The following is a 71914-nucleotide window of genomic DNA, read 5'->3' on the forward strand; positions in this document are numbered from 1 at the left end:
CCTATGTGACTGAGCTGTGTGATAGCAGAGTGAGTATTGCGTGCAGCTCGGAAATGCCTCAGCATCAGTAAAGCCAGCCTCGTGACTCATTAGCCCAGCCTATTGTCTCTCAATCCTCTCTGCACTATTAACCTCTCCCCCCACAACTCCATCTCCCCACCAACTCCCTTCCCTTTTAACATCCCTTTTCCGGATCTATCCATTTACTGTCCTCTACCAGTCTGGTCTGTGGGGACTGTGTAAATGTGGGCTCTCAAAAATGACTAAGGGTTTTCCTCTCCTAAATCCTGTTGAAAACATGATTTCATTAAGTACTATTGTTATAGACATGGGAAAACACAAAATGATGTGAAATGCACAAACAGTACATCACTGAAAACAATCCACATTAATGAATTAAAATGGTACTCAGCATCAGTCTTCATATATAAAAGGTAATCAGGCTCTTTATCCAATGTACGAATTGTCCCACTGTAGTTAAATGACAGTGCCTCAGGTTATGAAGCCATTTATTCCAGGTATATAGAGCATAAAATCTAAAAGCAGTCTTTCCTGTATCACCGCCAACCTGAAGAATCTGGAGCACCAGCCTGATAAACTTAAAACTCTATTCAATAAGAAACATCAACTAAATTAAAAAATGTATTTGCCAAAATACTTCATGAAAACTCTTTCTCTAAACATTTTTTTCCACATATAGAAAGAATAACTCACTCTTTGGCATAAAATGGATATATTAATTCAATATGCATTTCCACAGCTGGAGACAGCTTTTAGCAAGTAAACAAATGAAGAGGTTTTTCAGTAAATAAAGCCAATAACCAATGATTTTATATACACATGATCAAATAAAGAGAATGACTAATTCCTTTGGTGTCATATGAGATGGACTATTTTTATACATCTTAGAACTATCAAAATTACACAAATTTTGTAACTACAGTCTGGCAATCTTACTTGTGTTAACACATTTACACAGCTCCCGTAGGTTTGGTTAAAGACAAGATTTTTTCTATTGAGTCACTGAAAACAAAATATTATATCTGACTTATTCTGTGGATACCCAACAATGACATAGGAGATTGTTGTGTGGATCCTTATGAATCTGAATCACTTTAACACCATGAAGTTGTCTTTCTCTTACCCCATCCCCCACTCCCCTCTCCCTGTCTAAACCCAACCGGTCGAGGCAGATGGCTGCCCACCCTGAGTCCGGTTCTGCTCGAGGTTTCTGCCTCTTAAAAGGAAATTTTTCCTTGCCACAGTCGCCTAGTGCTTGCTCATGGTGGGATCTGTTGGGTTTCTCTCTGTAAATTTTATAAGATAAGAGTACGGTCTAGACCTGCTCTATATGTACAGTGCCTCGAGACTTCTGTTGTGAATTGGCGCTATATAAATAAAATTTGACTTGACTTTTGACAAGTGAACAACTTTCACACTGTACAGTCAGTGATAGACAGGTAATTGTACCATGTTTATCAATCAATCATCAATTTCCTACCAAGCTTTGCTGGGCTAACATTTTGGCTCATGAGAGAATTAATAACATAATGTGCAGTGGTACTTTATTGATTCACAGAAAATTGTTTCAATAAACATGTTTCCATCTTCCTATTTTCCCCTGTCATCTTATCTTAGTACAGTATTTGGCTGAGTCATGCAGAAGGGTCTCTCAACTGTCTTCAGTTTTCCTCCATTGTTGCTCTTTTCCTCCCTTTAATTCACTCTCTGAGCTAAAATGAGAAGCAAAACATTGCTTGTAATACTTCTCAGAACTGGCCTTTTGAAAGGAGACCTCGATTTCAAAGTGGTGATCTGCAAGATTCTTGATTTATTAGTTTTGACCGCCGATCGCTGGAATGTCACATGAAACATCAGAGTTGGTGTATTTTTCCTGCTGATGAAGTTCTGTAGGGCTAGTCAGTGTCTGTTCATCTGCTGTGTGTACTGCAGTCCCCTCTGACTGTTCTGAATCAGCCAGAGTTCCTGCTGCCAGTAACATCAGAGGCACTACTTCCTGTGTGCCAGATTTATTTATTTTTTTTCCTGGAAAGACCCATTAGACAAAGGCTGTTAGCAATGACAGCAATTGTAAAAGCATTCATGGTGAAATTGCTGTTGTACTACAGCAACTGGCAATAAAAAGACAAATAAGAAGTCACAAAATGGAACAAATCTCCCAAACAATATGTGAAATAGTTTTATATTTTTAATGTCATATTTTGTGATCAATAATGAAGGTTACACTGACTTTTAGTTAAAAAAAAGAAGAGAGACAGAAAGAAAAATAAATGGGATTATAACTGACTAGGAACTTCAAATGAATGTTAGTCCTCTGTCAGTTTAACTTTCTTTCTCTTCCACTATATGTTTCCTGGCAGTTTACCTTGCCATCCATACTGTCCCCGTGAGCCTGGATGACACACAGTCACCTTTTTTCTGGTGTGAGGTATGACACCCAACAGACCTTTAATCATTGATTTGCTCTATGAATTATTCAGATGGCCGCCAGTGTTGCAGGGACAATGTCACACACACACACAGATAATGCTCTACTCCCAGCCCCATGTGGACACCCCTCTCCTGAGGGCCTTTCATACATTTCTTTGTTGTGTAAAAACGAGTGGTGTGATCACATGGTCATAATTAATTCGTTATGTTGTGAAATTGGAGAGACGTGTGCTCTGTGAATGATAGTAAAGTGTCCATTTTTGTGTGTTTGTGTGGTGACAACTGATGTTAGATACAGTACTCTTGTTTCTGTCATTATGGGCCGCAGCCTCCTGACTTGTCTCATGTTTCAGGACTGTAGTAAGACACAATTTACTACAAGGTTGCTATAGCAGCAATAAAGCAGCTTTTTAGAGATTTAATCTATATATTTAACTGATGAAGATATATAACTTGTTTCCCCTCCTCTTATCCACTTAGTTTTTTGGATCTAGACTTCAGCTGCATGAGAGAGTTTAGCTTCCACTCTAATTAGGAGTTTGTTTTGGGCTCATGAATAATCCATTTCACACCTTGCTCAAATGTTCAGCTCAGGGTCACACCTGTGCAGCCCTGAGCTTGTTGCCTGGTTCCCAAAATCTGCTCAAAACCAGGTGATCATAGAGGGAGATTTCAGAGATAGAATTAAAAAAATCTTAAATGGTCAAAACAGCTACAGGAGCTGACAGCAGCTGCTCACACACTCTCCTCACAGCCTAGCCTTAATTTGCTTAGTAGAGAGACAACACAACGAACTGCGACAACAGGTAGCAGCCACAGTAAACTCCTTCATTTTAAATGAAAATACTATGTAAATACTGCACAGGAGATATACTGTGATTCACACTACATAAGTGAACTAAATACGTTATAGTTACGGTTTTATTAATGGTCAATATATAATTATTATTTTATATGCTATTTATTATCGTTTGGGTTGCCAGGTTGTGAAAAATCTTTCTGGCTGGTGTCCTCTCAAGTTGATAATGATGCTTTTAGAAATGTTAGTAATCCGTTAATACATTTTTGTGGGGTTCATGCTTTCTAATAAGCCATCAAGTCTGATTATAAGTTGTTAATAAATGCATATTGATCCAGATTGTCTGCAGGTTTTTCCGAGAAGCTAAGTGCTCCATCAAAGGTGTTTTCCTGGATTAAAGAGCATATCAGACAAGTGTCCTGCAAGAGAATGCCTGTCAGAAGAAATGTTCACAGCCTGGCAAAACTTATACCTATTAATGGCTTATAAATAATTCAGACAACATTCATAAATAATTTGATTATGATTAATAAAGCTACTAGTTACAGCTTTTAAATGCTTTATAAATGGTGACTTATCGGAAAGTGGTACTATATATCATTCAAGCCAACCAAATGAATATTTAACACCTAGCCCTGATGTATACTTTTGCTAATTTTCCTAAAAAAGTGCCCAGTCAATTATATCAGTCAGGAGCACAAATTTATGTTTGATATAAAATGTTGCTGTAAAATGTTTCCCTGCTGCTATGTGAGTTTATACAGTTGTACCACAACTGATGTCATCTTGTCAAAACCCATCAGATCAGGACAGAATGTTGGTCAAGCTGGTCTTATTCAGACTATATGAATGATTTAGAAATATTGTATATGTTATGTAACTGATCAAGCTCAAGACGTACAAACTCAAGGAGGTGCTGTGTCCTTAAACCTGCAACTGGGTTGTTTTTCAAAAAACGCCAGGTCATTCAAATCACAGTGGGTCCTGCTGCTGGAGAACCAAATTTGTTAGCAACCTAGAGTCCCATTGCAAGCAAAAGCAAGGACCATGTGAGTCAAGTGTTTACTCAAAGACCAAGACAATTTACAAAAATTTACATTTTTGCAAACCCCCTCTTTCAGATTTGCAAGGTTTCTAAGAGTCTTAACCTTAATAAGTTAAAGTTCATCATTCAGTCATCATTTACAGTCAAATAAACTACTTATTCATGAGTTGATGATATTTAATTGAGTTGTCCTCATCAGCAAGTATGCACTTTTATATACAGCACACTTGACACACATGATAAACCATTTAAACCTATTGTTAAACTATGTGGTACACTAAACATTTAATAACTGTGCTTTATGATGGCTGGGAATTCTTTAACTTAAATATTTATTGTGAATATTACAGGGTCTTTGCACATTACTAGATATATACTGTGCAAGTGAAAAAGTCAGCCAATCAGTCAAATTTTTAAAATCTTTTTAAGCTCTGTGGTGCTGTAACTGAAATATACTTTGAGGTGGTTGGATTATCATTGTCCTTTCACAGCCGATCACTTCTTCTGTCCTGTTTATGCAAATCCTCTGTTCCTGTTGACTGCGGTTGCTGTTGCCTGTGTGGACATTTTCCCTGTGCCTGTTGTTTATAGACAGTTTTAGCCATCAAATGCAGCTTATACCTTGTGAGACCATAGATATCACATTATTTAATTTCTCGTCCTTACTTAGAAATGTTGAAAGTGAGGGTAAATTAGTTTTTGGGTTGTCATGGTAACAATTTGCCAGCTGTTTGTGCCTAAATAACAAGGCTAAGCTGACTAAGCTGTGACTGAGCATTATTTAAATAAATTATATTTTGTGAGATTTTCTCACTGTATGGTGTATGTGCTTAATCATTAGCATTTTCCTTGATTTTCAGAGGCTGAAAACCCAAGGATAGACAGACAGTGACTCCCAAAACACACAAAAAGCAACAAACCTCTTTAATAAATTACACATTAAACCACAATTATAAAGACAGCTACAACACAACAGATTACCACAACACCTACCAATATTGTCCAACATTAATTGATGGACCAGACAAAGATTTAATAGCTCAAGAGAGAGCAATAGAAGTACTCTCATCACTGCAAAACACAGAGCTCGTGCTGAAGCATAAACGAGTCCCTGGATCTTTTCTTCTTGATTTTTATGGCATCTAAAGCAGCATCAAAAGGCCTCTGGTCAGACTCATCCTATAGGGTGTGACCAGAGAGAGCACAAACTGCTGCTCCCTTCTCCAACCACCTCTGCTGAATATTTGTACTGTTCCTCACCCTTGCCAGAAAGCTCATTTCACTGGGTGCTCCAATTTTATTTTTATTGATTGAGCTGCCAAACCAGACTCCAGCACCGAGGGATAAAACAGTTTGAATAGAACGCTAATGAAACAAGGTTATTCCCTTGACACAGAAAGAAAGAATTTGTTTTTCTGTGAAATAACAATAATGTGCAAGTAATAATAATTTCCATTTCTTTCCAATTTTCTTGCCTTTTGTTAAACACGCTTTGAACACAGGTTTTGTTGCCATGCTTTTTACGTTGGCTGATTGATTTTTTGATTGGTTGGTTTTTGTGTGTGATTAACGCTAATTAAGCCAAAAACCTGGAAACCACAGTGTGAAACAACATAGAAATGTGAAAAGTAAACTGCAGAAAACATCAGTGACAGATTTTTGTAAAAATTAAATCAATTGTAAATTCATTTTTAAAAAAGAGCCACAGGAACATTTTAGCAACAGGAAGGAAAGAGGAAGGAAAAGGGGAAAAGTGGACAAAAAGCCTGTAAATCAGCTGAAAGGTCCTTCCTGCCAGATGGTGTGCTGTACTTATCTTTTTTTTCTGCCCTGGCCCTGATTGGAAGCTTGTTGCTTTTCAGACAGAACGAAGCTCCCCTTTGCTGGACCAACAGACAGCTAAAGTGGATCAATTAACATAGATGGAGGCAGACCTCTATTAAAGCTGTTTGCTTTCTCTCATTTTCACTAATCGCATATAGCTCATCAATTAGGACCATAAATGGTTCCTCTGTTCCTGATTCGCGTCCAGTGGCTTCTGGTTGCCATGGAAGCCAAACAATGGAAACGATGTTTGACACCAGTGCCTGGAAAACTGTCCTGCTGGGGTAAATGTGCCTCTCCTCAGTCCAGATGAGGAGTATTTCTCTTTACGACTCCTCAGTTCTGGACACGCACAGTGGCCTCTGTGTGATGAGACAGGTGGAGTTATAATTGAGTATGCTTCACAGCCAGTAACATAAATTTATATTTGCTTTGCTGTCGTGTAAAATTTCGACCCCTTTGTGAGCCTTGCATGCCCCTGTTTAATTCGACAGAGAGCAAGAGCCCACAGAGCTAACCTGATTTCATAAGCAGATCTGGTTGTATCCCAGTTTTGCAGCGCTGCTGTCCCTGCTGTCGGTGGGTACCAAACTCAGAGCGTCCTCCGAGAGCGGCTCTCGTCTAACTAACTGCATATCTAGGACAAACCATCCTCCTCTCTCTCCCTCTCTCTGTCTGACCTTTTGGAAGGACACCTGATGCCACATGATGGCACCTGTTTGCTGGGAATAGCTTCCACCCACTGTGTGTCGAAAGAAGGCTACATGAGAAGCCCTAGCCAGAAACCTACAATGTACATAAACTAATCCTGGACACAATGACTGTTGAATACATTGATGCGTGAGAGAGAGAGTCTGTGTACGTCTCAGTACCATCTGGTCTACGAGGCAACGGAGAATCAAAGCTATTTCTTCAAGCTGCACTTGCCTGTCAGAAACATCTGACAAATTGAGAGCTGCGCACAGAAAATTCACACACTTAAAAACTGGTTTTCCTGCCAAGAAACTTGAAGGGATCTCATTAGAAGCAACTGAAAATCAGACATTTTATAGTTCAGTATTTGTCAAATTTAGTAAAAGCCAATTGTGTGCAAATGGAAAAAACATGAATGTTATATATGCCTCAACTTTTGTGAACCAGCTTTCCATTACCGCCTGGTACAGGCAGTTTGAAGTAGATTTTGACCACTTCAGCTGTTTGCCAACATTATAATCAGAATTTGTGCAGATATTTAATATTTTTAAATTTGACCATCATGTTCCCAGAGCTCCAAGTTTAGAGCTGTTTATTCCTGTCATGTTGCCAAAAACTCTTAAACAAAATTTGAAGCAACTACAACAAACTTTTATTGAAACATACCAGTGGATTACGTATTTGTGGAAAAGTGGCTTTAAAGATCTTAAATATTCTGTTATTTCTGACACATTTTGTATAAACTGCATCTAGCTATAAGTCACAGAGACAAGACTAGTCACCACAGCTGTTCATCTTCTTTTCATAAATGTCATCACTTATTATCACCCTCACTCAGTTCTGCATCACTGTATGTGTGATATCTGGAGCGAACTCTGGAGCTGTTCCCTTGTACAGGAAGCAAAAAAGAATCAATTCCACAGCGTCCAAAGCAGAGGCCAGCTGAGCCAAAAGAACTGCTGACTCTAATGCTGTCGGATGAAGTGATTATTTTCATTTCCTGTCTCCCTCTCTCTGTCTCTCCCTTTATTTTTTTGATATTGGACATCTATGAACTGATTTTTTACACAGTCAGCCACAGATTTTCTATGAATTTTTAAACTCCTGTTCAGTAAAGTTGACTCACGTTCATTTGAAATCTCACAGTCCCTAAAGAGAGTTCAACCCCTTCTCCTAGTGTCTATTCACAAAGGAATGTATACTTCTATGGAACATTTTCCACAACTAGGTGAGCCTTGGGCTGATTGGGACTGCTGCCAAATCCATTTTTTAAAAACTACACTGACTTTCAGACCCACTGAGATAATTGCTGTGCAAAGAAATATATATATGTTCATTTTTACATTTGAACCAATGGCACAGCTCTGTGTACATATCCTTTGGCAACTAATACACAGTTTGACCTGCAGCTAATGTTTTTTCTACTCAGTTTACATATCACTATGTGTTTACTTGTGATATTTACATAAAGATATCATCTAGTAGTCTTTCTCACCTAAGATAAATACAGGCAGCAGAACAAGAGATCAGTTTTTTCTGTTGATAATATAGATCTTTTTTTATTTTTTAAAAAGGGACATCAGACAGAAAGAGACTAAAACATCTAAAAACTGCTGTGGTGTTTGTGTAGAATTTTTTTTTGTTTGAAAACAAAAAGAGGGAGGGAGGTTTTTTCAATATAAAAACCTGGTGAGGACATGCAATGATGGAGATGGAAATGGTTTACAGTTACAAAAACATACAAGATGGCACACCATAATTCCACTCTGTGCCTCATTATATCACACACCCAACTACTATGTTAGAAATTGTGCCTCTTACATGGACTGAGGAGCTTTTTTCCTTGATGATGTCTCATTAGCAGCCTGTCAGCTCGACTCACAACCCCTCCACACCTCCTCCCGGCCGTCTCTTCTTCCTACACTCCACCAGCAGGCACTGACATTTGTGTAATGAATGTGGTTCATTTTCAGGCGGCTGCCCAATTAGGTGTAAGACACTGTGGACTCGGGAGAAAGTTTACTTGTACTTGTGTAAATGTGGTGTTCTCTAGTAAAGAACTGTGCAGATTATATTTGATCTCTGCAAAGTATATTAGAAAGATCATTTATTCAGTATTTACTACACATGCACATTCATAAAGCTTAGAACATATTGTTTTAGGTGCTTCCTCTTATCTAAATCCAAACTAGACCTAAGAAGCTGTAGTTATGTTATACATGTTGGATTTGAAAGTTTAAAATCACTCTGTTAAGGAAAAATTAGGTTTTTTGGGAAACATGCTTATTCCCTTTCTAGCAGAGTTACAGGACAAGATCGATGCTCCCAATCTGTCCATCAGAATAAAGTGGAAGCCAGGAGATGGTTAGCTTAGCTTAGCATAAAGACAGGAAACAGAAGGAAACTGCTGAGCGTGGTATCAAATTTCTCATCTTAGTGAGAAAAGTGAGTGAGAGTGGCTCCCTGTGTTTGAGTGTTGCAGCTAGTACTTTACATGCTGATTTGATTGCCGATGTCAACAGACAAGTTTAGACTACATTCTGAAAGTATCATTCCTCGCTAAGGTTATAAAGTATCAGCCTCTTGTAAATAAGTTCTTTCCCAATGTTTGTGAATGAACACAGACTACTTGTGTTTACCTTTAGTCGTCTGGGTAATGTAGTGTGCTTAAAATGGGGGTGAGGGGTGTGTGGATGGCAGGTATGCCAATAGGAAGGGTTCAGACGCTGCCAAGGAGCTGTTATTGGCATTTACTAAAGTTATTGGACACGCTGCATTTTGTATCCTTAGTTGGAACAAATGTAGAAACACAATCAATCACACAGTTTACAGTGGAGTTTTGTATCAGTCATTGTTTATGCTCTGGAGTTTGTTAATCAGGTGAATACAAATAAATGTACTGAAATAAGCGTGTGTGTGTGTGTGTGTGTGTGTGTGCTCTTCTATGTCTTTGTCAGGACCAGTTTACAATGTGAGAATGGTTGGGTTTGGAGAATGAGGACAAGTGGCTGGTTTTCACTCCTTCAAACTGCTTTCTGACAGTTAAAAAGAGTAAATCAGGTTTAGGTTCAGGTTAGGGCAAGGGTTGGAGAGGCATTGGTTATAGTGATGGTTAAGCTTGGAGAGCGCTGACGCCATTCAGTCTGTGCTTTTTTAATGCATCTGTAAATAAAACTCCTGTATTGACACAAAAAACAAATGAGTTCAAGCCTTTGCTGTCAGGCCAAAATTTGCTTGCAGACACTTTTACAGTTTTTGTCTAGGTAAATACATCTTTGCTGTAAATATTTAACTTGCATCATGTTTTAGTTTTTCCCCCATCATTCAGACATTATGTTGTGTAAGCTTGTGTGCCTCATGGCAACTAAACTTGACAAATGTAAATATAAAAGAAGAGACACAGTGAGACTGCAGACTAGAGAAAAGTGGTTAATAGTGTCTTCAAAGTGTAAAGACATGAAGAAACATTTTTAAATATACACACATGAACTTAATTCTGTGATCAGACCTTCAGCTGGAATGAGTTTTTCTAATTTGATCAACTTTGACAAAAAGTCTATGTGTGTGATACTCTGATTCAACATATATAATTCTCTAATTTCCAGGATAAACAGAGACAGTTCATAATACGGTTCATTATATTTCCACTGCTGTACTTGCAGTGTGGAGGAAGCCTGTAGATAAGATGCTATCTGTGAGATGAACAGCAGAGCACATTGTGTTTCCTGTATCACTGCTGTGGACTGCCTACACTGTGTGTGTGTGAATGCGTGTGTGTGTAGACAACCTAGGAATTAAACATAGGTCATGGGATTACACTAAACCATTTAAATTCTCTCTGTTTTTTTATTGAAAGCCTGTGACCATTAAATATACGAAGCCCCAAAATTAAATAAAGAACTAATCATGAAATATACATGGATAAATGATGTAAATCTCACTCAATGTACGAAATTTCAAATTTTCAATTTTCAGAATTTTCAGAATACTTATCACAGGTGTAAACACCCCTTTAAACTTAAGGAACAACAGTGTTAAAGTAATTCTGAATCAACCAACAAGAGGCTGCTGTTGTAAATGAATACAGCAACAACATAACTAACTAATCTCTCCTTTTATTTACAGCAGCCTAACAAGGCTCCACATGCTACCACCTAGCCAGCTAACTAGCTAGGTGGAGTTGTGAGTCTGGATTATTACTCAACTTCAAAGTGAAGAACAAGTGTTAATATCATTATCCAGAGGATTTATTCAGAGTTATCTCAGCAGTGTTTCACTTGTGATGATGTTTCTCAAAGAAAAACAACTCTGTGAAGGGCAAAAAGACGCTAAAAGGGTTCAGGATGTCTACGGGTTAGCAATGTGTTTTTATTAATGAAGTAGAAATAAAACTGGTAATATCACAATAAAAAGGATGAAGTAACATTTGAGTTGGAACAATTTCACAGTTTATTGTTTCATATCTTCATTTTAAATAGTTTACTGGTGTGATTATGAAATTCATAATGCTTTCTTTATCTGTTTGATATTAAGTCCATGGGGTAGCACAGTCATTTTCCTCATTCTTTTTCATAATAATGGTGAACTGTGCAAAATCAAAATACAATCATTAATAGCATAATTAAAAGCATAAAGCATAATTAAAAGATATCAACATCAATGCAATGCACTGATGTTCACCACATGTCAACATATCATGCATATGCTTAGATTATATGTTAAAATTGTGTATTATGAAAGCAATGTTTTTTAAGCATGTACAAATTAGTATAATGTGTTTAATTTGCACATATTAAGATCTAAGTAAGCTGAGTGAGCAGATCCTTGCGTGTTAAAGCTCTTTTTTGTGTTTGCATATCGCTTTATTTACAACAGTCTACCTTCTATCCCTGTCAGCCAGGAGAGTGGACACTTGGATAACAACTGGTTTTTATCTCAGAGTACATTTTAAAATATTATATAAGCTCACAAACTGATACATTACAAATGAGTGTTATATATGAGTATATTTAAACAGTAGAACATTCATCCATGTCCTGAAGACTGATATAATGAGCTTGTACGCTCCAGGTGTGTTGGTTCTTTCTGTTGTCTAGTCCCTGCTGTGAATGTATGCTCACTGATGTGCCCCTGAGGGGAGGGCAAATTAGAAAATCCAGTTAGATGACACATAACATGGCCACTAAAGTGACCATAAAAAAACTAATATTATATATGTGGTTCCCCTGAGAGACCTTGTGGTCTAGCTCATTAAACACATATTCTCCTCTTAACACAAAACAGGATTAAGTTTATCTCAGGTAGAAGATGAAAAATAAATACAAAAATAGACACCATTTTACATCCATGTAAAAACCAACAGGGATGATATGTAAAGATGCCTCTGGGTTTCTTGTAGCTGCCTTGAAATGACAGTCAGTATCCTCTGCACTAGTGTATGACCTATTCAAGAAAAAATGGGGCAGTTACCAAGGAGAGAAACCAATCGTTCATTCTAAAAATATAATCTTGGAGCCCATGCTAGTGAGTGGTTGCACTGCGCAGTCCTCTTTTCTTTCTTCCTGCTGAGGCTCAGAAGGAGCTGGTCTGTCACATAATAAACAATGCTTGTCTGATCATTATCCAAGCAGCGCGTGGCCATTCGTGCCCGACCTTACCACAGACTCACTGTTTAGCCGTGGCGTGCCAAGCAGCTGGAGCTTTGTCAGCTAATTGGTTTGTTTGACTTTGGGAAGAATTTAAAAGGAGCGGGATGATAGCAGAAAATAAATACAGGGAACAACAGGTGAAAAAGATGCTAAAGGAGAAAGAACTCACGTTGCTATGGAATATTTTGTTCCTTGTGCAGGGGAGATAGGTGACTTGAGGGGGGGTTAAAGTCTGGACAGTCCTTTCTACAAGACCACTAAATGAAATTAGATCAATGCTGTAATTTTTTTTAGAGCAACCATGTGATTTGGGCCACAGGTCCCAAGATGGAAAGGAGGCCTAGAAAAGCTACACATGGTGTTGAAGGGAAAGAATGACTCGCCTGAAAAACACCAATTTAAGACAGATGCTTCTCTCACAGTGCGACCCAGTCTTGCCATGGGGAGCTGGTCAACAAGAAATTTTCAATAGTGGTTATTTTTGTCAGGTTGGTACCTGAAAGATGACACCCTCTAGTCTCAGTAACATAGAATTTAAGGTTTTGTTTTTCTGGGGTTTCTGTTTTTTTTTTTTTTTTTTTTTTTTTTGGGCCGCAGCCAGTGGTATAATTCATTAGACAGACCCACTGTAATGAACCAGCATAAACAAAGCACCCAATTTCCAGTGTGTCCCCTTTCCCTTGGGAGCTGTGATCATAATGACAGTGCTGTTTGTTGCTTGGTTTCATGCTGAATCATGATCACACAGCCACAAGCCCCCGTCCTCTTTCTTTTCTCACCTCTCTCCCTTTGGTCTCTGCCAAAAGGGAACATCAATTCTGCTTGCAGATTATGTCATTTGCATGTGACAAGTGTGATTTGTTTTATTTTTTTATTTATTTAAGCAGCCTATAATCACGATAACATTGAGTCAACTGAGATGCCTCTTCGTCTTATTTTTCATTCCTCATGAGATCTCCTGAGTGGAGGCCATGTCGCTCCTGCAGTAGCAATCTGTCCAGCAGTGATCTGTAATGGTCAGCAACAGGAGAGCTTTTTGCTTTAAGCACACTTCTTGTTGTTTGAATGGCAACCAGCTTAAAGTGGAGTAACCCCCAGTTCAAAGAATTAAAAGGCCAACAGTGATAAGCTGTGGTCCAGGCATTGACAGGGCTTCTTGTTTGTGACCACATTCTCTAAATGAATCTTTAAGACGTGCAGGGAGAAGCTAATGCCTGATCATAATTGTGAAGCATCATGTAAACATTAAAACAAACCCCAGTGTAGCCCCCCTGTGTATAACTCAAGGATAAACAGATAATGATTTCTGCCCATTTGCCTCTGGTTTTCTTTGCTGATCTGTGCTCTGTCCATTAGTCTATGCTACACTGGCATGTAATCCCCCCATTTGTCTCCAGCTGATGGAGCACTCAGCAGTCATTTTACTGTTGAGTAGGCCTCTCAAACATATTGAGTTATAATTTTTTCATGTAGACTTGCATTTTTATGATAATAGACTATTATTGCTACATAATGGATGTTTGTGTTTGAGCCGTGATGGAGCCAGTGCAATTAAATTCTTCCATCTCTATTAGAATTTAGGTTTGTTGATGTTTTTGGTTTGTTACTGTACAGCATTTCATTAAAACATAAATTATCAATGTCATATTATTATGCTTATCAAATAATAATATATCATCATTGTTATTCCTGTTGTTGTTTGGACAGTGAACACAAAAACAATACAACAATAAATGGCAACAATAAAATTAAAAAAAAAACAACAACAACAAATAATATTAAATTATTATTATAACATTAAATTCAACGACAACAACAACAATAATAATAATAATAATAATAATAATAATAATAATAATAATAATAATACGTCAGAGCCCGTTCCAGCCCTTCTCTTTCTCCATTGGCTAGAATATTTAGCTGCTGAATCCTGATTGGCTATCGCCGTGTGTCAAAGGTTACCTTGTTATGTAGCCATCTAACCGGAGAGGGGTGTGTTATCTGTTAATTTTTGTTACAATATGAACTCTTTCAACCTAATATAACACTCGATAATACACTTGACGTGCACCGGGCTCTTGTCGCTTATTTAGTTTATCGTTATGTCGATTTTTGCCTGATATCTGAGCGGTGACAACCTGGGCATGCTAATGTTAGCCGAGTAGCTACCTAGCTAGTCAGCCAGCTAACTTAGTGACAAATATTCTTCTAGATGTCATGTTGCTTGAAGAGCTGACCTTGTAGGCACAGCCAGCTGAAGGACGACTTAAATGGGTTCTGTCAGAGCCATGGTATCAACCAGGCTCCTGTGTTTGCTCAGCGCTAAAGTCGCAGGCTCGAGCAAAACATTAGCCAGGGCAGGGTGCAGTGTGTGCTTCAAGAGACATGTCAGCAGTTCACCTTCAAGGCTGCAGAGCTGCATGTCAGCCTGGGTCATTGATCAGTATGGCACTAATGGGGTTTTGAGGTACACAGAAGACATTACTATACCCACCGTCAGTTCCCCCAGTGAGGTGATGATTAAAGTCCATGCGGCTAGTCTCAACCCTCTTGATATATCTATGAGGGGTAAGTGTTGGACCAATACTCATCAGAGACACGTAAAGACATTCTCAGTGGTTTGTTGAATTTTCTTTTAACATACCCACTCCCTCTCTCCACTTACAGGTGGTTATGGAGCTAAATTGCTTAAATTAAGAAGGGATCCAATGTCTGTGATGGACAGTGATAGTGAGTTTCCTCTGATTCTGGGTCGTGATGTGTCTGGTGTAGTGGTGGACTGTGGATCTGAGGTCACCCACTTTGCTCCAGGAGATGAGGTAGGAGCTGCACTGTCTTTTGGGAGATGTACATGTAATTTTTAAATTGCAGCGTCGTCATACACTCAGTTACCACTTTATCAGGTTAGGTACACTTGTAAACTCGAAGTCTAATCCAACATCACAGCTATAAATTCTATCTTTACAAAGATAATAATGTTCTGTTTTGACTGACACTGCCTGAAAGGTATTTATTTAACTTTATGTTTACAGTCGAGGTTGTAGTGCTGTGGTGTTGCTAATGTTCTGCCCACTTCATTTCTAAACATGAGGGGGAACAACTATTAGAAACACCACTAGCTATGATCTCAGTTATGAACATAACATTAAATTAACACCTGTCTGACAGTGTCAACAAAAACTGAACATTATGAGCTTGAATGTAGAGTTTGTGGCACATTTGTTTAATTGGATTGCATTGAATTATATAGGTGTATATAATAAAGTGGCCAGGGAGTGTCCAAATTGTAGTATAGTGGAAGATAGATAAACATAGTTAAATAACTGGACATGTTTTTTTTTGTGGTTAATCCAGCAAATTAAATACCATAGATATCAATATTTTGCAACACTGCATGTGATGACATAACACAGAGGTTCTTGAAATTGACGAATTTGTGATGATCAACAGGATAGGATAGCAGAGAAAATTATTTTACACAAAGTCATATGTAAATATATATAAGTTTCTCTAATCTTCACCATTTTCTCTTGAGAATTACTGTGTAACTGTACACCCTCAGGGCTCTAAAAATAATTGCATAAAACAGAGGGAAAAAGCAGTCTTTGGTTGAACTTGTCATAACCCATAGAGATATGACACAGGCAATGAGGGTTCATGAGGCGACATTGCTTATTTTTAAGGGGTCACACGTCAAAAAGGTTGGGAACTGGGTTGAACACACCCAAAGGTGTAAAAGAGACAGTTACCACAGTATAAACGCTAAGACAAAATAGCTGATTTTATGCAAATGTGTATTGTTTCACAACATATATCATTAGCTTGCCCACCCCTAATGCAACTCCAAAGTCAAGTCATTCTCAGACATTTTCTTGGAAGAAACATCAAGCTCTTTCTGCTTGGTCATCATCACAAGTGTGACTCTCAGTAATTTAAGACGTCTACTTTGTGGACTGTCTCCCACATATTCACATTATTGTGTTTCAGACAGAAATGCAATTATGCAAATTTGACTTAAAATGAATGTGATTAAATAATAGTACAAAAGACCAGTAAAACTTTCCATATATAGTACTCAAGTAATCAGTTTACTGACTAAGAGCTTAATAGCCGATTAACCAGATACAGAGGCTATGAGTGGGCAGTTAAATGGAGTCGTGTTCAGCATGTTAAATGCCATATTTGTGTTCCAGGTGTGGGCTGCTGTTCCTCCATGGAAACAAGGATGTCTGGCAGAATTTGTGACTCTAACAGAGTATGAGGTGAGTTACAGAACCAGTAGAGTCATATGATTGCAGCATATTTCATCATCAAATAACTGACATACTGTAAGACTGTGAATAAATAAATGGAAAGAGCTGATTGAGAGCTCTTATGTAAATTGTAAAAATGTATTGACCAAAAGTTTGGAAGGAGTGTGCCCTGTTATGTAGTCCTGCAGTGTAAGAAGTAATTAGCATTAAGCTTGTTTGGTTGCAGGAGCCACTGTGGCAGCAATTACAGAGACACACACAAATTGCTCTGTGTTTTTGTTGCTGTACTGTACTTCATTTATTCAGCAGCTCCTAGCTAACCGCCCTCACAGCAGTGATTAGACTGAAATTTTAATTGAAAATTAAAAAGAGTGTTGACATGTTGATATCTCTGTAATTCTTGACATTGCTTGTGCGTCTTGTTTTTGCAGGTTTCTCATAAGCCAGAATTACTGAGTCACACAGAGGCAGCATCCATACCTTATGTAGCCAGCACTGCTCTGTCTGCACTTGTCAATGCAGGTGGTCTTTGCAGAGACAGCTCTTCAGATAAAAGGCAAGCATCAACTTTGTGTTGAACCCTATCCCCTTTCACCGTTTATGCACAGAACATGGAAAATGTGAATCACAGTATTGGAGTAATAGCACAAAGTCCCTGAAAAATATTATAAATTGTCATCAAGGCTTTCTTAATGTGCTCCTTTCCTGTCCTGCAGACCTTTACTTTGATAAGACAACTTTTTCATCACATTCATTTCAGTGGTGAAATTGGTCCTTGGTTTCATTCTAATTGGCATCAAAAACGTTTTGAGATCTTGCCTTTAACCCATAGACTATAAAAAATGTAACCTGATGTGCAACCTAATGGAACTTTCACTCCTCCTCAAATGTAATAGCCTCCAATTCAAATCCCTTTTTATCCCAAGAGGTTTTCACTTCTTTTAGTAGCTTCACTTAAATGAGTCACACAGTAATTGAATGACCCTCTGGTTGCTGGGGTTTCTCCTCCTAGAGTTTTGATCACTGGAGGATCGGGAGGTGTTGGAACGTTCTCCATTCAGGTAAGGCTGAGTCTCTTTTAAGTTCTTCATGAGTATGATGCCACTTGCTGTGTCCGTATGAATATTCCTGGTGTCTTTCTTTGTGTGCTGCCAGTTACTGAAGGCCTGGGGCGCCCATGTAACAGTTACCTGCTCCCAGAACGCAGAGGGCCTTGTTCGAGGGCTGGGGGCAGATGAGGTGGTGGACTATACAACGGGGGATGTGGCTGAACAACTAGAAATGATGGAGAAGTATGTATTGTTCCTGTGAAAAGTGTTCATTTTTAGAAGTAATGAGACTGTCAAACTGTACAGTATGTTATGTGTAAGAAGTTTACTTTTTTTTAACAGATCAGATCAGAGCAGAATGTTTTTTTTTTTTTACCAGCCTCAAGCCCAGAATCTAATGAAATAGCATTAAAGCCTGTGCCAGTCCAATAAAGGTGCTAATGAAAAGGAATCATCCAGGACTGCTAAAATTATGTGCACCTCTCCCCCCTTGAAACACCACCAAATGTGATAAACATCCTACTGTCAGCATGGCACACATGCTCACTGACTCACTTTCTAGTTTCCATGGATACCAGGGCTCAAGGCCTGAGTGGACACTAGTTCACCCCTCTCCCCCGCCCCCAAAATAAACCCTGGCTTTAGCTTGAGGACAAAACAAACATACTGACATACTCTTTAAATCATAATTCTGACAACATGTAGGATATTGACCTGAGATAAAGTATAATCTCAAACCTGCTATGAAGTGTGTGTGTGTGTGTGTGTGTGTGTGTGTGTGTGTGTGTGTGTGTGTGTGTATTTCAGTATTTTAAACCTCCACTGGGATTCCTCTAAGTTTGACTGATTATGTTTGCATGCTTAGATTTGACTTGATTTTGGACAACGTCGGTGGCGATACGGAGCAGTGGGCGATAGGCTTGCTGAAGCCCTGGTCTGGGGCAAAGTACATCACACTGGTAACACCGTTGCTCCTCAGCACTGATTCCATGGGCTTGCTGGATGGGACGATTCATGCTGGATTCACACTGCACACCAAGGCCATACAGGTAAACGCGAGCAAAACCAACTTTTGATTTCAACGCTGAATCAAGCAAAACTGATGTGAAAGACTACACTATTGTTTGCAGAATGCTTACCATCCCGTTGTTTATTTTTATGAAATGCTTTGCGGCTGGCACTTTCGATGAAGCCATTAGCATGGGTGTGGACTGCAGGTGCTCCCAAACTGAAATTAAATACTTGAGCTTCAGTGGCATTGAAAGATAATATTGTGTAATGGATGTTCACCTGTTCCAGCCAGTAGAGGTTTTTGCTGTTTTATTTCCACTAAGTTGATCAGATGAATCAAAGTTCAGTTGAAAGCAGGATTAAGTCATGTCATAACTTGACTTGGCTTCATAGCCTCTCATTCCTCTCATTCTCCCTCTGCAGAGGTGGTTTATTCTTGTTTTGTAGGAATCTACGCTACAAGTTATAATAAATTTCACTGTGTGCAGCTGAAGAGGGAATTTGGGTTTGAGTCCCTGCATGTGTACACCTTATGTTGTTGCGTGTGTGTCCCGTCTCACCAGCTGCTCAGCTGGTGGAATACATGTGTAATCAGGGTAGTGGGTGAATAGGTGAGGACGGGGTGGAACTGCCGTAGGAACTGAGTCAAGCGGTGGAGACAGTGGTGACAGCATGGCTGGCGGTGTGTGTGGCGTGAGTTGTGCGGTCTAGACTGTGTGTGTGAGAGTGTGGGTGTTGCAGCATGTGTGTGTGTGTGCATGTGTTTGCTGCTGAACCAGCAGTATTTGGTGTTTGTGCAGATTGTGGCCGGCTATCTCCCCCCCGACAAATACCAGTGTTTGTGTGTTTCTTGCCAAGCCTCCGGGCCCCTTTGTCCACCACGGGAGCAGCCAGCTGGTCAGTTTGGCGGGGTTCAGTTGCAGCAGTCACACCCTCAGTGGCCAACTCTGGACAGCATGTCTCTTTCATCTGGGAGATCACAGTGCAATTGAGCCCTCTAGTGTCAAACCTCTTGGCAGCACTGAATGATCAGGAAGAATCTGTTGTTTTTCCAGGCAAGCAGGGATAGCTTTACCAAAGCCTAAGAGGTGTGGCAAAGTGATACCACATAACAATATATTATGATCAAATGTCAAGCAATATTGAATTTCCAGATTAGCAGATGGGCGTTTGTTTCTTTCCTTTTTTTCTCATTATATTTGAGGTGAGGTGAACATTTTCTTCCCTTGTAAAATAATTAAGTTGACAAAACAACATGTTTGCCAACACAGTTTTCTGTGTGTGGATTAAATTTTTAAGAAAAATCGAAACAGTTACCATGGAGATAATTCTAGTGATGTTACTATTTGTAAATTATAGCAGGAATAATAACTTAGCACTGAGTTCACTTGAAAGTCAGATTTGGTTTGTAGGAAACCCCAGTGACCTTCAGTAGCAGTAGCTTGGTAGTCATTAAGGTATAATAGGAACAGGTTTATCAGCAAATTTGCAAAGCTTAGTTTTTCTCTCACATAATCCATGTAGTTACCTATTTGATATGATGTTACCCAAGTCACTGAGATGATAGGGTTCCTCCAGCATGCATTATATGTGAGTGCTGACTTGGTTTCCTTTTATAACTCAAAATACTCATATTCAAATCTTGACTTTACTCGGGGTCTCCCATTTTCAGTTGAGTCATTTTTAGTATTATGTTAAAACCTGTGACATTTATAAAAATGGTGAAAGCAAATTAGGACCTGGAAACCTTTACATGCTGCTTCCTTATCTTTTCATACCCAGATAAAAGCTCTGTGCTTTCTTTTATGTCCCAGTGAGGTGAAAAACTGACTGCCTTCTAATCATTGCCTCCACTCTGTTCTCCTCTTAGAACATAATATCAAGCGGAGTCTTCTACCGGTGGGGATTTTATGCTCCAGATGGGCCCGCCCTGGATGAGGTCAAAAAGCTGGTGGATGCGGGGAAGGTACTGCACTGCCTGATTACTGACATTACACATACTTGTCATTCAGGACCAATTATACTGATGGGATGGGGAGATGGAAATCCTCTCATTTGCACATCAGTCACAGCCTGATAGTGAAATTCATGCAGAGATGGAGATCATACAACACACTGAATATGAACATGCCATGGTTTCCATACATGTCTGTATTCAAGGCTCCCCTGTGTCTTTGTTAAGGTGTAAGCATTCCCGCTGTGCTGGTTGGTTAGTTGGTGGTGTGCACAGTTGGCTGCTGGGCGATCAAGTCAGGCGCCAGGAGACGGTGAATGGATTTTTAAACAGTGCTGAGCAGCCATTCGCAAAAGTGCGTGGGACCTCTGTCCTTTTGTCCCGGGGCTTACACCGAGCGGCGCACTCAGACCAGTGGCGGGAAGCTGTGGACACACACACACGCACGCACACAGCACCCCCCACAAAACACACACACATGCATGCACACTCTCTCTGCATGTCCTATTCTCAGTCAGAAGTGTGGATAGTTTCCAGTGTGACGCCACTGCGCTGCCCCATTCATTGTTAACGACAAGAGATGCTGACCAACAAGCCTGGCTGCTCACGTTGTGGGACTAGCACAGGATTGTCCAGCCTCATCACATTCTGAACCCCTCCCTCACCATCTCACAGTTGTGGCTATGAAAGTAGAGATGATGTAGCATTAGCAACTTGTGGGTGTTTGTTTGCCTGAATAGATTAAATAATATGATGACAATAGTTTCCCATTGATGTGCATTGGGAAAAAGACATCTATCGTCTTTATACAAATAGTACTGTAATTATTAATTTTGTCTGGGTTAGAGTATTTAAAGCATGGTGTTTACTCCATCAGCACAATTTAGAAAGCACATGTTGTCACAGAAAAATATGTGTAATTGACTCCATTGTCAAACTGTCAATACTAATTGTGCTGGCTGATGAAGCATTCCTCCCATCCACTTCCCCACCCATTAAAACAAAAGCTAGGATCAGATACTATTCACCTTCTCTCTGATATGCTTAGGGTTTAAATCTAATCTCTTAATTGTTTCCTGACTGTTGTTTTTAAGCTCATATTCCTGATACACATTTTTTGCTGTTTCATTACAGATCCTGCCGGTCGTGGAGGCCCAGTTTCCTTTTACCCAGGTGCCCCAGGCTTTTCAGAAGTTGGAGCAAGGCCATGCCAGAGGGAAGACAGTAGTCAGAGTGGCTGAAAAAGACGACACACAGGCAGAGGAGTTGGCGCAGAATATCTGCACAGACACTGCGGAGTCAGAGCTAGGAGTGCAAGGTACAGCCAAGCAAAACTGAAGAGAGGAAGCAGAGTGTCAGGAGAATAAAGCATCTGTAATTCTTCTCACTTTTACAAGGCAATTCTTGACAGCAGCAGGATGTATTATCCAAACAAATCAGAGGTGCTGTTGCTGTGCAGCAGACTACAAGTGTGATCTGAGCTTGTAATGGGACCGTGCCAAAGGCTGTTGTTCTTGTTAAACCTTACAACCTACTGTACTGGCTTGAAGTTTTCACAAGGTGCTCGAGTTATGCTGCAGTCATGTCATGGTGAAGTTCCTGGAATTACCAACTGCAGGACTAATAAATACCATCCAGGTCAGGATCCAGCTGGTGATTAGCCAGGCTTTTGGTAGCTTTGTGGTTGCAGAAATCTGTCCAACAAGGAGCTCCATAATAAAACAAAAGGTCTGTTACATACTATACAATGAGCTTTAAATGTTTGTCAATAGATGTGTTTATGTCTAGTACCAGGTGAAGCAGAGGAAACACGATACAACAGGTAACCATTTGCATTCTTTTGCATTTGCACAGTCACCACGTTGAGTTGTTTGACAACTCCCGTGAGCGCTTGCATGTCCGTTTCCCATCATCGCCTCATATCTCACATTGTGTCGAGGCATCATACAGTAGAGTAATCTGAGCGGGAAACATTGGTTCAACCTTTGGGGAACAACAAATAATGAAACTCTAAAACTGAAACATTTAGCTTCTATACTTATATACACCAAGGGCAGGTCATTCTACTGTACAATGTATCTGAGAAATTTATTGACAAAAATACTTTTATTTTGAAAACAGACTTGTGTGTATAGTTCTGATTAAACAAAGATAAAAGACACATTTCAGGTGAAACAGTATTTTTTGCTTGCATGCAGCTGGAATATACTGTATAATATGACATGGCATAAAAATATATGAAAATGTGTTAACACTGTTTAAGTTAATTAACATCAGGCAAACAGAATTATCCAATAAAAAGACAAAATACTAACCTTTGGATATATTACCAGAACTGTAAAAGATTACGTATTACAAGTTCAGACTCCACTGTTTGCGTGTTCAGTGGGTAATCGTACATTCATATGGATTTATCCATAGCTCTCCACGTTGACCTCTTTAGAAATTTTTATAGTTCTTCTCCCTCAGCGAAGGTGCAGCATCTACAGTGGCGTACCTCGTCCTTGAGCACTTGTCAGGCAGCTGCAGAACAAAGCCTCCGACGCTGCGCCTCTGATAACATTAGGATTTGTTTCAGCTTCTCCAATGTTTTCAGATAATCTCCACGTCCCACCTTTGTTGGAGTTTGTTTGGATCAAGTGAGTTCAGAATCAGTTGGTTTTTGTCATAGTGATGGCCCCCTAGAAGAGAAATATGTTTTTTAATTAATATTTTAATATGACTATTATCATTATCCTGGGTAGTTAAGTATTTTTTTTTCAAGTGGGTGCCTCATCTACTCAAAGCTCACTGTATATCATTAAAGATAAATGACATATTCATGGATAACGAGACATTCAAAAACCTTATCCTGTCTTGAATGTGATTATATGATAATGTTAATGATATTTTAATTTTCATATATTTCATTTAAATATCACCTATAATACTACACCTCAGTGCAGTGAATGATAGTTTGTACAGTTACATCATTTAGTCCACAAGGTGTCACTAATTGACAGTGATTCATGCTGACTGCCAGGACGTAAATAAGCACAGAGTGCACACAGTGACTCATCTTACAGCCATATTGGTGCTGCTGGACTGTTTGAATAAAAGTTAGTAATTCATGTATAGAGGTTGAATTCTAAGTAGAAGACTGTAGTGTTGTGGAGGACGATGAAAGCCTTGTGCGTTTAAATGAGCCTGAGAACATGCATACCGAAGTTTGACAGACACTTTGAATTACTTCACTGGGATTGTGAAAGCTTTCTGACATTTGAATTCCCAGTGGCAGACTCATCCCAGCTAGCAGCTAGTAGTTCCTCTCAGATATGGATGCTCACCTTTGACTTCCAGGACCAGATCAGGGGTGGGGGTGTAGCAGATAAAGCCCTCAGGAGTGATACTCCAGAGGTTGATTTGGTTGTGCGGCTCTGGGGTGAGACCCACGCGACTTCCTGCCATGGTCACGCTGCCGCTGGGACTCAGGCAGCACTCCTCCAGCAGCTGGAAACACAAGTAGAAGAGTTGATTATTTGCTTCGGTGACATTTAGAGTAATATAGAGACTGGGCTTGTCTGAGTTTTTCATTTAAACATTTCATAGGGTTACAGGGTTTGCAGTGGATCAACTGAACAGCGTTTAGTACAATATGGAAGGTTTGTGCTCAAAGAATTGTGTTGAGTAGTGTTGAAGGAGTGAGGGAACTCCTGACACCCAGGTCTGTGGTAGCAAAATAAACCCTGAGCCTTAAGTGTTTGTCTTGGCCTTTGCTTGACCTGCTTTGGTCTGGAATCAGATTAGGTCTTGTTATTTGGCATGATTAAGTATGGAGTCTGTCTGAATTATGAATAGGCTTTGTAATTACTCATTCACAGCAATGTTCACAGGACAAACTTTCCCTGACCTCTGACACTGATTAGCAGTATGATGATGGTGCTGTACCTTGCAGTGGAGATGTCCATTCTGGTAACACCAGATCTGCTCGAGTCCACCGGTCTCCTCCATTTCTTGTATCCGCATCAGTTTGACATCATCTAGATCTCCCGTCACTGACATCAAGAGCCCTGTCTGCCTGTTCCTTACACGGAAGTGCACTTGCTTCTACTCAGAAAACAAAAAAAGAAAAGAAAAGAAGAAAAGATGTTTCATACAGTGAGGCCATCAGGGTTAGATTTTCACAGTGGGATTTTTCATCAAAGCTTCTCATAATTCTCTACTGTACAATTACATTTTGATTATGCTTCAATAATTACACTATCAGGCGCTGCAGATGTCTTCACTGTGTGACAGACTTTGTTGCAGTAATTGGGCTGTTGAGGCTTCAGTCATATCCATTAAAATTACAGCTGCTTTTGAAAATTAAGACTGTTTAATAAGTGTATTTAGTGGCAGCTGTTAACTGTCATTCCCTGCAGTTAACATCAGGAACAGACAGTAGACCAAGGTAGATGTTGTACAAAATAACTAATGTTTAGGTGTATTTCCAAGTTTGTGGCATACAGGTTTTCTAATGCTGAAAACCGCAAGCGCTGTACTCGGTGTACAGAGTGTCAGGACACACCTGTATGAGAGGGCGGAGGGACCCGATTTTTTGCCAGCTGCTGAACTTGCGCCAGTCGAGAATCTCGCCAGGTTTCAGCAAAATCTGAGCCCCCCGATAGTTGATTCCCTCATATAGTACCCACCTGGTAGTGAAGAAAGGACAGAAACACGTCAAGTTTTAAATATTCAACAGCAACAGACAAACCAACCCAAGATAAATACTATTTACAATAGTGTTTCTTATGTGGAGAATTTTGACAGATTTTTGTTTGTTTGTTGGTATTTGCGTATTATTCTTTCATTTCCATTTTCAACAGTCTGCAAAGGCATTCAGTTGAAAGTTAGGTAAGAACTTTGGAAGAAAAATGCTTGTCATATTTTTCTTTCTTTCATTTCTCTTCTTCCTTATATAATAGTCGGTTCCCGTAACACTATGCTGCTATTTTGGCAATGACAGCCTCCAGAGAACACCCTGGCTTAATAAAGGATGACTAGAAATAAAACACAAGTCACAAAAAGGATTTCCATAATTCAAAATTAGCAGATCATGAACAAACACACTAAATTTGAATTGTTCTGATGCTATAAGCTCAGGTAATCTAAGTTGTGATGCTGGTAGGAACATTTTTTTTTCTTTTTGACTTGTAGGTGTATTTTTGAGTCCTCTCTTCCATACAGCACCTTGCCAGAAAATCTTCTAAAATGTGCTGAGCTTCACAACAGTCCAATTTCACTATGGCGTTAAATGTTTTAACTCAATAGCTCTGTTCTTTGGCTGAATGCCCATCTCTCGTGCAGAGGGAATGTGCCACTCCAGAGACAAGCTCTGGCTCACTGTGAGCCCTTTATTTCCTCAGCATGGGCTCACACCTACAGTCTGAATCTCACACATCAGCAGCAGGTTTCCATCAACGTACCATCTGTCAGCACTGTCATACGGTAATATAGCTAACGATATGTGCCAACCCTGCACTCTGCAACCTGTAAATCTGAATCTATGAAATGTCATGCTTGAGCCCAAAGTGCTTCACCTACACAGTCTGTAAAATAACTCCATCCATCCAGCCATCTTTACTACTTTGTCACACTAATATACCTGGTTTAATATTGCTCTTGCAAATGTAAAAATATTTACAGGCAATTCAAAAGAACTTCAAACTGCTTACCTAAACCGACATGTTTGATTTTGCTTATTTTATAACCCTAAATCCTTAGTCTTTAATCTTAAGTACCTTGCTTTGTCTGTTGAGATTTACCTGCTTTAACGTCTAACCCTCTACAGTATTGGCAGACGTATATGGGTGTGGTTTGACAGATGAAAAGGAGTATACACTGAATGTCAGTCAGCTTATAAAAATATTTGACTTGGCAGCTGCCAACTTTAGAATTTGAACGAGACTCAAAGGAGATTAAAATACAGCATAGATGTGGACCTGCTGAGAACCAACAGGAGCCACTGAAGGACATGTTTGTGAAAAATAAAGAAAAAAATGTCTTTCACATCACTGTGGGATCAGTCTCCAGTAGAAACAGACATAGGGGCTGTTATGCACGAACCTGTCAAACTCACACTAAGAGGAGAACTTGGTGACGGCTGGGTAGCTGCTTTAAGGTTCCTATAGAGCGAGTTACGCCAGTAGTTGTAATGTACTCACATGCCTCCTTCCACTAGCACAGACTGGACTCTAGTACAGCCTCTAGCCAGCTGAAGGTTGACCGATCCGTCTGTCAGAACCACTCTCTTCCCCCGCAGACCGCAGCGCTCAAAGAGGGTGATGGAAGGCAGTGAGAACTCCTGCCGAGAGAAAGTACATTAAGGGAAGAAGTGGGTGGAGATGTCAGGTTACTCAAGTTGAAATTGAGGTTACCCTGGAAACAAACCACACACACATCTATGTGCTCCCTGACATTTCCATTCTCTGATAACTGTAACACAAGGATTGTTTTCTAAATCGACACGTTGTAGATCAACAGTAGTAATTTATTAGATACCAGGTGGTAGTTTTGTATGTGAAGGACATTAAATAAGATAAGCTGAACTGTGATGAACGGCAGATAAGGTACCTTCCACATGATGGAAGTTTGCTATGTCCTGAATATATGTCAGGAACCATGATAGAATTTTGGTCAGAATTGATTCAAATGTATGTAAAGCACTCTGAAACTGCCTTGTGTATGAATGTTTCCTTTGCCTACAAGGAAACAATGCTAATATGAGCAGTGAGATCGGACCAAAACATTAAAGTTGCAGTTGTAAAACCTAAAGAATGAAAGATGCTATAAAGCTCTGTAGAGCTGAGGAAAACTGCAGAGTTGGGTTTGTAACTACAAGTGACAGCTCTTGAGGCTTTAAATACATTCTGTCCCCCTATCTGTATGGCAGTTTAGCAGTCAATGTCAAGACTTAACAATGGATGTGGATGTTAAAGCATTAGAAGAATTTAAAAATAGAAAACAACTTACAAAGCCAACAGTCTGCAGTGACTGGATGGATGAGGTGGCATTTACACAGCCCATTGCTCTCAGATCTGGGTAGCTCCCCACTTCTAACACATACATTCTGCCAGTGAAGTCCTGGCCCTCAAATGCCAGCCAGCTGCATATCATTTGCATAAATACACATACACAGATACACATACATTAGAGAAGCACAAAATGAGATTTATATTCTGGATTGATTAAGAAAGATAATAGCTACTGAAAACAATTTGCAAGACATGAATGCATTTCCAATTTCAAAGTGTACATCAAATTACATGTTGGCAAACAGTGAGTCATTATATGTATGATATGCTAAATAATTCATGCTTGAAGATGAAAAGCATACTGTAGTCTGAGGTCACTTGTGCACAGGCTAAGTAATATATTGGATTAATCTGGATGCTGCTTAATAAAAAATGTAGGACATACACTATATCACAAGCTGCTGCCATATGAAATATTTTCTAGTAAGTGCAACAGCCTGTAGCAGATCCTAAAATGAGCCCCACACAGCAGCAGTTGATACATCACCATGGGGAAATTATTCAAAAGGGCTTATTCCTAAAATTTGCTTTTGCAGTATGGTGCAAAGTCTTTCAAATACCCATGATTCACCTTCAATTCTATTATGTGCTGCATTGCTCACCTGCCAGCTAGAACCTTACAAGAGGCCACAGAGAAACCATCCTGCAGGGACGCCACACTGTCCTCCAGAGGGAGAACAGAGCCTTGAAAACCTGGATCAGAGAAAAGCTGCACCTGAGGCACACACAGCACGACAATGAGCCTGAGTCATCCACTCTGAGTCACTCACGCACTTCATCAGATAAGACAGACAATATCTCAGCAAGATTAGATGTGTTCTTTAGTCCCTTTCAGTCTCCTACCTTAAACTTGGCTGCGTTCTCGAAATCATCCTGGAACGAAACAGCAGTGTCTTAATGAGACTCATTTACATGCACTGAACCAGAGCAGCAGGTAATTAAAAATGGCTTTATTTGCACGTTTAATTGCACATTCAGTGTTTGTGTTAATCATAACAGTGGTTCACATGCGTAGGTAGGAAAGATAATACCATAAATTATCATTATTCCTTTGCTTTATAACTGAAACCAAATTATTCCCTGGGTTACTGATCTTGAATTTACTTTAAAGGCTTGCCAGTAACATCTGAGTCTAGCTGCAGCTCTGCAGTAGACTCTGCATGGAGTTTATGTCTGTTTGCCATCATCTGATTTGAAACCCAAAGCAGCTTCATGATGACTCACCTTTGTGATCTAAGATGTTTTCACTTCCAGTCTTATGACTGAAAGTATTTTCCTCTCTGATCCTGGCCATTTCAATTTAATCTTGTTTTGCCTGAATCTTGTACTCCCAGAGATAATTTACACAAGGGTTTTCCTCTTCTCCATCTTAAATTTTGATTTAGTCACAAGCATGAATATTGTGACTGGTCACATGCAATGCAAAAAACATACTGAGGCACAATCTGGGACTATCTGAGGAAGTGAGAATACAGCTACACAGTTAATGTGATTATGTGAAACTCAAGCAAAAAGCTGAATGCTGCAGTGATTGACCATAAAATACCACAGTAACATTACCATCTGTCTAATAACTGGGCAGTTTTTTTCCAAGAGGGCAGAACAGCAAGATTTCATAAGTTTCTCTGAGTCACTGTTCTTACCAGCGTGACAGGCATTACTGAGGCAACTCTAGGCTGCAGCGCACCCCAGTCCTCCGGGCTTCCGTACATGCCTTTCTCCAAGATGTACAAGTCACCGCAAAAGCCCGGCTCTTCAAACACAACCCAGCTAAGAAAGAAAACACAGGAGGAGGAGCATAATTACCCTTTAATTTGCACTGGCATTTCAGAATTGTGTTTTCTCCATTTTAATGTTACTTTAATGAGTAGAGAAACAGTCTTTGTCCCGCACTTGCTAACAACAAAAAAAAAGATAACCACAAAACTTCTGTAAGTCCTTTTATCATTTATCATGTCTGTCAACAATTTTTTGGTCAGAGTCCAGGTTGATAACAACCTCCCATATGATAGTATCTCAGCAGTTATGCACTGTTTGTATTCTCTTGGCAAATGTGACATGCTTTGGGTCGCTGTGCGCGTGTGTGTTGTTGTGGACGGCTCAGTTATTTCTGTTCCTGTTATACAAGGGGGCTGTGTGTGTCCCAACATGCGGGACTACAAAACAAGCCTCTCTCTGCGATGCTAAAGCAACACTCTGAACCAATCTGAGCCTCAGAGGGACGGCGGCACAACACGGGCGTGGTTGTGTAATCTAATAACAGGCTAGCAGCGAAGCAAGAATAACCCTTAAATGTTGTGAGAGTCCTGCCTCCTAAAGAGGGACGAAATGTTCCACTTCACATTATTCACCATTTTGTTATTGTCTCCCTTGGGTCGTGGCAATCAACGTTACATGTTCTGCTTTTCATTAATCTGATTTGCCTCTGGTTTTGTTTACTTCAGCATTTTTTTTTTTACTGATCATAGCATAAAGAAAACAGAAACAGGGACAGCTGGCGGAACACAGCTACTACTTGGATCTTCTGCTTTTCCTACAGCATGTAATAGTATAGATGATGAGACAAAACACATAACAAGAAAACACCATTCAAACATAAATGTAATTCTTTTAAATGATGTTCAGGCATCTCATAGCTCCTCCTCTATATCCTGCACTGTTATCACATTTATTCTCACTGCAAAAGGCTAGGAGGCAGCATGCTCAGCACCAGGACCCACTCCCATTCACAGGAAGTGAGGTGTGGCAGACTACACATTAGCAAACAAGGCAATCTGTCTCGACCTGTCAGCATGGGTGCGGCTGCCTTACTGCTATGCACCTGAGCTGCAAAGAATGGCAAGAAGCCACACAAGACTTCACTACCTCAGCTATCAGGTTTGACGCACAGGACTAAATCTCAAAGCATGTACAAATCTGTAAGTTGTCATCTGTCAGTAGTAGCTGGGCCGATAGGGAATCAAGCATACTTCAGTAGAGACCTGTCATCTTGCAGTGGAAAGACAGCTGAGGAAGCCGGGCTGGCAAATTTGGTCCTAAATTGCTTCAGCAGGAGAAATAATAATACTGTGAACTTTTCCAACCATCTATTCCCCATTACTGCTCATGCAGCAGTGACAGCCACAAGAAGAAGTACAACACTTTTCACTTACATGCCTCCGATGACATCAATAGACTGTGTCTTCATGCCATAGCCTGTGTCATCCATGTTAATGACAGGCACAGTGAGGTCAATGTTCAGTCCCAGCTCGCCAAAATCTCTGTCGCTGAACATTTTGAGGTGTGGAGACAAGAAATCCTGTAACAGGATGTAAAATCATCACATGAAAATCTGATGGGCATCACACCAAGCTACACTGCAAATGATTTAACATCTGAGTAATTAGAGAAAAAATTCTAGGGCAGTGGTTTATTCCCACTATAAACCACTAGATTTTTATCAACCACTAATCCTGGCAAAAAATTTGTAACAAAACACATGAAGTTGGAGATTATTTCTCTTAAATAATATTTTCAATAACATGAACTCTCACAAATATGTCTTGTTTGTGATGCAAATGAAAAATTCTAGTTAAATCTTGCCCAATGTTTTAGACCCAAAAAGACACAGGGTACATCCATCACACTGAAACTAAACCCTCTGATAAAAATAGATGTTGTCATATTTTCTTGAGCATGAGCACCAGCTGTCAGGATCTGTCAGAATCTCATGCATGTCATTTAGTTGTCTGAATAAACTTCATGAGCTGAATCTTGTTAGCCATGTAAGTGTCAAAGAACTTGTTTCTTTGCCTTGCCCACATGAATCAAGTTTATTTAACTGCTGATACACATTTTCCCTCATGTGCGACTCTGATGTTATCTCGCAGTCAAAGAACCACCGCTCTAGGTTTTGACTCATAAATCAGTTTACCCAGTATATTAAACTATATACTGTATATATTGTATGGTTTATGAAATACTGAACAATCCAAAAGTCAGCCGTGCCTGCTTTATTGAATATTTTATCTATTTTTTGATCAATTCTCCCAACTTTAGCAAACTTACGTTTTCTCTGGCATTTAATAGATAGGATGGCTCTCTTACTACCACTATACACTGTCAGTAGTCTGGGTTTCAGTGGAAAGTTCTGGTTTTCCACAATGAGAAGAAAAAACGTTTTTTCTGTGTGAGCACAAAAGCTTTTTCATTTTTTAAATATGATCTCCAGCCTTCACAAGGCCATAGTGGTCAAACCATCATTTAAACACAACACCACATTTATTATTCCTCACATACTGGTGTACAGTGGATTAGTGCACAGTGCAGTACTCACAGACAGTATTGGTCGCAATGATAGGAGCTGCCCTGAGCCTCCCCAGTCGCTGCAGTCCAGGTACTCTCCTTCTTCCAGGATGTGCTGTTGGCCCTCAAACCCAGGCTGGCTGTATCCCACCCAGCTGCAACAACAAAGGTACAGAGATACTGCTGGTTTGATCTGTATTTGCAAATTATGAATGACTCAAAATCATCATCTGTTAATCCCAAATACACTTTGTTCCACAGCCAAGATTGCCACCTGATATGATCCTGTGCAAGCAAAGAGAGTGAATTATGGTGCAACTGAAGAGTAAAGACTCACAGTCCTCCAGTGATCTTTAAAGAACCCACAGACGTCAGTTTCTTTGAGGTAAGGTTTGCGCCATCTGCGGCAACATCCCCTTCACCCTCAGAAAAGCTGAATATGTCACTGTCGATTTCCAAACAGGAGCCCTCAAACCCTGGCTTTTCATACACCACAGCCTGTAACAGAAAAAGGACAGGGTTTATATTAAACATGACTCGTCATTTACATTGGCCAAGGAAATAAAATGCTATGAGATTCAGCTCTGTCCTTGGCACCACTTTAAGTTTTTTTTTTTTTTTAATGTTTATTTTTGCTCAGTTAATTTTTTCACACTTGTTGACATTGACAGTTGTATAATCAGTTGCATAAAAGATAAATGTGTGTCTTTTTTGGTAAAAAGATTACACTCAAAACTGAATGAACCGAAGAATGTCTTATTTTTTGATGAATATGGAGCACTTTAAATAATGTGAAGTGAAAAACAAGTCCTTGGATACTCCATTTCTCATACATTTGTGAGGACAACATTATGAATTTGTGTGTTTTCAGTGTTTTTCACCTTGTACAAATGTTGAATCCCAGTATAACACACTGGGTCTAAAACGTGCTCTTTGTCTTTCATTCTGAGGTCTGAAAATGTCTGCTGCCAAAACACACTGTGGTGATGTCAAATTCCTTGACATCTCTCTATTTTTGGCTTGAAATAAGATAAACACACAACAAAATAGAAACATGGGCCAAATAACACAAAGTAAAGCATCCGAAGGCCTCTTATGAAACATGTTTTTCCTCAATACAATAATCATAGTCCATCATTGGATAATTTAAAGATTTAAAATTACATTGCTTATATCAACCTAACTGAAGAAAAATAAAACTCTTCAGGATAGAGAGAACTATACATACCTTGACTTCACTGGGATTCTCCACTTTGAAACCACCCTAGAACAGAGACATCATCATCAACAACCGTGTTTTTTTCCTACTAAATGTACACTGTAAAAAACAAGTCCGTCAACAATTATACTAATAGTTCTATTTTCTTGGAAATTCTGATTCTTATTGAACTGTTGAATAGGAAGCGAAGAAAAATTAACAGAACGCACATAACATGCTGATATGAACTTCTGTCCCTGTGGGAAACTAATTGCTGCTAATTTTCACATTGACTGCCTCTGTACAGGGAGCCAGACGGGGGCGATTCACAAAGAAAACTGTCATTACAAAGTCATAAAAGTGAAGTACATTTAAAAGGAAAATTTACTAAAGGAAACATGCTCATGAATATACTACAGATAATTTAGCAGGTTAGCATGCCACCATCTGCTACACAGAACTAAGCATTAAATACAGCAAAGACTGAAGTACTAGACAAATTAAATTTTAACCTGATGATGGCATAAGATGAGGAAAGGACCTCCAAGGTGATTACATGCATTCTGAGGGGGACACGGATGTTTGCGCAAGCCACAAATATATATATATATATAATACTTTGCCTAGAGGAAAAGCCATGGGATCACCAAGTTGATAGGCTTCATTCTCTGTGAACCACTAATGTCTGTAAAAAAAATTAATGGAAATCCATCCAACAGTGCCTGAGTAATAGTAGCCAGGGTTAAAAAGGTGACTGTCAAACCAGTGTTGCTATAGAGCCGCACCTTTGGCATGGCTAAAAATAGCAAGTTAATGATGTTGCATGCACCATTTTAAGTGGTCTCAGAGATCCCACGAAGGGTGATGGAAAGCCCCAGGTCTCAGGGAAGGGGTATTCTCCTGCCTCCAGCACAGCCAGCATGCCCTGAAACCCTGGGTCACTGAACACCAGCCACCTGAAAAACAGAGGAACACCCACATCACATGTTAATGAAGCATTTAGAAAAGAAAGTCTCTACATTATGTCTAACTATGCCTCTTGGTGGTTTCACTGTGAGTCATGACCTTGCATGGCTTGTTGCTTCTACAAATCAGTGGTAAAACATCATTGTGATGAACAAACTCTCTGACACTTGTTTTCAAACACAGAAATCAGCAGATATTCCTTCACAAGACAAACAAATATGATTGATAATTTCTGCTCAGTGCATTAAGCGTTATCAAACCAAGGCAGAGTTTTAATTGGGTATTTTCTATCTACCTTAGACATGAGTCATGCAAGTAGAGCTTAGAACAAAAGCTATTTGTCTTGGGAATGGCATGCTTCAGTTCAGAGCATTTTTCTTTACAATTCATTTTTAGCGTGGGCAGCCTCTGTTGGAACCATGCCCCCACTTCTGGTATTTCGTGCCATTATGGAGCGCAACACAAAACCTCATACCAATCACTACATGTGAGCGTCTGGCAGAAAAAAATAAACCCAGCTCATTCAGTCAGTGCTGGAGAAGTGATACCAAGAAGTGATGCCAGCCTAATGGTGCTGAAAGACACATAATCACAGGAGCCGATGAGTCAGTTTGCTCCGTGAGCTCAGCTGAACTAGGTTACAGTAAATGTTACAGTAAATTTGTCAGACCCAACACTACATCTGCTGAACATTTGTCGCAAAGCAAACGCTGCAGAGAAGGAGCGGCTCAGGCAGAATTATTTGTAACTCAGCAAAGATAAACTGGCAGCTGACAACAGTTAGTTGGAAATTTTGTCAAGACATTGAGAAATGCTGAAACAATCTCCAAAATGTTAGGTTTCTACTAAAGGTGCCAAGGTAAACCTACAAAAATAGCTGTGGGAAAAAGGTCTGCTGTCATTAACTTCTTTAGGGGCAGGGCACAAAATGTCCTGAATGCCTCCACCTCTCACGTGGAAAAACATTCTCCCTTTTGCCAAATTCTCTCCACACCTTTGTCTGTTTCTCAGTCACCCTCTAGTCTCCACCTCTCCACGTTTTCCAAGTGCCCCCACACCTACTCTCTCTCCTTCTACTCTTAACATGCAACAGCAGGACAGACATTCCTGAGCAGGGAAATGGGTGAGAGTCAAACCAAAGACAAAGATAAACACAGAGGAACGTAGTAATGATTATTATCTCCCGGCTATTTGTCAAAGCCAAACACTGAGAGCATCCCATTAAAAAGACAGCTCTGCGTTGAACACAGCAGGCAAGATTTCCACAGACGACTACTCTGGTGGGCCTGGCTGTCATTAGCACTACAAAAATCACTGCAGAGAACTGGGATTGTCTCATTACTTGCACCTTATGTTTTGCTGCTGCAAAGCAAAGACACAACTGCTTCACTCTTTAGTGCCTGAGATGTATTGTATTCCAAATAAAATCCAATCCCCTCTTCACCACTCTGATCAATCACGATAAGTAGACCATATGTCTTGCTAATGATTTGATTTTGTCAGCCTGTTCATTACTGTCCTGCATGCTTAACCAGAGGTCAATCACAAAGATCTGAATGATTGGTTTTGCTGAAACAGCCATACTTACACCCCAGAGTGCACTTGGATGGAGGCAGTGCTCAGTGGGATGCCAAATGAGCCTGTCTCGATAGTGTCGTCGTGGTAAGGTGTTACCCTTCCGCGGCCCTCCGGTTCAGTAAACAGATCAATACGGGGTATGCTGTAATCCTACAGAGAAGTGGAAACAAAGAAAGAAAGTATCAGCAGTGGCCTATACTAGTCCTTAAATCATTCCTTGCAACAAAACCAAGCAAGATTTTAACTGGATGAGTCTTATTCTTTTCTGCTCTGGAGAAGTCTGGGCTGAATATCAATAAAGTAATATCCTCTATTAGCAACATTTCAGAAGGCCATGTGAGGTGGCAGTAATGTAGATATTGAGATATTGAAGGGCCAGAAGAGGTGGAAGTATTTAAGCAGTGCACTCACCCAGACAGCAAGTCGAATAGAGCCAATCTGCATTGGCGGAATGTTGTGTGGTTCTGTCTCCAAACCAGGCTCTGCCCACACATTAGTCAATTCTATTCCCCCCTCCTCCAAGGCGATGGACCGTCCCTGAAAGCCAGGCTTCTCGTAGAGCACCCAGCTGTAGTGAAAACAAAAACGTATGGAGTCATGTGACAGAAAGATACATTTATGTTTTAGCAATATTTAGCTTACTTACGTAAATATACAGCTACATTAGCTAAACTTAGCTGTCCTTTTCCAAGGATAATAAAATCCTCATACCAGCATCTGTAAAGGTCACTAATTAACACATTATATCTAATCTGGTTAATCTGTACAAAAATTGAAGTGTAAAAACAACATGTTGCCCCATGAAACTGCTATGTGTCAGCTAGCTGTTTCCCCCTGTTTTCAGTCTTTATGCTAAGCTAAGCTAATGCAACATAGAACTATAATTAACAGACAGATATGAGTATGGCATAGATTTCTTCCCTGACTCTTGACAAAAAAATGAGCACAAGCATTTCTAAAATGCTGAACTATTCCTTTAAATATCAGTTGAGAAAGACAGTGTAGGTCATTACCTAATGACAACATAATTATAAGGATATGCTGCTGAGGTTATTTAAATATATCAATATGCAAGAAAGGATGCAACTATCCCTATTACTATTTTTGGAAGAGCATCGATATAAAAATTTTGCTTGGATGTTAAAGGTTAAAGGTGGCTAAAGTGCTATAAAGCGTTTTTTATGGGTTAAACTCCTTGAGAAGTGTGAGCACAAGCATATAATTGCAGTTATCAAGTGTGAACTCTCAGTGCTGATATCTAAATAAATCCTGTGACACATCCAGCAGCCAACGAGCAACACTGGTGTCTCAAAACCACTTGACACTAACTGGCACCTCAATATACATTTACTTTCACATTGTTTGAAAGTTCCAGTCGAAAATGGCTACTTACCATCCTCTAACAACTTTGACAGATATGAGAGGCGAGAGCTGCAGAGACGTAGCATCTGCTACATCCCTGTAAATTTCATATGCTTGGCCACTGAACTCAGTTTTCTCAAACAACACCATCTGTGCAGAGACAAGAGGGGCAGTGTCAAAAAAAATCAACACATTAGCCATGAAAAGAAATAATCAACGGCAAAATGCATCACAATTCACTGAGTGTTGAGAATAATAGCATTGTGCTTTTCCATGTTTCTTTTTTATGCAACAGTAAAAACACAACTATTTCAACTAAAAAGTGTGTACATACATACAGTTACTTGAATCATCAGGTTGTACTGTTAATGTAATGCATCACTTTAACATAAAAATAATATTTCTGGTTTAGACTAATGTATGACTAATGAACTCCACATACAACAAATGGATGCTCTGCAGACTCAGTAGTCGACAGCAGTGTCTTTCTTTAATTACAAAAGGCTTGTTGATAACTTAAAATCTACTCTTTAGTCTAAAATGTTTGCATGCAGTGGGTGTTTTTTTTCTTTTTTCCCCTGGCAAGAAACTGAAAATGTTGAGTGCCAGGAGAGTAACTCTCTTTTCTGCAACAACTACTAATGAAGTTCTGCAATAATGAAGAACCACAAGTTTTGCACTGCATTGGCAGCATTGTATTCTGTGATTGTAATCACATCCAGCTGAGAACTTGCACTCTGTTTTTTTAAATACATTATTTACCCCCAAGAACACCATATGAAAAGCAGATGTTTTCACAGAACAGAGAGTTGTCTGTCCAGATTCCTCTCTCCATCTTGTTTCTGTTCTATGTGGGCAAAGCTGTGCCTACTGTACCTTTCCAGGGCGCTTGTGAAATCCTTTGGCAGCTCTTATCTGGAATGCACAAGCAAAGAATTATCATTGTGACAAAGACTGCAGTGCACGGCAAACATTTGTAAAATGAAAGGGAGGCTAATCTGCATTTTTGTTGTGCAGCAGCTCTGTGCTTGTTGAATGTCCTGACCTTTCAGTTTACTTCTAGGGGTTTAGCGGGTCTGTGGGGGCTACTCTTATTTACACTTCAGACATCACACTGGTAAGCATACCCAGCAGAAAAAAAAATGTTTTTTATTACAGTAGGTTCGCACAATAAGCAAGACAATGGGAAGAGCATACAAACACACAATTTAAAATATATGAATAACAAAAAAAATCAATTGTCATTTACTACTGAATAAATCTTTACTTGGGTTTAAACTGAGCTATACTTTTAATGAAATTTGAAATTTTCGCTATAATCAGTACCAAATTACATCATTCTTTCCAATTACATAGTTGACTTTCCAGAAGACATCATAGGGAATTATCTGGAAATGATGGACACGTAAAAAAAAGCATAACCAACATAATCTTTAGTTGCAACTCTAAAACACAGCTCAGTCATTTTTACCAGCCCAAATTAAATCAAAGGGACAAGTGAGACAAAAGATCCAGTGTTAGTGTGGATAGATAAGCTTCCCTGCAGAATGCAAATAGGATTAAAAAAAAAAAACAGATGAATTTTTCCATAACAAACATATGTGGTGCAGCTTTAAAGGAAATGGGTTAAACATGGTTTCCACCAGTGCACCAAGCAGTCAAAGCTCATAACCATGTACTGCAAACATGACAGACAAAATCATCTTGTGATTCTAAACTGTTAGTTATCCTTTAGTAGTGTGTATGTGTCACACTTACATGATTACTAAGTATCGCCTGGGGCTGAGCTGGAGGCTGCTCAGGGAGTGCAGGGTGTGTGGTTGGCAGAATCCCAGGAAAACGTGGAGGCACAGGATCAGGAAGCACCGGACCTGATTTTACAGCCAGGTCTGTTTCATCTCCAGGAACCAGAGTTGTCATTTTCCCTATAGCCTGATAAACATAAAACCATCAGCAAACAATTCTCTACTCATAAAATGTACTTATGACTTGTATTTTCATTTAGAAACATGTTAAAACAAAGCACTGCCAGTATTTTCATTCATTAACAATTCATACACTCTGATGCTGCTTCGACTTGTCTGTGCTGTGAAATATCTGCGTTATGACAACTACACTTAAACCCACATCATTTTTAGTTAGTGAAAGTAACATACAGAAAAACTAACCTCTTGACTGACTTGCTCCTGTCCTTGTGTGCTGTGCACTGGTTTTGCTGGTTCTCGGGGGAGGTACTTCTCTAAATAGTCCGGCAGCTTGATGTCGTTAAAGGAAGGAAGTGGAGGACCTGAGTCACTGACCACAGCCTCCACAGCTTGGGCTTCCTCTCTGTTGCTCAGGGCAGAGCTCTGCTTGGCCGGCACGTCTTTGATTGGAGCTGTGGCAGTTGGGCTTGGCGGGGGTGGCTGGGATAAAGGTGGAGGGCTTGGCTGGGGGGCCTCACTGGGCGAAATGTCGTCAGAGCTGGTGCCTTCTGCCTGCATTTGAACTCCATTCCTCTTCCCTCTAAAGCTAGAGGAGGTGAGGCTGCTGAGGACACAGCTCCCCTCCAAGCGAGACTTCACCTTGATCTTATCATCTTTCTCCTCCTTGACATCCTCCTTATCCTTGACAGGGGTTTTATCCCTGAGCCGAGAGTCAGTGTCGAGGCTACTGAGCAGCATGCTTCTATCGGCCAAACTCGCTCTGGCAGGCTTCAGGCCAGATTTAGCCTCTGTGTTCTGAAGTTTGACTAAGAGACTTGGGGTTGTATCTAAAGTGAAGTGATTCTTCTTCCTCAAGCCAAACTTAAACTCCTCTGGGTCAAACGTCTTCTCAAACCGGTCTTCCTTGATCGCCGGCAATGCGAAGGGGGGCTGAGGTGTCCGAAGGTGGTTGTGTTTACGTGGTGGGAGTGAAAAGGGGGCGCAAAGTTTCTTGATTTTCTCAATGAAATCATCATCATCTAGATCACCAGAAGTGTCCAGAAGATTGCTCTCACTCCCGGAAGAGCTCAGTTTGGGCTCTGGGACTTTAAGTTTCCGTTTGGGAAAGTCCACATCCAGCCAGCTAGATGGAACGTCTTGTGGTTTTGAAGAATCGTCTTTGCTTAGTCCCCGTGGCAAATGCAGCTTCTTCATGGATGAACGCTGGGTTGAGTCTAGGGTCAGCTTCTTAGCCTCTGGGGAAGTGGATGCTTTTGGATCTGGGATCAACTTATTAGCCTTTAGGAAAGCGGGTGCTTTTGGATCTGGGATCAACTTATTAGCCTCTGGAAAAGTGGGTGCTTTTGGATCTGGGGTCAACTTATTAGCCTCTGGAGAAGTGGGTGCTTTTGGAGTTTGACTTGGCTTGTCATTGATCTGTTCCTTTGTGACAGTGAGGGGTTGTGGATGTGGGGAGAAATCGCCATTAGCAACGGGCAGAGGTTCATTCCCTGGCGGACTGACTGTCTTCTCAACTGTCTCTTCTATCACATTAACTGTTGATTTAGAAGTACTACTATCAGAAGGACTCTGTGCTATTTCTTCTGCGCCCTTGAGTGAAGGGATAGGAGCCAGTTCCTTTACATCTCCTGACATTTTGTCTTCTGAGGGCACTGTTTTCACAGTTGAACTTTTTTTCCCATCATCCTGCCCTGCTCCCTGGCCGTTTGCAGATGTAGAGACAGAAATAGGGGAAGGTTCTTTAACAGATGATTCTCCCTCTGCCATGTTGTCAGCAACAGTTATCAGTGCTGGACTGTCATTAGTTGCTTTTACAGTCACTTCCTCAATTGCTGTGGATGCTTTGGTAATAAGCCCTGTGTTGGAGAACTCTGCATCATTAGCTCCATGTGTACATGAGTCATCGGGTGAATTCTCAGTTTTTTCCACTGCTACAGATTTAGACTGTGGTTCTGCTGCAGTCACCACTGGCTCTGTTTCTGTTCCAGAGCTTTCTGCAGACTTTGTTTGCAACTCTGGAGGAGCATTTGTTGCCGTCTCACCCTTCGAAGGCCCTTTATTGCTTTCAGCCCGACTCACGGCCTCATTAGTCTGGGTGACGGCGCAAATAGCATCTTTCTCTGGATGTGCAGTCGCCGTCTGACTAACATGTTGTGTTTGAGCAGGGAGGTCCACTGATGATTCTCTGGTCTTTTCTGATGACTCAGAGGCCAGTTCTTGTTGGCTGGCTTCTGGTTTTGTTGTGTCTTTGATGGGCTGTTTGTCCTCTTTTCTTTCAGCATTTTTTCTTTCATCATCCTTAACAACACTTCCCTCTGTCCCTGCTATACCTTGTTCACTCTTTGAAACCTTGCCATCTGTGGTATTTTTATCTGAACATAGGAGCTCCTGTGGTTTTTCTTTGTTTTTCCTCTCAGTCTGATTTGTGTTTTCACTCCCCAACATTTCTAGTTTCTTCACATCCTTACTCTCAGAAAGATTTAATGTGTCTGTGTCATTGTTTTGAAGTTGTGATTTTTTTCTTGTGTCCTTTTTAATTGGCTGCCTTACCTTTCCTTTACTTTTTGATTCAGGTTGCGTTGACAAATCTTTATCTAATTTGGGGTGTTCAACAGGTGACTCCTGCTCCACTGAAGGAATCTTCTTGATAGCAGGTGAGGGGGAGGAGGCTGAAGTTTCTGTGTTGTCCTTGGAGTCTTTTTCTCTCTCCTGTGTGAACAAAAGGCTGTCCCCCCCTGCCTTTTCCTCCTTTTGGAGTAAAATAACGGAATCCTTATCAATAGGCTTCTTTGTTCCACTGTTACAAGCAGGAGTATCAGGTTCATTGTTGCTGACAGATGGTTCCGGCAGCCCCTCCTGTCTGTTGACTGGTTTGTCAATATTCTCCTTTTTCAATGAAGAATTGAACAGTTTCTTCTCTTTCTCTAACACATCCGATTCCTTTTTTACAGATTTCTGTTTGGTATCAGACTGTAACTCTTTCTCTGATGTATTTCCTTGTGCTTTTTCAGACAATAACAATACTTTGTCTGTGAGCTGTTTGGAGGCAGTCTCTGCTGTATTATCCACCTGCTCCTGTTTTATAGCAGTGACCTTTGGCTTGCTTGTAGGTTTGTTTTCACTATTTGGACTGTTTGGACTGGTGGGTTCTCTACTTTTTCTTCTTTTAGAGCGGGAGCCTGTTCTGCTAGGGCCTTTGGACTGTGGACTAATGTTACCAGTCATTTCTGAAGAATCATCTGTTCCTTTAGCTGGGACATCTGATTTAGGTTTTGTATCCTGATCTGCTGTTTTCAAGGCTACTGTGTCTGTTGTTTTGGAGTCTGTTGGTTGTTCTTTTGGAACAGAGATCTTTACATCTACAGAGGCTGTATCTTGTCCATCTGGTTTTAATGTTATCTCTGACATTGTTGTCATCTCTACCTGCTCTTTTGTATCCAGTTTACCCTGACTGTCCAGTTTTGGCAACGCTGATGCTGCAACTGCTGCAGATGACGTGGATTTCTGAGACATTCCTGTCATGGCTGGCTTTTGAGGCAGCGTTGGTTCACCCTCTGATTTAGATGTCAATGTAAAGTTCCTCGCTCGCTCCTTGACTGACAGCAGCTTCTCCCTCTCAGTTATCGCAGAGCTGGACCTTTCTGTGCTGCAACGTTCAGCCGATCTCGACCTCTGGTTCGACAACTCAAATTCTGCTTTCAGTCTGTCAGTGGCTTTCCTGACTGGAGAGACGTCAGCACTTCTCGGTGTTTGGAAGGTCTGCTTATGGCCCCCCGCCACCTGCTGCCGCTCAAAGAGGCTGATTTTATCTGCAATCCGTCCAATGACTGGTTTAGCTTCCTCATCACGGTTCCCCTGGTCATGTAGTCTGTGTATGATAAGAGGTAAAGGTCTGAATTAATGCATTTTTTTAAAATACTTTGTAAAATTTTATACAGTTAAAGTTTATTTTGACTGCCAGTGACAAATGTTTGTTCAACCTTTGGGTGATCTGTTAAATTTAATCTGACCTATATTTTGATTCGATCTGTACTTTACAGCGCTAATCTTGAAGCATAGGGACGTACTTTGTGTTATGACTCACGCCATTTTTGCATTGTGGATACACCTATGATATTCCACCCATAGCAGTTAACACAATTTACTGTTCTGACAACACTGACAAAAGCTGGACACATAGATTAAATTGACTGCTAATGTTGGAAGTGCACTAGTTATACAATTTAATATTTATTCCAACAAATGAGTTTTTTTTTTTTTCAATCACAAATCACACACTCTTCTCTTTCTAACTTTATCTTACCTTGCATCTATCTCTGTTGTGGGCTTTTCCTTTTCTTCATCTTTGGTATTCTTTAATGCTGATGTAGAATCCTGGCTGTCTTCCGCTGGACTTTTCACAGGGTTCAAAGGCACATATTTTGTAAAGAGCTTCACCTCACTTCGAGAAACCTTAATACTCCTGCGTTTGGACTCTGGTGTCTCTGTCTTCCTTTCCACTTTGTAAAGGCAGTCGTCGTCCTCCATGTCTGCTCTCCCATCAACCGCACATGCTGGAGCGTTTGCAGTGACTGAGTTTGAATCTTGGAATTTGTCCAACTCTGTGACCGTACCGGGGCAGGAAGTCTCACTTTCCCCTCCTTCAGGTGAGGCCTTAGGGGTGGGGTTGTGCTTGAGGGAAGAGTTTACAGATGACTCTCCCATGTGAGTCTTTGGACTTTTGCCCTGAGGACTGGTCACTGAGTTATCTGATGAAGGGAATCCCTCTGCAACAGGTTGAGCACTGGGCGGCATTTTTTCCTGGGGGCTGTTCCCTCCATCTCCCTGAGAGTTCTTCCTGAATTTCCTTTTGGCTGCATTTTTACGCCCCATGCCGTCTGCCTCTGTTTGTTCTTTATCAGGTTCAGGCTCTAACTGTGAGTCTTTGTGTGATTTCAGTGACACTCCCACTAGCGCACTGTAATAACTCTGTGTCCCAACAGCAGGCCTGACATTTGTCCTTTTGTTCTCTGCACTTGTTGAGCTAGAGTTTTTTTGTAAATCAAAACTTGGCGATGACTTTGCCTTTTGGAGGACCTTTAGGCTTTTTGTGACTTCAGTGCGGACAACTTCCTGTCCAGTACATGCGTCTTGGCCGCAGTGAATCACGCTGGTCTCCTCCAGGTACACATGGAGCCTTTTGCCTGCCTGGGCCTGCGCTTGTCTCTGGGCCTGAGGCTGGGTGTGGGCCCAGTCAGAGTCCCATACCACTCCCTGTTTAGAAGAGGAAGAGTGATGTGTCAGATGACTGGCATTCTTCTCAGGATTCCCGCTCGCTGAAGTACCGTTGCTGCTCTCCTCCCTCTCCTTGCCCTGCCCTGTTCTCTTCTTCCTGCACTCCTACAAACTCCTCCTCTTCTGGACCTCCTTCTCTTGTCTCAGTGCTGCTCACAACGGAGCCGTGTCTGTGGGCAGACTGCGTGGCGTCCTTCTCTTCACAGAGGAGACTGTCTCTGGAGAGACCCACTGGATTGGAATTGGAGCTGTGCTTCTTCTCCTCCTCCTCCCACTGCTGTTCTCCTGCCTGGGGTCTCGCAGACTCCTCACTCTCCTTCTCTCCCTCTAACTTTACAGTTTCATCACTTGTTGGGGAGGCATTTTCAGTGGGACTCTTTGGACCCTTTCCTTTCCATGGAGAGAACCAGCTCCCAATACGGCCCAAGACCCCGGTACTCGGTTGCTCCTCGGGGCTCTCAGACTAAAGCAAAGCAGAGAAATAACTCATAAATGTCTGCTTACATGTGCCGTTGCATAAAAAAACATGCATATTTTAATATAAATATGCGCAAACTTTAAATACACTGGGTGAAGTTATATGTGGTAGTGCATATATCACAAATTGTCTATGAACAAAGAAGGGAGTGCAAGCTTGGGATCCAAACTAAAGATAAGTAGGGGTTGTTTGTTCATAAACATTTTTTAGTAGGGCCATGCATCTCTCAGCATAGCAAAGACATGCAGGAGTGCTTATAACCTGTAAGCTTACCGTAGAAAATACCATATCATTCAGACTCTTTATGTAGGTTGTGAACATGATTTTGGTTTAGAACAAAAACTCCTACAGAGCATAAAACAAAAACAAAATCATTCCACCAGGATAAACAATAGCAGTGTGAAAGAGCAGAAGTTCACCATGAAAAGATATTCTGCCTTAGCAAAGTGAGAGATCCATCCTTAAATCTGTACTTGAGAGCAATACTTTTTTTGGCTGTAATTTAATAACCAACTCACCCTTAATTAGACATAGAAGAAAACTTTTCGAACTCCCTCCAACATATACACGGTTGTCAGTTTGTACAGGTTAAGATCTGCGCTTAGATGCATGTCTAACAGATGAACATGTTGTGTTTAGTCCTCTTCGCATCCAGTGAAGCATCCACAACTGCACGAGTGCGGTAGACTGTGGCATCGGAGATATGCGTGCTGTTGAAGTTCTGCCCCTCCAGCGGAGCGCACGCAGTCCAGTGGTAAAGCGATGCCTTCAAGTGCTCCTCGTAAATCTCTGAGACAAGGGCCACTTCAAAGCCAGGTTAGTCAACAAATGATTTTCCCACGTAAGACGTCTAACCGCAGTTTCATTTTGGTGATAGTAATCTGGCTGGTGGCCAACGTGTAGGCTTTAAGTAAAGGAGGGTTTAATTGTTGCCTGTGACTGGCTGTTATCAGCAATTATAGTTATGTTTTAATATTGTTAAACATTATACTATACTTACTGGAAGTCTTCTGTTGAGTTCTGTCACTTTTGTCATTTCAGCAGGAATATATAATTTAGATCGGTTGGAACAACTGGACTGTAATGGAGGTGTCTGTCACAAATAACAAAGTCCAAGTTTGCCACTGGAGCAGCGCCATGTTGAGCACCTGGAGTTTCCTGCATTTCCTGCCAGCTGCCATCACTCTGTAGGCTACAGTTATCCCCCCATCAGGAGAGAGGATCCTCATTCCTTGTAAAGAACATAATGCTCACCTGGACTTTTTATTTACGGTATTAGTCATTGCATCTATCATATTATTCTGATTGTTGAAAGTTTGTGAGGCTCTATATATAAATCCACCGACTTGCACTAATGCACAGTGTATTATAGTTATTACCATTCCATGCACAATTGCAGAGTGTATATTCAGCACACAGTATAACTATGGGTCTATCTCAAGTCTCTATTTTCCTTTCCTATTATTTACATTAGTTATATTTTATTTTTGTACATTTCTATTTATTTAATTTAATCTCATTTACCACTGCAATTTCCATTTAGGATTTGGGATAAAGTACTCTATCTATCTATCTATCTATCTATCTATCTATCTATCTATCTATCTATCTATCTATCTGTGAAGCATCTCCCAACTACTGTAACTTAAAGCCCCTATGTGTCACTTGTTACAATGTCTTATCTGAAATACAAATAAAGGTGTGGTGTAGTTGTGCTTGTGTACATGCACTTTCCATATACATACACTGTTACTGTCAACACATATCTATTAATAGAGCATGTGTCTCAATATCTCTGTACATATTACTGCAGTATGTTTGCTGTTCTTTAGAAACCAAGCAGCACAGACAGAGCTTCACTGCACAGCAGCAGGAGAGCAAAGAACAGGTAAAGTGTTTGTCATAACCCACTCCATTTACTGAATACATTCAATGGCATCCAAAGAACATTGAAAGAGGATTATGTAACAGCGAATAACAACAACATCTATGAAATAACCAAGGACTGACACGTCACCGCTTGGCACCATAATCTATCACTTGGCTGTCAAATATGTGAGACACTTGCTAGACACCAGGACAAGAGAGTTCAAAGTTGCTCCTGTAAATTTCTTCATGAGGCTTATGAGTTTCAAAGTAGCCAGGTCAGAATTCAGGACAAACATTTCCCCTAAAATTCTCCAGACTGGTCACGAACAGGTCTATTGTGCACATTATGTATCAAACAGGCATATAAACAGGTGGACATTTTAGTTTGAAGTTAGATGCAAGGACTCTGGTTAAGTAACTTGACACTGCTGCCTTATATTTGCTGAATCACTTTGTCCAGGTCGATGAATTGTGTTCATCTTAAAAATTCCGACATTTATTTCAGCACGTGAAAGCAGCAGGAGGCCGTGTCCAAACAAAGTTTTCCAGGGGAAATGACGCATTGACTATGTGGGTTTCAGCCTGTTGAATTCCGTTTTTTTTTTTTTTTTTTTTTTTTTTTTTTTTTGGCTTCTCCAGACCTGCATGCCCTTGTTTCATTTGGCGGGTAGCTCAAGTCAGTCTTTCCATGCTGCTAGGGAGAGGAACTTTAACTGTTTCACTACTTCTGTCTGGATAAACAGTCATTGTTTCGACTTTTTTAAAAAATCCGATGGAGGAACTAGAGATCTAGATGTCACTGTAAATTTAAATTAGGGCCTACATTTTTCACTTTCTGACTTGACACCTATAATCCACCCTGCCTGTAGGTGAGGGAGTGGCCTTGATAATTAGTGTTTTTTTGTTTGTTTGTTTGTTTTTTTTTAATATACCTATTATTATTGGATATTATTTTAGACATTTAACGGCCGTGGTTAGCCTAAATAATTACTTGCTGATAAGTAATTTCACACCGTCAATTTTTTTCTTGTCTAGCAGTGTAGCCTGGGGTGTTTACATTAGAAACAAAACAGTTGCTGGGGTAAAATTTCCCTCATTAATCTGATATGTAAAGCTTTTCCACGACCCATGGAATCCTAATGAAGGTCGAGCAGGTTTCTGCACACACCACCAAAACAAACATTGGCCCCCAAAAGCTTTCATAGTGTCACCCAGACGGACCAGTCCTCAAATTAGTCTATCGAGCGAAAATCCCACAAGCCCCCGAGTTCGTTTCTTCACAGGCACGGCACCAGAGACAGAGAGTGGGATCTTACCATGATTACACTGTTCCTCCTTGTCTTCTCGGCCGCCTCGGGAATAAACCGGTCCAATGCAGCCCGCTGCAAGAGCCCTCAGTAAGAATGGAGCCTTTCAGTGCTCCGCCGCCGCCTCCTCTCTGAGGTAACCTGTCCCTCCTCAGACAGAACAGAGGAGTCTGAACCGCAGTGCCTTATTAATATTTAGTGCGGTCCAAAGCCAGAAAATATCAAAGCCAGCTTCTTCTAGGTGCGACAGTTTGATGGCTTTGGGAATGTGAATATAGCTTTAGATGTGTTGCATTTTTTTTCCCATGGTAAAGAGGGCTGAGGTGCAGGTGGAATCTGCCCGGGCCAGGTCGCTTACACACCCCGAGGCTTTAGAGCGCACTGTGACACAGCAAGAAGCTATGGTGGTTTATTGCGCAACGGATTGTCAGGGCCATTTAATAGAAGACAAAACAGTAATAGACTGTGATTTTTGACTTTAACAGTAGCCACTTTCAGTCCATGGACGACTCCTATGATAAAAACTGGCTAGGCGTCTTTATTTCTGATGAACTGATCTAATAATGGATGAAAAACATGGCAGTTAAAGTGTCAGAGAAATGATCAAATGTCTTCTCTAACTGGTATTATACTGATCTTATTTTACAGGAGACCTCCTCTGCAGGACCTTTCTCTGACCTCAGACCCCACCTTTAACACCAAAGGTAAGTTCTATTCTCTCACTTCAAACCAGTTTAATCACATGTAAATAAAATGTACACACCACATGCATGCTTCACATTCAGAAATACATGCAAAGACATTGTCCCTCTCCACCTGTCTCTTTCCAATGACTTATTAATGTGCTACAGAAACTGAAACCTGTCTCATTCTACACCCTATGAAAAATTTACACAACGCCTTTCACAGTTTTTCTCTTACTAATCTCAAAACACACAGGGAACCAAATGTAATGCTAATAATTTTCCAGGGTTTTATCCCCTGTGATAGCTACTCAGACATAATATTTACTTTAGGAGAGAGAAAATTGCTCTGGGTGTTTGGGATTTTATGCATTTCAATGATAACAGCTATAGCAGCTACAGCTCATGTAGGTAAGTACTTGACTGTGCCAGTATTTGAAGGCAACTTATGAAAATTATGCCACTCATCACAATTATCACTCAGAGGAGTGGTAGTCTAGTTTTACTGGTTTGGAGCTAATTAACCAAGCACTGGGGGAAAAAATACAGACATGTTCAAAAAAACACATTCACACTCCTCACCCCTGCTGGTTCCACTAATTGACCTGGACTGTAAGGATTAGCTCAAGAGCTTGTTACACTCTGGCAGTGCAAATGAGGAGAGGATGAGTCACACGTTCTACTTCACTGAGAAACCTCTGTTTGGCCCAATTATTATTTGCAGAAAGAAGTTATGCACTTTTTTGAGGCATCGATTCATCTAGGGAAGAGTTTTACAGGATGTGCCAAGAATCGTTTTCAGCACTGGGCTGCGTCACTCATGCAGTTACAGACATGCTTACCTGGCAGCCGCTCACCACAAGCGGCCTCTTTTTTTTTTTTTTTTTTGTTCCAGTGAGCAACCTCCGCTGGAGGCGTGTGTAAACAGCTGCTTTGTTGCTGTTGAGAGAGAGAGAGAGAGAGAGAGAGAGACTTAGTCACTCTCTGGATCCACCCAGATTTTGCTTGCTTGGCAGGAGATTTGAATTGGCAGGCTGCTGGGCCCTGAGTAACGATCTTTTGAAGTTAGAATCAGAATAATTTTAAGGTTCATCCTCTAAGTTTGAGCCATAGGAAGGCTCTTGAATGCAGTTCAATGGCAATTTGTAATTTTAGTCCCATGTCTCTGAAAGATCTGATGATTTTTCTTGTGTTAACTTTTTCTGACTGTGATGTGAGGGTTTGATAGCATAGCTGTTAAAGGTGACTACACCTGAGTATAATTATGGGGAAAAGCCCTGACTATGTGACGTGACCACTGATAGCTCCTTAAGCATTTACCAAAGAAAAATAGTTACATTCCAAGCATAACATAACAGATACAGAGAATGTGCTTCAGTTCAACAGTTTAAAGACACATGGATGGTCATCTTAAGCAGAAACATAACTACTTTTACAGATCCTGTTAGGTTTTTTGTTGTTAATGATCCCTCTCCCACATGCTACTAAAGACTTGGCTGCAATGCAGGGAGATGAAGAGACTTCTTTTCTTTTAGCCTTGTATATTTGGTTTGGTGCAGTGAGTCATCTCCAGTGCCTATCGGAGCGTTTTATGTTGCACATCTGCTAACTCAGACCTTTCACCATCACCGATGAAGCACTGGAGAAAAGGTATGCTCTAATTCCCAGACAACACATAATCAGCAGTCGTGTTGGTTGGTTAGGTGACATTAGCCGAGCTGGCTCTTAAAAAGGTAAGGTTAAAAATAATTTCTTAACTGTGAATGAGATCTTTTTTAAAAATTTGCCAGGGTCATATACTTGATGTTTGAGGAGGTAATAAACAGCTAAGGCAGGATCAAAGCTTACTGTTATTTAAGAGAGTTAGACGGCAGAGGCTTCTTCTTCAGTGCTTATTCTTGGAACTGGAAGCTGTTGTCTTGCAGATATTGTATAACATTGCCCTCACTCATATCATGGCAGCCTGTGCATGAATGCCATAAAATATGTTGTGTGTCTTGTCTTCTCGTGAACCAACTATGTAATTACACATTTGACTGACATTTCTTTTAAACACCCACCAAATTCCTCACAATTTTCTGCGTCAAACAAAATGCCTATGTTTTCCTTTCTCCCTGCCTTGCCTCACTGTCTCAGTTGCTCCCCCATTGCTGTTCATTTGTTGAGGCGTCATTGCAACCCACCAACTGTCAACCACAATGCCTACAGAGACCGCCTTTGGACATTTGGGAAACAGAGCAAATGGCAAACTCTCGCTGCATGGAGTTGATCTAACTCCACTGCCCCACCCACTGGTTGTTGATGCTCACTGCACCCTCAGAGGCTAGCCACCACAGTCAAAAGTAGAATTAATTAAGATTTTTCAGAGCTAAGCTGCTGAGGCATGTGGAGCCTGCACGTTTCATACTAAAGGCACATCAGGAGTTGGCTAGGCTGAGCGACAGATGGAGATGTATGTTCAGTTTTCTCTGTGGTTTGTTTTCCATGTAACCGGCCTGTTAGCTTTCTTGTCTTTGGAATTGCACAGTGGACACAATTTGACTAAACACCCCCTCATTCAGAGGATAAATAAGAAAGTGATTCATTGCTCTCTCTCTTTCTCTCAGCGCTAAGCCATTTAGTCTTACATCACCACAGCAACCACCTCCAATGATGTGTAAATTATTGTATTTTGAAGTCCTGCCACTAAGAAATGAGGGTATGACAAATTCCATGCGGTCCATGTATCTGTTCTGCAGTGCTACTCACAGGTCACACTTGTCTGGGCTTGTTTAAAGTTAACCCCTGCATGGACTCTCCGGCTATGCTTCAGTCAGAGTGTCTCCTGGTCGATGAACTATGTATTTGTTCATATTTAGATTACATAACCCCAGACACTAACCTGCTGCCTACACAACTCTTGACTATCTGAACTACACTGCCCCTAATTCAGAGCCCACTGCATACTGACTGAGCTCTAAACTCTAAGAAGCAGTTTCTCTGTATCCTTCACTGGTGTTCTGAGCAGCACTTCTGATCATTACCCACTCAACTGTGCTGGTAAATTGACAGTCTAACGATTAATGATTAACAACACTTGTGTCCACTTTTCTCAGGCAAGTGACAAAAGCATAAATTCAGGGATATTTGTGCTGTAAATGGTGTTCTGGGTTTAGTAAGAGGAAAGAAACAAAAAGGGGAAAAAGAAAGAAATTTTGCCATAGCACTGTTCCCCATGAGAGCTGCCATGATATTTCAGAAAACACTTAATTGCTTCCCATTTAAGGATATGATAATGCGCTAAAATAATTACAGAGTAACATTTGTCTGCTGTTGAGCTTGATACAGAAAAAAAAGAACATTGGCCAAAAGCCTTGCAAAAGCCTTTCCTGCAAACAGTTCTGGGCAACTAACTGATCTCATTTGTTCAGCCTGGTCCCAACTGTCTGCCTTTCCACAAATATAAAATATGTCAGCGGAGGGCAGAAGACTGAGTGTTTGAACATATCTTTTCCCTGGGCACATCGGGAAAGAATTAATGGGCCGTTTGTCAAATTCTAAAAGACTCATTTGGTGTAGTAAGCGTTGCGTTAATGTTGATAGACTCTCTGGCATTCCCAGCACATCCTTCTGTCTGCCAAATATACGTAGCTTGCTAATAAGTGACAACAGTAGCTAGCAATGTTCCATGTTGCATAATCATCACCTGATACTGCTCAAAGTAATTTTAATTTGTTTTGACTGGAAAAGGTGATTTCTACATGAATAAAGACACAGAGAGGAGGGCTGTGTTTATATGTACTATGAGTGAGCTTGTCTGTCAAATCTCCCCAAACATTGAACATATTACAAACACATTGTAAGTACAATTATAGACATAGAATCCAAACATATTACTCAACTTAAACCTGCATTCACTGACTTTTTCAGCTACTTTTCAGCAGCGCAAGTTGTCAACACAACATTGACATATTATCACTTTATAGAATTGATATAACATTAACACAACATTATTACATTCACATTCACTTGGAGTGGTTGTAAGTGCAAAATGCATTCTCCTTTTATCTCTGTTTTGGTCTCCACCATAAACTGAGGGAGGTATTTGGTTGTTTAGCTAAATGCTCTACTGCTAGATATGTCTGTCTGCAGGCAGCTAGGCAGGTAGCATTCAGTTGATGTCAAAGTTGGTGTACGTGAGACTGACCAAAACAGTTAAGTTAAGGGCCATAAACAAAAAAACAGTGAGCTAAAAGACGCTAAAATGATCCATGCAGTTAAGGGAAGCTGCAGAGTCGGGTGAGAATTTTCGATTGGTTTGTTCTTATGAGGGACAGCTTTTACATCACACAGAGTCATTTGATCCATTGTGCTTTAAAAAAATCAGTGCAGCTTTAAGTTCTTGTATATTGCTTACACACCTTGAAGAGATTGTACATCTGAATATGAACTTATTTGATAAACATTGTGTATTGTTAACAAAAGCTACAACACAAAATGTTAAGTTGATTTCCAAAACCACATAGGCTTTATTTAGGCCATCAACATTAAGCATTTCTAAGTTTAACAGAATTCTGACCAAAAAAGTATTATATCACATTATCATCCAGGGTCTCAGGTTACCAACCCTTTGAAAGAACAATATGTTTGATTTTGTGCTGCTAATTACACATTTAAAGTACACTTAACCTTGTATAATAGAGGGCATTTCATTTTAGAGCAAAAACAGCGATTGCAAAAATAATGAATTCCACACTTCTAATCTTGTTGGCATTTGTGTTTTGCCAGAGAGATAATGTCCACTGTCCAGAACTGCACGAGAAAACAAGACAGTAATAAGAGTAGAGTGAATTCGACACAACATCGCTCCCTGGTGACATTTTATCTTCTCGTGTGTGGAAACTCATCTCTGAGTCTGGGTACAGTACAGCCTGCATCCTATTTGGAGAAGCTGAGTCCTCACAGTAAAAGGTACTACCTGTGCGGCAATTTTATCTTCAGGATAAAATGTTGTTTTATAACTGTGAGTTGCGCTTAATATTTGAAGTTGTTTGCCATCCTTTAGACCCTACTTGTTGAAAAGCCTTAAAACACTCTAAATAGAGAAGCTTTGTAGGAAAATAAAGATATGTGGATGTATGGCAGGTGAGTATGTCCCCCTGTCTGGTCACAAATGGCCCTGCGAAAGGAAAGCAAATAATATAACAATAGCACTATGTCTGATGCCTGTCATTTCTTTGTATGAACCGCCTTAATGGATATCACAGTGAGCATCCTTAGAGTGAGACTGGCGCTCCAGTATGACGGACGGTTCGTACACCAAATCATCCTCTCCCAGTGTTGAACTCTGCTCCAGGCTCACAAAGTTAGGGATGTTGAAGTGGGACAGGAAGGCACACTCTCTGTCCGTCTTACTCTCCTCTATTAGTCCGTTAAGAGGTCGGCGTCCCCCAGCTTCCTCAACATCCTCTTCCATATCATCCATCCCCAAGGAGCCTGATACCTCTGGGCCGGTTGCTGGGCCCCTGTTGGACTTCGGCCCCGGCATGCTTTCCATCTGTTTTTTTCTTCCCCCGACCCTGATCCTCTTCCTTGATGTAGAAGTGGAAATATGAACGGGTCTCTGCTAGCAATGGACGGGAGGAAGCTTTGTCATTTTCATCCTTGGGACCGTCGATGTCTAGCAGACAGCTCCCTGGTCGATGACGCTTTTCAGCAGAGTCTGGGTTTCTGTTAGGAGAGAAATAAAGATCCAGAGTGTGATTACAGCAGGAGGAGGCTTTGAAAATATGAGGGAGTTTTATTGTCAATTTTGTCCTGAATGTAGCTCTAAGCAAACTTCTCACTTTTTTTAGTCCGTGCCTGAAAATTTATACTAAAAATCATTCCTTCATCTTTTTTCCTGAGAAAAGAACTTGGGGGGCAGGGTAGGGGGTGGAATGACATTTTGCTTGCCAATAAGTTCCCTATTTCATCTTGGCTTAACCTCAGTGCCATTTTTCAGTCTGACCTTATAAGTGACTTCTCTCCAACTTCCACTGCTTATCTTCACTTGATCTGCAGCTGCATGAAGACCACCTCAGAGTCAAACATCAGTGTTGCACAGTAACGTCATGCTTTCAGCAACAACCACTGGTCCCCCCAGTGAAATACAACATATTCTACTGTCAGAATAGCAAATGCAGTAGATCTCATTAACCCCCGTCTCTCTCACGCTTTTGCTCACATCACAAGTGCAAGAGCTAAATTGCTTGGGCTCTCCTTGGTGATTTCACGGGTCCCCTCAGGGGCCAGATGGGTGTAACCTACTAATATACTCACTCTTGATGTGGCGCTCCTGTCTTTGTGAGCAGCGTGAGAACGAAGAACATGAAAATGACAAACACGGCAAGTCCTACCCAGAAGCCGATGACAATGGAGTCTGAAACACCAGAGAAGAGTGAATGTTATTACAATACGTCATGCTGTTTTAATGATTAAACTCTCTTCTGCTCCCCTTCTGAGCTTGAGATTCCCTCTTAGATTAATCTCTCCAAGAGCAAAAGAAGAATTAGAAGATTAGAAGAAAGCTGCACCTGCCTACTTGTCCGTTATTTTTGCTGATGACCATGTTCTGTCCCATTAAGTGGCTTGGTCATCACAAATGAGGTGTATCAGTAATGCAAGGAATGAAAGGTGCGTGGTAATCAGTTATTAATTATGAACACTCGTAAGGAAGCGTGTTTGTTGACACAGATATTTCATGCACTAATATACCCGCATGCACTTAAAGGCACGCGCACACACGCGCTGCACAAAGTAAAAGACAGTAAAAGCGATGGAGGATTGTCTCATTCAGCTTACATCTGTGCGCTTTGAGTCCCTCAAAAGACACGGGCTCCTCGTCGTCATAATATTCATACTGCCACACGTAGTCACTGCGACGTGCGCTGGTTTGGCTCCGGTTGTGGAAGTCGGACATTTCACACAGGTCTAACGTACCTTGACAACACAAAAGAAATCAAATCAGTCCAGGAAGGAAGCAGTTTAAATATTTATAGTTACCGTATGCGTAAAGTTTACGAACCACAGTCGTTAAACGTGAAACCTCTCTGTTGCTGAAAACCCCAAGTCCCCAGCCTATAAATCTGGGAATTCTGCAAACAACTCAGATGTTAAGTCCGTCTCCTGGAATTTAAAAATGTGTCGAAAAGATGATAAAGAGCAGGGAAATCCATCGCTTTATCAAAAACTCCATCCATCCTCATGTGAGTCCTGTAGGCGAAGCAGCAGCCTATGGGCGAGCTGCTGCTCAGTGCGCATCACTGATATCCAACATCCTCTACACTGGTGCCTCATTCATTCCCTGGGATACTGAGGTTACACTGCAAAAAATGCTCATTTTAACCACCAACTGAGTCTGGTATTGGGGGTTAGTTTACTGATTTCCGCCTCGAATACGCGACGAGGTGTTTCCAGTGCAGCTGATTATTCTTGAGGAAGGATTTTTGTTTTGAAACCATGTACTCAGTTGATAGGAATTTCTATGATTAAATTTGTATGAGGTTGGCTTTATTGTGAGATGTAAATATAAATATACTGTAAGTGCATGCAAATAATGTACATATCCACACATGAAACAATCAATTTTGAAAAACCATTCAGTCTAATTTTAATTTTGAATATTAAAATTATATATTTGGACATTAAGGTTAAATAGTCTGCACTCTCCCTGCAGTTTAATATATTTCAAGAGCTTTCCACAAATATATCATCAACATCTTGAAACATGGCAGAATAAGTAGATTCAGGTATCAATATGACTTTTTAAATTAAAGATAAAAAAAATCATGTTGAAGTGCAGGGAGTAAGAGATACATGGACTTGAAGTGGAAACTACAAAGATTAGTCTTAACCCAACCAGCCAATTACAGCTCATGTAAAGGTTTTCCAACTCCTTCCCATTTTTACATCCACTCTAGAAGACCATGCTAAATAATATCATACATAAGTTATAGTATTAAGACTTTACAATAGTCTGAAACACCACTTTATTTGAGGAGATGAAGGATACTAACATGACAAAGACTTAATCTGGAGTGATTCATTACGGTCAGACTTGCAGACCTCTGAGAGGTAATTACACATTCCGATAATAATGAGCAGCATGAGCTAAAGTGAAATTATTATCTTACATACTCCTCGACTCATTTTGAGAACAACTTGTTTGCTATTAATTTAATCACTTTCCTGATTTACTCCATCCTCATTCCTCAGAATTTTATGTACATTATTGTAAGGTGTTCCCATCTACACTGTGAAATAATGTTGGCAGTGTACTATTTTCACAGCTGTTACAGGAGAATTCAGTGTGCAAGATGTAGGTCTGTGCCAATAACCATCTGTTTGGCACTGTAACAAAATCAGCCCCTGTATTTTTCATAGCACGTTCAAATGACATGCTGCTGATCTGCTGGTGTGGGACAACTCAAATCTGTTTTGAGCGTTCAGAAGCAACATCTAAGCTATTCCATGATTTACACAGCATTGCTTTATAAAAAAAAGTGCATTTTCGTAATCTGCCGCCCAACGAGCACATCTGAATGGTCTGCACATTTGCCTATTTTAGTGAAGCGAGAGGTTGTTGAAAGGACATAAACAAAGCAACCCTGACTAATGATTTTAAGATTACCTGGGCTGAGGTGAATTTGAAAATGCAAGCATGTGTCTGTCTGCTGGAGGCAGGAAATGCTTATTAAAACTCTAAAACACCACATTGCTAAATGGCCTTTTTTCATCTTTTGATAAATCTTCTTTCAGGCGACAGGCTTCATTAGCAGCCCTGCATTACCTTAATTTTTGAAGTACCTCTTAAGCAGATCCACTCCAGGCAGCTATTCGTTCACTTATGCTCCATCAAAATGAATTTTCCACATCACAGAATTTACATTCACCAGAGTGATCACAAATGTATACAATACATTAAAATCTTGGTGATATTAGTACCCTTTGTATACTTTTCTTGGTCTCAGTGTAGCATTAGAATGTGAATAATGGATTTTTTCCCTTTGTGAATGAGTTGGTGTTGTGCTGTGCTTCCCGAGGCCAAAACCTATCAAATGTCTGGACACTTCAGCTGCAAGGTGCCTTCTTTTTTGGCAGAGTTGTTTTTTTCCTGTCACCACAGGATGTTGATCACGCCAGATTTGGAAACATCCCTGTAGCTCTAAACATAACCCTGTGTCCAGATTCTAAATAAACTAACTATTCTTCATCTCATGCCAACTGTTTCACAGTACTTTCCAAAAAAATCTGACTGCTGTAGCAAATAAGTGTTTAAGGTAGTGTGAAGGTTAGTCAGCTGAAACGCTTGGTTAAGGTTTGGGAAATTTTATTTCATGGTTAAAAAGTGAACATAAATTACTCGATAGTAGCATAAACTCCAGTCTCCTGCATGGTAGCTGAATGCACTGAAAGCCAATTCACCACTGTATAAAGGGCACACTTCTTCCTGTGTCTGATAGGAACATAACTCCTAAGGACTGGGCATAAAGAACTGCACATACTGTATATAACATATGCTATGTATTCAGATGTAAGAGCGTTCATCACGAGAAGTCTATCCTTAAACCAGAATTTAGAGCATTTAGACTTGAAATAGTGATGCCATCTGGAGATACTTCATCTGTTTATCTGTTGGTACTGTATTAGAGATTGGCTTTGTGTTCTCTGAGAACACTTGTTGAGTTATCACAGCCAAACAATTGGCTATTGAATGAATGAATTACTCACAGCTGTGAATCAGAGAGTGTACCCGTACCACATTAATTTTTTGAGTAGAGTCCAACTTTTTGTTTTGAGATTACATCACTACCTCGTTCTTGGTTCTCTGCTTCACAGCTCAAGGAGAGACTTGCCCAAATTGAGTAGTACAGTGCTACAGAAATAACCCAGGCTATTGTCATGAATTCTACTTGACAGCGGACATTTTCCTCCAGTGCCAGAACTCTACAAAAGGATTTTAAATATTATGTCATCATATGATGGATCACAAACTTTATACAGTAATCATATAAAGATTAGAGACATTTAGGTAATTCACCTGCATTTCTGCATTAGTTTTGCTAAATGTTGGAAGTGGTGGAAAGGCTACATCAAAGCTTGTTAGAGCATTTTGTCTCATATTCATCTGCAGATCAATAATGCACATGTCATAGAAAACAGCCAGATGCTCAAAGCTGTCCCGCCAGGTTTGCTTTGGTCTGTTATTCTTTGGGTTGCTACTTTGTTCTTCTCCAGCTACAGCAATTATGGTGAGATGATATGCTGTGCTGTTTTCATGGGGAATGTTGCAATGGCTTTGATCAAAAGAAATCTGTCCAGGGGTAGCTGGCAGCTAAAGTATGGGTCAAAGTGCTTGTCAGTGAGGAGTGAAAACTCTTTGTATCACCAGCACAACTGATATGTGCCAAATGCAGTTAGAATATCAAATGTAGAGAGGACACCTCCCTAACTTTTTCCCTGTGCTCATAACCTTCTGTATTTCATAAGTGTAAAAGGATTTAAATGAAGACCTTCCTCAGTAGCTGTATGCCTGCTCCTCACCTACAGTCAGTAAGACAGATGTGGATGCAAGGCTCTTGATTGCTCAATAGGCGAAATCATAAACAGTTCCATCACAGTAGAGAACAATAGGTCAAAGGCAACAGTGAAACAGACACATCAGTACAAATCATATATAAATTATTAGCTCAGCTTAGCATTAGCATTCTGCATTAGCGCATTAGTATTAGTATATCAGCACTACAAGAACAGAGCAACATTTTCATGCATTTTGAGCTGTGTTCCTGGCTTCTTGGTGAATGTAAGTTCACTCTCTTTTAGCTCTGTTTTTAGTCTTTACTGACTCCCAAAGGAAATAAATGGCTCTTCACCTATTAAATGCTCCAATATGTTCACCAGCTAGCTGCTAACTGAGTCAGAACAGCAGTGTTGTGGGCCAGACAGCTAAATAATGAGCTGAAACTCCACAGATGAACTGCAGATTGAGGCGCTAAGTCCCTGCAGGTTCATCTCTCTGAGCGGCTCCCATTTGTACAGTATTGTCACATTGTTTCAGAGCCGATGCGCTATTGCAAAAATTGGGATTATAACTTAAAATTGTGCCCAATATATATATATATATAAAATGTTTATTTGTGTTTTTTTAAATTGTCGTTTAGCCCCGGGTGTCCTTTTTTAAATTTGTGTTGTGTGTGGTGAAGCTGAAAAACTGTTTCCACATTAAGGACGATAAAATCTCTACAAACCATTAACAATAATAATTTGATGTAAAAATGGTTTTCTCATTCAAAATGTCAAGCTTGTTTTACTGGGTGTCTGGCTGCATGTTGTGCTTCAATAGTCAAAATAGAAAGGATTTAATCTTAGTGAACTCCAGCTGTCTTTATTTTTACAGCCTACAGTGAGGTACTGTCATTAATACTCTGCATGTGATGTCCTGCTAATTTACTTTAACAAAACAGGCTAATAGACTTTACACTTCATTCTTTTTCACAGGTTTCTGACACAGTGCCTGCAGACTGTGCCTGTGAGCACTGATTGATTAAGCCTGTGTGTTAAAGTCATTGTAATGATCTTTCTCTTTCATCAATACATGATGTTCAGCATAACCTATCACTGACCACAGTTTAAACAGCCTCTGAAAAGCCTGCAGACCTCTGTTGCATGTAAATGACCCTGGCCACTGGGTGCTGCACTCTCTGACTCACCACTGCAGGGTCCACAGGTAGGAGGCTTGACCTGATTGAGATTCAACACTACTACACATCATGTGTGTCTGTTAAACTGGGGGAATTCTTCAGCCCAAATAAAATCACAAAAAACACAAGAGACAGAGCACCAAGATCACATTTTTCATCTTGAATAAGCAGGAGTTTATGTTGTTCCTTATCCACTCGCTATTCACACTAATTCATCAATACAGCATGTGTGTCCTGTACTTCTGTGGGCCAGAACATTTTTCTACTTTGCTTCTTATTTATCTTCACTTTCTTTATTCCTTTATTTTGCCCGCCAACATTCTGGTCACAAATCTGCTCCAGCTTTAAAGCTACTACCACCCGCTGCTCTGACTGCTCTGAATCTGTCTATCTCTGAATGGTGGATAGAAACATTCAAGACTCCAAAATAGATAATATGAAATATTCATAGATTCTACATCAGCATTGTTGCTACGTGCAAGGCATAATTCTTAGTTTGCAAGGATAAATTTACGATTTTCTCACTGGCAGGGACGTCTTATCCTTCAATGCTCACGATCAGGCCTGGCAGTTGAGCTGTCTTCATTTGTCTCTTGTCCCATCCATCCTGGTTTTGTTTTATTGCTTTTTTTTTTTTTGTTTTTTTACTTTCTATCTTTCTCCCAAAGAGAGAAAAAACATGTACTCAGTCAGTCATTTAATGCATCATAATTCCCTCATGCATTGTGTTCATTTTCAGTTTCAGTCTCTGCAGAACAACTTTTTTCAAGCTTGAATTCCCTATGGTACATACACTTTCACATACTGCTCACACTTTTCATTCAGCAGACACCGTTTCCTTCCGTTCACTGTCCAACAGCTACCTCAAAGATCCTTTCTTTTGCCTCTGTCATCTAAATTATCTCCCACAAGTGGTATTTTTCAGTGGGCGCTGATTGATGAGCCTTCCAGATCTGTTTTTGTCAGCATAAACCCGACACCAATGCTGCATATTGAGCAGTTACAGAGGTTCATCCCAGTACAGAGCAGAAGGAGAAGACAGGGTGCTGTCATCTTGACCCTGTGATTGAAGTCTCCACTCTCTGTGGTAGCAGGTCAGTGACTGAAATAAAGATGGAAGAGGGAGGATACCAGAAGACACTGTTATTAAGATGATTCTAAATTCAATAGTAAAAGTTGTTTTGTTTTGTTTTTTTAACCAGTAACTACTGTAAATATATTGGACAGCTATGCAAGAGTCTGTTACCATGGTATAGGCTCTTGTTTTCAGATTTAATGATTTATTGTTTCATGTTTTACAGTTTGCAGTTGAATTTACAGTAATGTGATTTTGTCTCATATTTTTCTCTGAATACTGTCTCCCTCTACTTGCAGTGCATTTTTACCATGACCGATGGTTTCCAAGGGAACACTCGGGACTTCAATTAAACTAGGATCTGGATCATTCTGACCTTCTGCAAAGCCATTCTCAGAACATAACTCATAGCTCATGGAAAACCATATAAACACTCATAGGTTCATCGTGGCCTCACATAACATCATCTTACAAAACATCTTTTTTTCGAATCTTAGATTATTATGTAGCATAAGATTATTGAATTACAGCTCCTGGAGGATGAGGATTTGAATACTAAATAGGGTTGATTAAACTGCCACAGCTCACCTGGATGGATGAGCAGTGTGCTGTTTTTTTTTTCTGCAGCTTGACTCTTATTGACTACCTCTAAGCCCCAGTGCTGGTGTTGTCATCATTGGATATTCTGTAAAGATAATTCAGAGTGTCTTCTTCAGAAAACAAAGACTGAATTGAACCTGTATCTAACAGTCTGTACTGGGAAAGAGGGTGTGAGTTCAAGTTATGCACTGTGTATTTACAATGTACAGAAAGTAGACAGTATCTCAATGGAAGCTGGAGTCTGTATAAAATGATTTCTTCAAATTAATCAGTGTATGATTCCCTCTGGTGAGAGCCCATGAGAGGAGAAAATGACGTTGTGTGGCAGATTTACCTCACAGTATGAGTTACATGAAATTGATTTTGAGATGAGAAGCAAGTAGTCTTTAATCTGAACACAGAAGCTCTGCACTGATTAAATGGTGATGCAACTTCAAAGCTTTTTATATTTTTCAAGTTCTGTGCAAAAACTAAATAAGAGATTTGGAAATTAAATAAATGTATAACTAAAGTTAAGCTCTACATGCAAGCTGGAAGCAGGAAGGTGGTATTACATTTCCCAGAGGCTGTAGCATCTCATCTTTAGTAATTGAATCAAGACGCCCCTCCTCTTCCTCCTGTCGTTGTACAGAGGACTGTTTTCCTTTGTCAGGCTGGGAGTCACCTTGAGCCTGAGCATTACTCACATCAGTAAAGAGAGCAAAGGTCAATGCTCCTGTGCTCCAGAATACATTTAGCAAATAGACGTGCATGACTAGAAATCAAGGACTTTTACAGTGCATATAGACAGTCCCCTTTGAAAACTCATTTATTTACTTACTGTGTATTTATATGTATTTATAGCCTAAGCTCATTTGTAAAGCCTGTCTCTGCATGGGCCTCTGAAATACTCAACAATAATATACATACATATCCTGTTGTTGTGGATTAACAGAGGTTGACAATGACACCTCCAGGTTCAAGGTGCTTGGAATAGTGTATTGATGCAAAGGAAAAAAAATCACATTGCACCAGCTTAACTCTTAAAGTTTGAATCCGGGCTGACAAAGCTGTACTGAAGTGCCCTAGGCTCCTCCAATTTGTATTCTTCTGTGTTAGATTGCATTTTGCTGTAATATTAATAACCCTCAAACACAGCCCATAAAATCACGGCAGGTCTCAGCCTGCTTCTGTCCCAGTAGGCATCAGTTTGAAGAATAATAGATTGTGAACTGTGTAAGGAACTGAAAATCCTTGCTTGTTTTCAGATCTGTATGATTGTTGTGACTGCTTCTTTCTGTTCTTTTTGTAAATCCCCCAAAGCCCAAGTTCTGTCAAACAAAGACAAAATGAGTCCTCATAAAAATGCTAGAAGTTCTCCATTTGGAACTGGAGGACCCTGCGTGACTCCACAACTGCTAAAGTGTGAATGCAGGGAGGAGAGAAGAAGAGCATTAACATCTCAAACCCTCTTACTGTGTATCTAAATAAGCGTACGACTAATATTCCCTGGAATAGGTTTGAAAACATTTTCACTCAGACTTGGAGGATATATTACGTTCAACATGTTCTTGTCTTGTAGAAAGATATCCTCTCGTATCTTTAGGATCCCTGGTTGTTTTTATTAGTAACCCAGCATGCACCAACGAGCTGCCCCCTGAATTCCAAGAAAAATATCAACATGAACAAAACCTAAAATTACTGCGACCATTGACTCATGGCGTAAGAGTAGGTTTTCCATTCAGTGTCACAAAGTACGACATTGATTTAAGTGCTTCAAATTGCACCGTAGCTTCTCTGCTCCAAAGAGAAGCCTCCCAAAACGAAAAGGGAATGTGACTTATGAATAACAAGTGGCTGAAACCACTCACACACATGGGAAACAGGACAATGAAAATAGAACATGATTGCATACTTGATGGCAATAGGGTGCAAAGTGACACATTAATTGAGGAGGAGGCTTTAAATATGGAATTTGCAGTGATGGCCTGATGAGCATAAATAAAAAGATAAGGCTTTACTGAGGGGATTTCTACAAAATGATTTATTTGTGGTTGTCTGTTGCCATGGAGAGCAATATTTTTTGGAGAGAAGTTTTGAGAGTCTTTGTAAGAGAGAAGTGTAAATGACTTTGGCAAAAAAAGAAAGAGGGAATGTGACTTACAAATAACAAGCTAGAGAAAGAAGGCAAAAGTGGAGCAATAGAGAAGAGAGGGATTATATCAAGAAAATCTATTAAAAGTGGTCTCATAGCATGTGGTGAACTTTTCAGCCAGGCAGGTTCACTGAATGTTTGAAATATGACAGATGTCTCCATATTATTGAGCTGCAGCTTCACTGTAACCCAAACCAAATATTAAAAAGCAGTCAGCAGCTCATCTCTCCCTCTAGTCCTTTGTCACTTATTAATGCATAATAGGGTAAGCCAATAAGGGATAATAGCTTTTTCCTGGATTACCAGCACACTCCATGATGAGTGACCTCAATATTCTGTCCAATTTACATGTGTGTGTGTGTATGTGTGTGTAGTGGTGGTGTGTGATCTCCTGTGGTCTTTTCAGGGAATTTCAATTTTGCTTCATTCAGAGGAAACATCACATTTACTGGCTCTGCTTTTTTTTTTATTTTTCTTTTACTCACTATTTTGACCTATTTTGGCATTCACTATACTATACTGTTTTCACTGCATTAATCCAAGCATACAATATGGACCTTTTTGTTCACCAGTGTAGAAGAAAAAACATAAAACGCTTTTAATATGCTGATGTAATTTTACTATAATGCATGGTAAAAAATCTTTTTATATGTATTGCATGAATGTGCCTGGTTTGTGAACATAATGGTAAAGGTCATGCCTGTGCGAAACTGTTTGAACAGCAAGAAGCATGTAATCCTTGCGTGTGCCATTACAGTTCAAAATGTAGCAAAAGCATGAATGACACAAAAACATAAAAGAAGCCGGCAGCGGAGCGTGGTGAGTCCGTGAGTCCAATTAGCTCCAGAGAAGAAAAAGAGACTAAGAGAGGGACGGAAAGAGCAAAAGAAGGGGGGGTGGGGGGGTCTGTGTGGACCTTATTAGCTCCGAGCTCTGACTGCCTGTTCCCTGGAGAGGAGTGTTGTGATGTGGATGGAGCCAGTGGGCAAAGAAATTCAATGCTGGTCGTTCACGGTTCACCTTTAAACACAGACACTCTCACTGAAGGCCTCCTACCCTTTAACAAGTGATACTTGCAAATGTGGCACCCATTAGCTTTGACTGAACCCAGTTGTGGGAGATGTTCCACTCTTTCCATTATCATTTCATCCCAGCATGTAGCCCCACGCTGCCCCCTACTGGCCCTTGTTTAAAAGCACTTGTTTAAGTGAATGAGGGGGACTGAGTCAGTAGATTACAGAAGACATTCAAAAACGTGGAGCTCCAATAAAAGTTGCATAACACAGTATTACTGTATTTCCCTTATGGCAGTGTGATGCGTTCAAGGTTTGCATCTGCTGAGGTGTGGCTGTTAACCCACCCACCCCAACCCCTGCTGTTGTATGTATTAAGGGGCTGACGCGTGTCAACCCTCCCCACGCAGCACGAGCCTCCTTCCATCAACCCCTCAGCAGGCAATGACAGTAGGGCACGTGTTTCTTCACACCTCACACCCAAATGGCCACAGAGACAGAGATACTGAAAGGTGAAGGGGTTGAAGAGTTCAACTTATTAATGTAATCAATCAGACTGTGCCATTACTCGATCCATTACTCTTAAACCTAATTACAGTCGTGTCACCCGGTTGGCCCATTAGACTAAATGATACCTGTACATACGCTCAAACCCTTCACATGAGAGACAGTGGATGCAGGAAGCAGGTATCACATTCTAATCAAATATGCAGTAATCTAAGAAAAATGTCTCAAACAGGTCAATCTCTCATCTTTTTTAAAAAAAAATCTACACTCAAAATTAAAACAGAAAGTGGCCAAATGTTCGGAGTTTGCCGAAGTGTGACTTCACACCTCACCATCGTGGCGCATGGAAACACTTGGAGACGCGTCAAAAGCGCAATTTGGCACCGCGGCTGCCTCGGGCCCCCCTGATAAATAGGAGGTTCCTGCTTTCAGTCTCACATCCTCTGGGGACTTTACGCAGGACTGACAACTTACAAGGAGCCATGGAGACTTTCGCCGCCAACAGTGGATTAACTTCTGCTTTTTCTGGAGACAATGTTACCCAGCAGTCCAACTGGTGGAGACCGTGGACTGGAAAGGATCAGAGAACTGACGCACATAAGGTGAGTTTGGTTAACTTTAAGTCTGGAAGTCCTCAAATTCAAACGTACGCTGTTTCATGGGTAAAAAAAAAAGTCTAACTTTATTTTAACTTTCAGACTCATTCCATGCATGGAGACCTCTCTGATGCACAGTGCCCCAAAACTCCTCAGGTCGTTCACCCAGTGAAGTAAGTGGAGTTTTCTTGCTTTCTTTACCACCATTTCTAATGTAGTGTAATGTAATGTAGTGTTCCTTTGTAAAGTACATCTTACTCATTCATTCATTTTTCTTTCTTTTATGAAGGTTGTACTGGCCTAAATCGAGATGCTTCGATTATCTGTACCAGGACGCAGAAATGCTCCTGCGCAACTATCCGGTCCAAGCGACCATCTGCCCTTACGAGGACTCCAGCAGCGACGAAGACAGCGATGATGAAGAGGAGGAAGTGGAGAAGGAGCTGAACTAAACCTCACCCTTCGAAGCCTTTAAAGACAAAAAGTTTCCTAATGTGATAATATATATTTCTCCTAATTTATTCCTGTAAATATGTGTAAATAGATCATTTTTCATTTCTATACCAAAGTGAGAATGTAAATCCTTAAGTTATTCCTTTAACGTTTCTACCTCTTTTGTATTTTGTTGAGCATTGCAATAAAATGCATGAAATGGGCGTCGTTGTCTTGGGCTTATTTTTGTGTTTATACTGAGATTGGTGCCTGTGGGTTTATCTTGTAGCCTGATGTCGAATTCAAAGCAGTAGTTTGAGGAAATATGTGAAATGAAGTTCCAAGCTGCAGGCAGGGTTCACTGACCCAGAGGAAATTAGGTTTTCGAGTAAAGAGGAGTCTTCTCCGGTTTAAAATGACTCTTTGAAAGTCTGTGCAAAGACGTCAGACTTTTGGTTTACTTTGAGTGAGAGCACATGATGTGTCTCTCTATTATTCACCTCTCCTGCATAAACACTAATGCAGTTTCCCTCATAGTTATTACTTGCAGCAATCACACATTATGAGGACGTTCGATTGGATTTTCTGGCCTTAGTGTATTTAACATTTTAAAGTTTCTAACCTCTGCTGCATCTGACACATCAGCCTGCCTGAACAGCTCTTTTCCCATGGATAAGTGCAAGGTGGTAAACTCACCATTTCCTGCGCAGTGACGCCTGAAGTGCGGAAACTGCGTGACACGTGAGAGGTGCCAACGGCGTCAGCAGAGTCCATAAAGATCTGAACTGAGATAGTCAGAGGGAAAACGTTTGTGGCCCCTTCAGTGACTCAACCTGGTTTAATCAGTTATAATTTTAGTTCACGTGATTTCGACTTGACAGATTTTCTTTAAACGCACCAGGAGGTCACGCTCTATGGATCTGCCACCAGAGGATTTATGTCAATCTGCACAGTGTCCTCTGTCTCCTGCAATAAAACATGAGTGGATGGATGAACAGTTCCATAACAAGACATAAATAATTGACAGAATGCACAGTTCACTTGAAGTTTTGCAAATTCAACCATACAATAAAAACAAATCAGCCTAAGCATAAACCAAACAAGACTTTAGCATTAACCCAGTACAAGGTCCTGGAGAAAAAGTAAAGTGTTGGCCTCCTATTGACCCCTTCATCCTCCTCCCTGTGAATTATGTACTGTCTACCACCACCTCTAAACACACATTAAGTGTTCACAACTGACTACAAATGACAATGACAATATTGTCAATGACAATATTTCATTAGATCCAGTAAGTCACCACTACTACCTGTGTCCCCAATGGTTTGCTGGTTGGTTTAAAAACAGTTGATGAAGATATTTACAGTTATTTAAATGACAACAAACTAAATGACTCACAATGAACCTGATGCTGGAGCCCCTGTGCATCTACAGTCCTGGGTCAGTTACCCGCTTTGACTGATGCAATGCAGCCTTGGCAGTAACAAGCCTTTACTGCAGTGCTGCAGTATGAATGAAGTTTGCAATATAGAAGGAAGGTAGGATAGGAAGTCAGTGACTCATGGGAGTAAAGTAGTTTTATTGTTTTACAGTGATAACGCGGCTGCAGGTTTAAGGTGATTTCTGTTGGTAGTTGTTCTGACATATTTGGATTTTAACAGACAAACAATTGTCTATGATTTGTCATTTTAAACAGATCGTAGGAGTCTTGGCTTCAGATTGACTCTTGACTGCAGATTGACGCTGCATATTTTTTTTGGTAAGCACGGTGTGTGCATAGGGAGCACGGAATCAATAGAAACAAAGAATAATATGCTGTTTATAGGTTAGTGCAAGGCACAACTTTGCAAATGCTGCACAGGCTTTTTTTTCTTCAGAAGAAAAAAAATAGCTTGAATTGTTTAAATATCTGTGTATTCTGCATTTCTTACTTAATGACTTGAACTCTTCAACTCACCCCGGTGCCAACCCTCCGAGCTCTTCCATGGGAACCCTTGGGATCACCTTTAAGTGTTTTGCAGGGTGTAAACTTTGCACACCTTCATCATGGGAGACACTGTGGCCTCTGGCTGCAAAAAGGGTAACACACTGCTACTGAACTAGTGACCTCCACTGGACAGACTGCTTATCACGATTATTTTAATAGACAGATCATAGACATACTATTGTCTATGATCCCTTGACTACAGATTGACTCTTTGCATATTTCACTTGAGCAGAATGCCTGCATAGGAGGCATTAAATCAGTGAGCACAGAAGGCTATGATGCTATATATAGTTCAGTGTGCAGCACAACTTTAAAAGTGCTGTGCAGGCTTTTTTTCTGCATAAAAAATTCGTAAAATCAGTATTGTTTAAATATCTGTGTATTTTTTATTTCTTATTTAATGACTTGAACTCTTCAACTCATCCTGGTGCCAACCTCCTGAGCTCATCTGTGGGAACCCTTGGGACTATCTTTAGGTGTTTTGCAGGGTGTAAACTTTGCACACCTTTGTGATGGGAGACACTCTGCCCTCTGGCTGCAGCAGGGGCAGCGCACTGCTACTGAACTAGTGACCTCCACTGGACAGACTGCTTCTTAAGATTGTTTTAATAAACGGAGACTCTCACACACATTAATGAAAAAGCCTCAGATGAGTGAAGTTAACAAATGTCGCTGGGATCAAGGTTGCAGAGGCGTAAAGCAACAATAAAAGTTACTGTGAATACTTCCTGGAGCAAGTGATTGAAAGTCTGGCTTACAATCACCCATAAATAGTATTTTGAGCATCAAAATAACATTTACTGCCTGTGTGCAGCCCTGATATCATGAGTTGTAATGAAGTGATGAAGCTCTGATAACCTCTTTAACCCTGGCCTGGATTTTCCCAGGGTTGGGTGTCAGAGCTGGTGGAGTGTCACTTACTTGGGTGTGAAATTTGCTCACCTCCAGAGTTAAATATAAAACCAGGGTCTGATGCCCAGTGTGATGAACTTCTAACCTTTACTGCACAAAGTTTAGGTCAAGTGAAGTATAAACCTGGCACAGCTGACTTGGATCTTTTATATTGGCATAAAATATCTACGTGTTTCAAATCAAATGGTGTTGGTAGGGGTTACACATACAGATGTGTGTGTGTGTGTGTGTGTGTGTGGTGGTGTGTGGTGGTGTGTGTGTGTGTGTGTGAAAGATTGCACTGAAATCCTGCACTCAAAAGGAGAATAATGTTGGAAAAAATGATACGGCATCACAAAACAGTTTTTACTGTGCAGTTTCCTCCTGTGAGTGTGTGTTTGAACGTGCATAAGGAAAAGTGTAATCAGAAAGATACATATACTACACGTGAAAAATTAACAATATGTAAGACATTTCGTGATTTTGGACATTACATACTGTCCTCACCCAGCATGACATTGTGAACCTCTGTGAACTTTGCACACTTTTCAACTTCTCAGACACATGCTGCCCTTTCCCAGGAGCTAGTGTGAATTCGGGTGTGAGGAGTGCACACCTTTAGAGGTGGACAGGCTTCACTCCCAAGTTTGACCTCTGTGGTCACATGTGTCACCACTGCCATGCTCCCTCTCTTCACCTCCAGTCTTACACCAGCCTCTAATGATAAGTTGCAGCCAGTTCTTGATATAAAGTTAAAGAGATGAATCAGTTTCCTCCTGTTTCAGTGTTACGGTTATTTAAGATTTACCATCCTCTTCAAAGTTATTATTTTCTATGCAGTTGTCTTAGATGAACATAGTTTGGTGCAAATTCCACAAAAATTGGGCGTTCAGTATCATGCAATAATTCTGTCCCTGAGCCTGTTACTTTTTGTGATTTTTAATTCTATAATGAACACTCTGTTGGAGAATGTGGCGGCTGACATGCCCCTGTGAACTTTGACTGAGCCTGCGTGGTGTGATCACAGACACCAGAAGAGGTGACAAAGTGTGACTCACCCAGGGCTGAGGCTGAGGCTGAACCCCTTCCACCGCCTTCCCACAGTCACACCTCTGCTCGTCACTGACGCACAGAGAGCTCACTCTCCTGTCAGAACACTTTTGATAGCAGATAGTTTATTCAGGTTACTCACAAGTATTGTCATATCAGATGTAGTTACACTGGGAGCCCAAAGGGGGCACTGTGCTTCTGCTTAGGTACAAGTTAGTTTTTAAAAAGTGCTTGGTGACAGGAAGTGCTGTTTTGTTTGTAGTAGAGAAATGTGCCAAGAACATGACACCTACACCTGCCCTCTCTGTCTTAGGTGTTTATGTCATCTTACTTCTGTTCATGTTAAAGTATGAGTTTAGAGAGTGATTTACAAGCGCTGATGGATGATGTTGTAACAGTAAGTACTGCTTTTCTCCATGTTTAATTTGAATGATAATCACTATGGATACTGTGGAAGATTTTTTTGTGTATTATTTCAAGTGACTGACATATTGGTGCCTATGAGAGTAGCAGTGATGTTAAATATTAAATGTAGCGTAGCTGTCTGAAACATGCAACTTGTTTGGTGGTGTTAGTAGTGTGAGTACACTGGTGTCACATAACCCTCCCTACCTCAACATGCAGCTGACTGTATAAGAGCCAGTTGATGTTTATTCATGGTTGAACCAGCATGATTTAATTTTTCTTCTTATTTACACTTAAAAACAGTTGAATCCTGACAGGGCCCACATCAACTTCAGGCAGTACAATGAGTACATTTGACCAACAGATGGGGCAAGATAGCCAAGAGTGATTGTTCAGCTGACTTTAGTGCCTGTGGTGCAACTTTGCTAAACTTCCACCTGGGGGCTGTGTTGCACTTGTGCTGTAACCACGATATAGAAAATTCAGACTCCACATAAATAATAGACCAATGGGTTTTCAGAGGATTCTGCATGTTACTTTTTTCAAATGAATAAAGAATAGGCCCTATTAGATATTAGACTACATAAAATGTGTTTATTCTATGTTGCAATATGCATAAAAGACTCTAATCCCACTAATGGGCAAAATGCTGTGTTACAAAATTGTTTAATAAAAGAAGTCTGTGACTTTTACAGTAGTTTCCATTACCATAAGAAAATGCAATTTAAATTTATTTCAGATTATAGCTTTAGAAGAAATTACATGCAAAAATTACATATGAATAATAATCCCATTGTGAAA

The 71914-nt window shown here is 40.4% G+C and overlaps 4 protein-coding genes and 1 long non-coding RNA gene across 5 annotated transcripts in view; 3 read left to right on the forward strand and 2 right to left on the reverse strand.

Moving 5' to 3' along the window:
• Positions 1 to 14407: 14407 nt before the first annotated feature.
• LOC108895992 (reticulon-4-interacting protein 1 homolog, mitochondrial) lies at positions 14408 to 22888 on the forward strand. Its single transcript, XM_018695012.2, has 9 exons — positions 14408 to 15028; positions 15128 to 15279; positions 16654 to 16722; positions 17145 to 17269; positions 17726 to 17774; positions 17869 to 18005; positions 18628 to 18811; positions 20644 to 20739; positions 21862 to 22888. The coding sequence occupies exons 1-9, from the start codon at positions 14731 to 14733 to the stop codon at positions 22063 to 22065; spliced, it is 1314 nt and encodes a 437-aa protein (XP_018550528.1). The 5' UTR covers positions 14408 to 14730; the 3' UTR covers positions 22066 to 22888.
• LOC108895991 (beta/gamma crystallin domain-containing protein 1-like) lies at positions 22797 to 45642 on the reverse strand. The gene is given in 24 exon segments (XM_018695011.2): positions 22797 to 23408; positions 24054 to 24216; positions 24655 to 24813; positions 25274 to 25397; positions 26910 to 27049; positions 27718 to 27850; positions 28382 to 28494; positions 28623 to 28652; positions 29423 to 29549; positions 30932 to 31077; positions 32095 to 32218; positions 32401 to 32561; positions 33292 to 33327; positions 34091 to 34217; positions 35816 to 35955; positions 36217 to 36373; positions 37199 to 37317; positions 38044 to 38082; positions 38926 to 39099; positions 39336 to 42960; positions 43396 to 44468; positions 44470 to 44829; positions 45118 to 45189; positions 45363 to 45642. Coding segments are annotated over 23 exon segments (7407 nt in total). The 5' UTR covers positions 45166 to 45189; positions 45363 to 45642; the 3' UTR covers positions 22797 to 23319.
• Positions 45643 to 50064: 4422 nt separating this feature from the next.
• Positions 50065 to 61511, reverse strand: LOC108895994 (melanocortin-2 receptor accessory protein 2A-like). Its single transcript, XM_018695013.2, is given in 5 exon segments — positions 50065 to 54179; positions 54181 to 54412; positions 55004 to 55103; positions 55526 to 55663; positions 55749 to 61511. Coding segments are annotated over 4 exon segments (696 nt in total). The 5' UTR covers positions 55644 to 55663; positions 55749 to 61511; the 3' UTR covers positions 50065 to 53933.
• A 3626-nt stretch (positions 61512 to 65137) lies between these two features.
• On the forward strand, positions 65138 to 67004 carry ripply2 (ripply transcriptional repressor 2). Its single transcript, XM_018695020.2, has 3 exons — positions 65138 to 66354; positions 66451 to 66521; positions 66638 to 67004. The coding sequence occupies exons 1-3, from the start codon at positions 66235 to 66237 to the stop codon at positions 66798 to 66800; spliced, it is 354 nt and encodes a 117-aa protein (XP_018550536.1). The 5' UTR covers positions 65138 to 66234; the 3' UTR covers positions 66801 to 67004.
• A 3970-nt stretch (positions 67005 to 70974) lies between these two features.
• LOC108896000 (uncharacterized) overlaps positions 70975 to 71914 on the forward strand; it is a 2501-nt gene continuing 1561 nt past the window's right edge. Inside the window, exon 1 of the long non-coding RNA XR_001963057.2 lies at positions 70975 to 71105. This is a non-coding gene — a long non-coding RNA (uncharacterized LOC108896000). The remainder of the gene's footprint in view (positions 71106 to 71914) is intronic.

Source organism: Lates calcarifer, linkage group LG7_1 (assembly GCF_001640805.2).
Source record: "Lates calcarifer isolate ASB-BC8 linkage group LG7_1, TLL_Latcal_v3, whole genome shotgun sequence".
NCBI lineage: Eukaryota > Metazoa > Chordata > Actinopteri > Centropomidae > Lates > Lates calcarifer.

Excerpts from the sequence above, each read along its gene's own strand:
- LOC108895992 (XM_018695012.2), top strand. The coding sequence starts at position 14,731 with ATGGGTTCTGTCAGAGCCATGGTATCAACCAGGCTCCTGTGTTTGCTC. Across the intron at positions 15,280-16,653 it reads ACTTTGCTCCAGGAGATGAG|GTGTGGGCTGCTGTTCCTCC; the intron begins GTAGGAGCTGCA and ends TTTGTGTTCCAG. Across the intron at positions 18,812-20,643 it reads TGCACACCAAGGCCATACAG|AACATAATATCAAGCGGAGT; the intron begins GTAAACGCGAGC and ends TTCTCCTCTTAG.
- ripply2 (XM_018695020.2), top strand. The coding sequence starts at position 66,235 with ATGGAGACTTTCGCCGCCAACAGTGGATTAACTTCTGCTTTTTCTGGA. Across the intron at positions 66,355-66,450 it reads AGAGAACTGACGCACATAAG|ACTCATTCCATGCATGGAGA; the intron begins GTGAGTTTGGTT and ends TTTAACTTTCAG. Across the intron at positions 66,522-66,637 it reads CAGGTCGTTCACCCAGTGAA|GTTGTACTGGCCTAAATCGA; the intron begins GTAAGTGGAGTT and ends TCTTTTATGAAG.